The 50,477-nt window shown below is 36.3% G+C and overlaps 1 protein-coding gene across 1 annotated transcript; it reads left to right on the forward strand.

Moving 5' to 3' along the window:
* Positions 1-4,791: 4,791 nt before the first annotated feature.
* On the forward strand, positions 4,792-45,442 carry LOC310641443 (scavenger receptor cysteine-rich domain-containing protein DMBT1-like). Its single transcript, XM_083364516.1, has 20 exons — positions 4,792-4,986; positions 7,844-7,861; positions 9,985-10,020; positions 10,807-10,954; positions 11,106-11,287; positions 13,227-13,265; positions 14,542-14,562; positions 16,449-16,469; positions 21,741-21,788; positions 25,186-25,230; positions 31,371-31,682; positions 32,868-32,906; positions 33,782-34,093; positions 34,738-34,779; positions 36,850-36,994; positions 38,344-38,540; positions 39,791-39,832; positions 42,330-42,508; positions 43,112-43,503; positions 44,185-45,442. The coding sequence occupies exons 1-20, from the start codon at positions 4,938-4,940 to the stop codon at positions 44,453-44,455; spliced, it is 2,538 nt and encodes an 845-aa protein (XP_083220642.1). The 5' UTR covers positions 4,792-4,937; the 3' UTR covers positions 44,456-45,442.
* Positions 45,443-50,477: the final 5,035 nt, after the last annotated feature.

A 50,477-nucleotide genomic window follows, 5' to 3' on the forward strand; every position in this document is an offset into this window, starting at 1 on the left:
TTCCTCTGCTTTTATATTATATTCATTTGATGAATGTGCATAAGCATTCATGAGCATGGCTGGGATTAAAAGGATGTGAAAATCTTTAAGAAGGAACTTTAATTCAGTGAAGCTGGGATTGAGTTACCCCACAGAATCAGAGTTTCAGGCCCAGCAGAGATCACTTTGAAGCTCCATATCACATTGTAAGGCTGCTGTTTAAATCACTATTTGAATTGGCAGCTTTTCTTCTTTTGAGGTTCTTTTGTAGGCAATATAAACATCATTTCCATGGATGGAGAATATTCTTGGATATGAGCAGCTAGTTGGTTAATTATTTTATCTCCGCCAAGTTATTTGAGACATTTAAATTGTTTTAGGATTAATTGTACTATGTGTACTATGGAAAACCAAAATATCTTATTTTTATTCTGAAATATGCTGATCTGCTTGTTCTGAGGTTACTCTGGAAGATTTTTAGAAATTATATCTCTAGAACCAGGAGTGTGTTCTGGACATGTTCTGTCCATGTAGCATGACATTTCAAAATGTTACATGTAGAACACCACAGTCTCCATCCTGAACTGGAAGAACTATTCCTGGAATATTGGATCAATGAATTCTAAAGGAGAAGGAGGATATTGGGCATTTTAGTGTTCTCTTGAAAGCTCTGTTTTCAAAATGATGAGTTTTCCACATTGTTTGGAGTTGGATGGCCAATATATTTAGAAATCAATATTTTTTCAATATTTAATGTGGCCTGCTATATATCTCAGCCTTAAATGACATGTAAGAGAAATGTATAGAATAGAATAGAATAGAATAGAATAGAATAGAATAGAATAGAATAGAATAGAATAGAATAGAATAGAATAGAATAGAATAGAATATTCTTTACTGGCCAAGTGTAATTGGACACACAAGGAATTTGTTTCTGGTGCATGAACTCTCAGTATATATACAAGCAACAAAGTGATAAAGGAGGATATACAAGTGTATACATACTATGCAATTAAGGTAAAGGTAAAGGTTCCCCCGCACATCCATGCTAGTCGTTTCTGACTTTAGGGGCCGGTGCTCATCTCCGTTTCAAAGCCGAAGAGCCAGCGCTTGTCCGAGGACATCTCCGTGGTCATGTGGCCGGCATGACTAGATGCCAAAGGCGCACGGAACGCTGTTACCTTCCCACTGTAGTGGTCCCTATTTTTCTACTTGCATTTTTACGTGCTTTCGAATTGCTAGGTTGGGAGAAGACTATACAATTATAAATATATAAATTAATATATATATGTATTTCAGTGAAATACTCCAATATACTCTGATGCTTGGCAGGGTTACTGTCCTGTAAAGGCTCCACTTTCCTAGAAAGCATACATTTTCCTAGAAAACATTTAAAAATAAAGTAGCTCCAAATGTTATGATACTTTCCTATTAGAACCTTAGGCTGATTTGCCCCCTCCCCCTTAATTTAACTTCAAAGTGATTTTAGGACTGATAAGCACAGTTAACCACAATTCATATGGAATAACATACTACATTCTGAGAAAGTTCTGAGATTTGCATTGATACAATCTTGTTTGTTTTGAATTATTAAGTAAACACTTTCTTGGGTTCCAAACATTAGAGCCAATTTGATCCAGTGGTTAAGGCACCAAGCTAAAAGCAGCACTGTGAGTTCTAGTCCTGCCTTAGGCATGCAAGTTAGCTGGTGACTTTGGGCAAATCATTCTCTCTCACTTCACGGGACTGTTGTGGGTAAAATAGAAGGATTAACGTGTATTAGCGATGTCCACCACCTTGATTTATTTATAAACTAAAATTAAAATTTATAAATTTATTTTAAAAAGTAAAAATGGATTGATGTAAGGAACAAGGACTGAAAGAAATACTTGATTTACTCTCTTGGTTACTATTTCTTCATAGTCTGCTCTCTTAGACAGGATCAAATATGGGAAGGATGAAATGATACACTTTTAAAAAAACAAGCATTTCAAGTTCTGTCTATTGGATTGTACCTGTATCCTTGTCAGCTTGAATTGGATATTGAAACCTGAGCAACAGTCACCCAGCTTGGTATGGGTCTCACTCATTTGATTTCCACATTTGCTGTGCTGAATAGCAAGGTCTAAATGAAAGGATTCTTTGGCAATTTCCCTCTAAGACTGGAGGAACTTAGAACTTGGGGTGACTTTCATAGATTCCCTGGAAGAGACTCCATTGAAAAAGGACTTGAGGGATCATGTATAAAACCAGTTCTGGGAACTCTGCAAATGAAGGTTCAGGTTCAGACTGCAGTGAGACCCAAGGTCTCAGTGAAAAATGGTTAAACTCAGGCATAGGCATTTGAGTGCTTAAACCAGAACTATAGTGACATAAGCAGTGGTGGGATTCAAATATGTGAACGACTGGTTCTCTGTATAGATGCTGCTTCCAGAAGTCCATTCGGGGCCTGGGTAATAAAAAATTTGCTACCGGTTCTGCTGAACTGGTGCAAACTGGCTGAATCCCAGCACTGAATATAAGTATATCTTCATGAATGAACTTCCATATTTGTTGGCAGCTAGGGTTTAGATCATATCCCAGTTGCTCTGGTTTTATAAATGCTCAATTGCCAACAGCCAGTGTTGGAGCAAAGTCTATATAATCGTGTCTGATCATGTTTTGTAAATTTTATTTATTTACTGCATTTATTTATTCACCCATTCACTTACTCACTCACTGAGATTTTGTCTCTAAACTCTCAGACTAACTGGGTAAGATCCAAAGGTGCTTTCCCAAGAGGCAATTGGACTTTCTTTTTTTTTTCCTTTGAAGACGATTTGCTTCTCATCCAAGAAATTTCTTCAGCTCTGACTGGATGATGGGGAAATGGAAGGATTTGTATTCCTTACAGACAGCTGGTCATTTGCATTCTTTCAGAGAGTCCACTTGGAGGTTTATCTACAGTATGTCCTCAAGGTCACCTGAGTATGCAAATGGGTGTGGAGCCTTCTTGGAACTGCTGAAAGGACTGTGTTGTAGATAGGAGATAGGTGATGTTGTATCCCTCCCCCTCTGTTGAAAGAGGGCTATTCATTCTTAATGTAGATGGACTTTTTGAACCCTCTTCCAAACCAGTGGCCCCCTCTATTCAAAATGTGAACTTTGCTGTCTTCAAAAGAGTGGCCTTTGTTGTTTAAATGCAGATGGACTGCTGAATCTTGAGGCAAAGGCCACTCTTTTGAATACAGCAAAGTCCACATTTTGGACAGAGTAGACTGCTGGTTTGAAAGAGGGGTCAAAGATGCTATCTATGTCAAAATTTAACAGCCCTCTCTTCACAGGGGGGAGGGATACAACATCATCTATCTTCTCTCTACAACACAGTCCTTTCAGCAGTGCCAAGAAGGCTTTACACCCATTTGCACTACTGAGGTGACCTTGAAGACACAGATAAACCTCCAAGAGGCCTTAACGATTCTCTAAAAGAATGCAAATGACCAGCTGTCTGCAAGGAATATAAATCCTTCCATTCCCCACCATCCAGTCAGTTGAAGAAGCTTCTTGGATGAAAAGCGAAACGTCTTCAAAGAAAAAACAAGGAAGTCCAGTTGCCTCTTGGAAAAAAAACACACTTGGGACAACCATGACCTGGATGACTGAGAATCTCCATAGACATTCAACTGGGTAAGAATGCTTTTAGACAGGGAGACACAGACCCAAAATCTCAAATGAGATTTCAAATGAGAACTTGCTATTTTCCCCATGCATCACTTCTAGAACCACAGCAGAGCTATTTACCTTGTGTTAGGCAGCCTCAAATGGCTTATCAAAACTATGCCCAACGACATGGCTGTTTTCACAATCAGACGCCCTGTGCACTTTCTCAATACAATGCTTATGGAGGAGCAAATCAGTGAAAGATCTATTCTAAGAAACTGATTGGGAGGGCATCACCTGATGGTGGGTCTTTCCCAGCTTGACATCTGTTTCAGTCTGTGCCTCAGACTTTAATTTGCTTAATAGCCAGGTGCTTTGACTCTCGCAAAATCTGTGTGCAAACTACCTTGGGTTCAATCTCTGCCTTCAAATTCCTGTCAGTGTTTAACTGGGTTGTACTCCTAATTTTGCTAGAAGCCAAAATACCTAACTCTATTGCTATCTCTGAGATGGGACAGGGATAGGGGCAGAATGTACGTTCCACTGCTACCTGGAGTATATAATTAAATCAATCCTGTTAGGTTCTAATGCCTAAGCAGGAGTTACACAGAATGCAGCCATGATGAGGTATGACAAAATGAAAATGATCTACTTTAGGTGAGTCTAGGAATCTTTCTCCCTTTGTGCATTCTCACAAAATAAATATGAAAGACCTTAAAATATCAAAAATGGATTGTAATACAGACTGGAGTATTTTGGACTTTAAAAAGTGAGAACCAATTTCCCCGTTGAGCACACTGAAGTAAGTCATATTTTATGATGCAGCTGAAGGAAAATGTCCTCTTAAGATGCGGTCACTTCCAAACATGCCACAATTTTATAATCCCCTTCGACATGGAGAATGTTCCCAACTACGCATAGTAGCTAGGAGGATTTATGGTATAGTGTTGCAATTCATTTGATACCACCTCATATCTATAAATTTTTGCCTCCTTTCTTCCTGGAAAATATCTCTTACAAAAAAAAATAGAGGAAATAGGATTACAAATCTGGGCTTCAACACTGTTTACACAATAACCATCATAAGAATATTAAACAAGTTAGAAATTAAAAGATAAGGAAAAATGCCATTTATATGCACCTGTAATCTTGGCACAGTTTGTTTGGCATCTTGAAGTAATTTCCAGATCACTTCCTGTTCATCTGAGCTGTTGAAAAAAAAAACGCAGATCAAGTTTCAGATTCTACACTGTATATATTCACAGGTGATCCCCGCCACAGGATTACTGTTTTAAATTCTTCTGGAATCTTCCCCCGAGATGGATCACACACTGATCTTTCTTTGGGTGCTGCTACTTTCAGCCACAGGTAATATGTTGGGTTTGATTTGGGCAAAGAGATACTTGGTACCAATAAAGGAGAATATTTGTAGCTCAAGGTTGAAATGAGGGGTCCTTGGTGCTCTCTGAGCTTGGTTGTTTTCTTGCAGATGATTCGTTACCCAAACCAGGTAACATCATCAGTGCTCAGAGATTACCAAGGACCCCTGAAAGGGATACTTATTACATTCTCTCCATATACAGGGCTGGAAATGAGCTAAATAATAATGAAGAACTGAAAAACAGACTATTTGAACTGCTTGACCTTTTAATACAATGACTAGAATGTACTTCTACTGCAGTTGTCTTGGGAACATTATAGATATTTTCTTCAGAGTTTTTTCCCCCTTTCTAATGTAGCTAAAAGGCATAGTATTAAGAAGTAATCCCTATTCAAATACTGGACTGGTTCTGACTACGTAGTCTCCAAAATCAGCCAAGTTGTTGCTACTCTCTAGCACAGTTATTGAAATCTATTTCACTACTCAGACTATAAAAATTGGTTATAGCTAGGCTAGATATTTAGCTAATGTTAGTAATAATTAAACCAGAATTAAAACCAACTTTTACTTACTTACTTAGAAGTAACTAAATAGCAGAAATGGAACTGAGACACTTGGATGGAATTCTGCTTTCACTGAAAGCAGAAGGACAAGATAGACCCGACTAACTTGTTTGTTTTGATTAGTGTCTCAACTTTGTGATTCTATCAGCACGAGCCACAGACTACTCAATCCTTCTTATTTGCCCTAAAAGAACATTTTTGTGTAATATATCTTCAGTATAAGATGCAATCAGGGCAGCTTTTCCAGTTTTATGTAATAAAAAAGTCATTATAAGGCTAGGGGTTTTCCTAACTTAGTGGCAGATTTAAGCACAGATTGTTGCAAGTATACTTATTGATTTCTGTACAACCACATTCTTACAATACGTGATAGAATAAAAAAATGTTCAACTAAAAATCAAGGAAAACATAATTGATTCAGCCAATGTTGTACTAATTTCTCAGTCCAACATTGATTAAACCATACTTCTTAACCTACCTACCTTCCTTCCTTCCTTCCTTCAATGATAATTATATTGTAATATAATTTGATCTAAATTATCATCCTAAAAAAAATCACAAAGTCAAAAACTTGGGAATGATAGCAAAACTAGGCGCTAAGATGTAGCTGGAATAGGGTAAGATGTTAGAGAACAACACTGATCAACACTTGAAAAGTCTTCTTCTTAACTTATGCAAGCAGATGCTGATAGATGCTCCTCTGCCATACAAATAGCAAACATGTGAAATAAAAATGCACTTATGCTTAAATGGCACATTTTATCATGCAGTGTAAATACAGTCTTTCTATTTCTTCTACAATTGCCCAACGTGAAGAATGCAGCTCCATGCAGCTACTTGAGGTTGCAATACCATGCTTTGGATGCCCCATTCAATAGATCTGATGCAATATGGTTAAGGCTGATGCCTTAAGAACTGCTGGGTAAAGATAATGAATTCCTGAATAAAAACTCAGAATGATTTGGCCCCATTTTAGAATTTGTAATTAAATGATGTGACATTCTAATATTCTTTTTATTTTATTCAACATATATTGTAAGAAGGGTTAAAATATACAAAAGACAAATGAAATTAAATGAATTAAGTTAATAGAACAAAAATGGTATACTTTTCAGAAATATGTGTATTGCTTTTCCATGGTTATTTAACAATTCTTATTTTATTGTAAATTGAAATGCCATAAGCTTATTCAACTCAGTATCCACCTAACTGTCTTTGAATAAACATTCCAATCATTTCTAGCCAATCAGAATTATTATGCTAGATAGGAGAAGAATGTTTTACCTAAATTTTGTGTTTTTCCTAATTGAAAGGACTCATTCATCTATTACTATTTGTGTGATAGGTTTATAATTTCTACAACAATAGATGCTGCTAAACTACAATAGATATCATGTGTAAAACATCAGACCTATATTTAAACACTATTGTATAGTTAAGCATTTCTATATACTGGAGATAAAATATAAAGCCAAAAAACAGTAATTAGTTAATACCCATTATCAAAATTCAAAGTGGACTGATACATGCCATATTTGGTATAAATCAAATCTCACACTATAATTAACCCAAAGGTTAATTTGGACATGTTCAGCTATCATTCTCAATATGTGGGTTTGAGAACTGTATTTTGACAATGAAGAAAGCAATATTGTAAGGTTTGGGGTGTGTGTGTGTGTGTGTGTGTGTGTGTGTGTGTGTGTGTGTATTGAATCATTTCTATATTTTCAGAAAGCTTTATATTACAGCAAAATATGCCAGGGATATCAGAAAGTAAACAGACATTGATTCCTGTAGCTCAAATACGCTAGATTGTTCTACACCTAGAAGTAAAGTAGATTAAATTCCACACATAAACATAGTCAGTCAGTTCCATAGCTCCTATCAAATGCCATTTTGTTTTCCAGTTTAAAACCTGGGTTAAGTTTACTTATTACTCAGGCTACTGCAGAATATTGAACTGGGAAGAGTATCTATGCAATGATGTCATTGACTTACAATACACAAGTGAATAAGAATACCTGATATTTATATCCCAGTATTTATAAGCATCCCTTAGAATTCCATTAATATTTTTTTTCAGATTATACATGTATCATTACAGATCCTCACTTTGGATTCTGGCTGCATACAAATAAGAAGAATAAATAGCTAAATAAGGGGCATAAAGGGGAATTATGGTTGGATGACAAAAATGATAGGTTTACAGTACTAGGACAGGATCTCCAAAAATGTAGCAATGTGTTTTCTCATATTTAATAAATTTTATTTTTTCCCCCAGCAACATCTACAGTATCTGGTAAGTGTTGTTCTTCTACTAATGGAATTGATTCAATGCCACAATTTTTCTTTAAAGATATGAACCTTCTGAAGTAGATACAGAAGAAAGAACATTGCAAAATATACACACTTCATTGTTTCCTCTTAGCATTGAGAAATATGACCAGGTTAAAGGGTTAGGAATGAATCACTCTCATTCAGATGCTGCCAGCATAAATGAGAAGACAATTGTTTCATATTAAGCAGATTACAAAATTCAAATATTCAGTTCTTTTCCTCTTGCCTTCTACTTTCTAAATACATCAAATTCATGAACTTCTAACCCAGGCTAAAAAGGTTTCAAGATCAATTGCTGGTTATGTGAGTTACAGTGGGGATATTTCAGTTTAGATGAAGGAAGGGGGGGGGAAGGAAGATTCAATAATATTTCCTCTGCATTTGGTGTCAATCAGTTATGGAATCAGCAACACACATCCTAATCCATCATTTCCTTTACTAGATTTGGCACAGAGAACCTGTACTCTCACTTCTCTCCTGCCTGGGTTGATCATATATACTTCTTAAGCTACATATTTCTTACCTGCAAACCTTCCACCTGAAATTTCCAGGAGAATAGTAAAGATAGCTTGATTGTGTTTGCCATCAGGAAGTGTTGAGCTTGATCATCATTTAACAGCAGGCTTATTCATAAGAGCCTTAAACTTCTTCTGCCCTTAACTTGATCAGCATTGTATTGTATGTTTTTTTTTAAAAAAGTGGATTTTACTATAGGTCAATAAAATAAAGGCAGGCAAGGAGTTAAAGATTTAAAGGGTGGGGAAAATCTATCCTGTCTATTCTAATTCTCCCAAGTAACCAATAGCTACAGATTAAAATTCTTGTCTTATTTTCTTCCAAAAACATAATTAATCACAAACCAAACATCTGAGTAACAGTGCATGGGGGATGAATGTGATAATTTTTTTCTCATGAGTTACAAAGATGCCACTGCAAATTTATTTTATTTATTTATGTTAGATATGTGGCAACTCATCTCACACGAAGTGGCGGTGGGCAGTGTGCAATCATTAAAATAAACCAATAAATAGATTAAAACAGTTATTCCTAAAACACAAACAAGTAGAGGAGAGATTAGATTGTAGGATCTAATCTGGTCAATCATTGGGACCAGAGGTTTAACCTTCTGAGCTTTTGGAGTTGTAATGGAGCCCATCCTCAGGAAACTTCTGTCTCACCACATTCTGATAGAAAAAGGTTCCCTTGGATGGGCTCCAGCATGAGTCCAGAAGCTGAGAAGACTAAATCTCTGGTCCCAGTGACCAATCCTAGGACACGTACGCTTGCCTTCATTCATGAGAGAGTAAATTAATCAACATACTACAGCAATCTTAAGATATCTCTGGTTCCCTGGGACCCTAGGCCTGATAACAAAGCATGGTCTTGAGGGAGTTGTGAAACAAAAAAAGGATGGAGCTAACCTCACTTCAGGGGGAAAATGTTCCATTAACATGCTCCGTGGCCAAAAGGGCCCATCTCCTAGAATCTGCCATATTTAAGTCCCTAAAAGACAGGATCCGAAGCATGCCCTTTCTTCCAGATCTAGTGGAGTGGGCAGATATAGTTGGGGAGATAACCTTAGATAACTGCTTTAAAACCAGCACCTTGAAGAGGCCCTGGAAGACAACTGTCAACAATCCAGCTGATAAGCACAGGGGTGACATGTGCTGTTCTAGGAGCACACACAACCGCCCATGCTACCAGCTGAAGCTTCCAGATAGTTTTCAAGGGCAACCGCATGTGGAATGCGTTACAACAATCTGATCTAGAAGTTACTAAAGTGAATGTGTCTATGAGCAGAGTTTCCCGGATTCTACCACAGATGTATTTGTCTTCAAAGCTTTTAGTGCTTACTGATGATTGACAAAGCAGGGACAATTTTAGTGAAGAGAAATTTATGCTGCCCTTCTAATAGTTTACTTCCTAAAAGTCATGTACACACACACACACACACACAGAGAGAGACAAATACACAAATACCATAATATGATCAAGCTACCCCAAGACACAATTTTCACCACATTTGAGGTTGTGGCAAAATAATTCATCTTTATCTTTTTTTCTCTTTTCGTCTTCTTTTTAAAGGAGTAACTCCCATGCCAAGTGAACTTTCAGCCACACGTAAGTAGAACATCTACATAGCATAATCCATAAAATTAGTTTTGACTATGCCAGACTTATAGAATACTTTTTAGAACCAAAATGTCTCAGCAAGCCACTGGCATGCAAATATCCACAAGGTGTACGTGAGCTTGATTTACAAATTTTTAATTCGTTAAAAGTACCTGTTGCAGAATGCCTCGAATTTTCTTGCTTCCAGACATTTTTATTTCACCAGTCTTTTACTGAGTTGCCAATAGCATGAATTTCAAGACAGGCAAGTCAAATGCAGATAATGTAGGCAATCTTATAAGACATGCAAGATCTTTGATTAATATAATGATGCCTAATGCTCGGTCTTCACAGAAAATAAAACATGCTCAGGAAAAGGCGCAATTTTACTTCTTATAGCTGTGCCCTAATGATTTCATTGTATTATATTTTGGTCTATGTCAACTTTTTGCTTGTGGTGATTATCATGAGACCAAAATGACCAAGATTGTAAGGCATGAGAAACAATAAAATTTAAAAAAGAAAAATGAGATTTAAAAAAAAAACCCACTGTGCTTATTGGAGCAGCTTCAGATGATACCGCAGCTGGTAGTTATGTTTTTGCTAAGAGATATTAGATATGGTATATTTCATTAAATATATGCAGATATCAAAGTACTAATCAGTATTAAATTCACAATTCTTAAATTAAGCTAATGTATAAATTTTCATGATAAAATGTATAGAGCTGTACAATAGATATTATGTAATTTAATATGTTATGAAATATGACATTTTACTGTTTTTGTTTGATAGCTGAACCTGGATGTGGTGGAACGTTTTCAGATGCTAAAGGTTCAATTTCTGGCCCATATTATCTTGGAGACAATAGAAATCAAAAGTGTGTCTGGACAATTAACTCCCCTGAGCACTTTCCAATAAGACTAATCCTTAATTACATAAAGTAAGCATTTTTCTTTCAAATATCATTCAGTCATTTTAATCCATGACATTTCATTGGCCTTTTTGCATGAAAGGGGAACCAAGAGTGTTTTTCTACAATGATGCTCTGTTGTCTGGTCCATGATTATTTTTGTGTCCTTTTTCTTCTTCAGCTTAGATTGTGCTACTGAATATATTGCTGTCTATAATGGAGAACCATATAGGTCAACTCTACTTGGGAAAATATGTGAAGGAGAAATAACACTGTACTCTTATTCGGGCATGATAACCTTGGTACTATACAGACATTCCATTACAGAAGGTCAAGGCTTCATTGCATTTTATGATGTAGGAGGTAAGCATGCTGCTTATCCTGTTTAATGAAAAGAGGGACTAGGGCTGACCTGATAGTAATGTTCCAATATCTCATGGGTTGCCACAAAGAAGAGGGAGTCAAGCTATCCTCCAAAGCACCTGAAGGCAGGACAAGAAGTAACAGATGGAAACTAATCAAGGAGAGAAGCAACCTAGAACTAAGGAGAAATTTCCCGAAAGTAAAAATGATTAATCAATGGAATGTCTTGCCTCCAGAAGTTGTGAATGCTCCAACACTGGAGATTTTTTAAAAAGATTGGACAACTATTTTTCTGAAATGGTATAGGGTTTCCTGCCTAACGGGGGTGGATTAGAAAATCTCCATGGTCCTTTCCAAGTCAATTATTCTGTTATCCTGATGCTTGCTGCTATGTTTTTCCTACCATGGGATATTTTTGCTGACATTTTACTTCATTATACATGTCTTTCTCTGCTAATCTCAGAAATCAGAATTCTGGAAAGTTGTGATTTCAGATTTAGATTTTTTATCCCTTTGAGATAAGCACCAGTCCAGAATTAAGTTCCATGGAAAGAAATTACACAAAGATAAACTCACCCTATCTTAGTTTGGGAAGCCTGCCCATTTTTCAAAACTGCATAAATAGTCAAAGATGTTACCAGAATTTATGCCATACTGAATGCTTTTCAAATACAGAGCAATTTCTTTTCTATATTATGTTATTGCTCAGATTGTTAAAATGGACGGCTTACAAAGTTCACACAGCTGCTCTGAAAAATGAAGAATTCTTGGGCTCGTTAGTCCTTAAAACAAGCAAAACATAATTACAAATAGAGCCTTGGTGGAGCAGTGGGCTAATGCCTCCTTAAGTAACACCAGCTGCCTGCAATTACTGCAGGTTTGCATCCCACCAGGCTCAAGGTTGACTCAGCCTTCCATCCTTCCGAGGTAGGTAAAATGAGGACCCAGATTGTTGGGGGCAATTAAGCTGACTTTGTAATAATGCTGCTTGGGGGGTGTATGAAAGCCCTAATAAGCAGGCATATACATAGAATGAAGGCTACTGCTAAGCTTGTAAGCCGCCCTGAGTCTTCGGAGAAGGGCGGGATATAAATGGAATTAAGATAAGATAAGATAAGATAATTACAATTCAGTGCTTTATTCACCAACCCAGAAAATGCAACCTGAAGCTGTAGGATAGTGAGATGTATCCTAGTGGGCCACAGCAATAACAAGGAGATCCTCCCCTAGTTTGCTTTCTGGCTAAATTCTCTATGACAACAGTTTTATAAATGGCTACCCAATAGTCATTTTGTGAGACGGCCCATGATACAATCTCAATCTGCAGATATGCGGCAGTCAGCCATAGAAACATAGAAAACTGATGGCAGAAAAAGATAGTTCATGGAGTCTACCATTTTGTTTTGTTTTGTTTCTATTTATGCATTTATTTATGTTTTCATTATTATTTTTACCTTCATCAACATTACCTTCAACTCTTCATTATGTAGAATTGCATGTGTCTCATCAAAGGAAGCTTATAAATCTCTAAACTGAAAGTGGCTTCCTTTGTTTCTTTTTAGCCTTATAAAGTTCTTATTTCAAATGGACAGGACAATGACAATTATGGTCATTTTGAAATTATTTTAATCAGTACAATAGTTCTGTCCTTTCGAGCTATGCTTTTCACCTTTAAGTTGTCTGGACATCAACTGCCAGAATTCCTTGACCAGCATGCTAAAGTCCAGATATCTTAAAGCTGCTAAGGTTTAGAACTGAGAAGAGAATGAAGGAGAAGGAGCTTCTAGGGCTATTGATAGGAAAAACAATAGAAAAGCAGACAAAACAACTGAGATTTATTTACTTATTTGTATCTCATCTTTATTATTTTTTACAAATAACTCATAATTGTTAACTAAGAATATTGGGCAAAGATTAACAGATTTTTTTTTCTTATCAGAGGCTTTCACAACTCCATTGCCAAGAGCTGAGCTGACAAGTAAGTTTGTACTCTCAATCTATAGTTTTCCAAGAGGTTTAAAAATTATTGTTTGCAAATAATAAGTAAACTAAACTAAATAATAAACTAAATAATAATAGAACAACTATGGCAAAAGAAAGCAAGGGTAGTACCAATAGTAACAGATGCAATCCCAAAACAACTGGAACACCATTTGAACACCATCAGCATTGACAAATTCACCATCCGTCAATTGCAAAAAGCAGCTTTACTTGGAACAACTTACATCCTGCAACAATATCTGCAACACAATCAAACATCCACATCTGCCTATCCCAGGTCCTTGGGAAGGACTTGAAAAGTGAACAAAAATGCCAAATCCAGGCTACTTGGGCGATGGATCATAAATTGTCCTGTTTACTCTTTGCTCAGGAATTAAGAACAATTTATACAATTCAAGAGGGTAACATTAAAATAGGATAACCCTTAGTCCAGAGATTTCAACAATATTACAAAACTCTAAATGCTATTATTTATTTATTTATTTATTTATTTATTTATTTATTTATTTATTTATTTATTTATTCAGTTTATATACCGCCCTACTCCCGAAGGACTCAGGGCGGTTTACAAGGCAAAATTTAAAAACAATACAATATAAAATTAAAATAAAATTAAATTAAGTCTAGCCCCAAAAAATTAAAATCACAATTTAAAAACATTAAAACCCGTCAGTCCAGACCAGATAGCTCAAAGAGCCAGGTTTTTAGGTCCTGGCGAAATGAACGAAGGTCGGGGGCAGTCCGGAGTTCTGTTGGCAGTTGATTCCATAGGGCAGGCGCTATAGATAGTTGTTTCTGGGAAGTTCAGCCCCATTTCATTTGGAGAAATCCATGTTAGGAAAGACTGCCATTTTACTCTGAGGTATAAATAAGTTTTAACTGCCAAGCATTCAGTTGCACATTACTTGGCAGGTATATGTGCTGAGATGTCTATTTCAGGATCAATGATTTTTCATTATTTCAATCCCAAAACAAAATCACATATGGAAAGTGTTGTATATTGATTTCCCTGTATTTGGTGGGAATGTTCTAAACTGTGTGTGTGTAAGTGATCATATTACTGCCTTTGTTATTTTATTCTTCTCTCCTTCCTTCTATTCTGCCTTTACACTGACCCTCAGGATGGGTTTGAGAAAATTCAGTTCACTATCACATTTTAGATGTAATCGCAACAGATTTTAATTACTGATTATAATAGTATCAACAATTAATATGAGGAATATCATTTACATATAATTTTATTTTCTGAACAGGTCATCCTGAAGAAACAAGTGGTAAGTTCCATAATCCCCTTTTCATGTCCTAAAGCCAACTTTTTCTGGTCAGCTACTCTGTGTGAGTGATACTTTTTGTCATTTAAATAACTGATTAAAAAAACACCGTCACAGAAGAAATCCTAGAGTATTCTCTTCCTCAAAATCAGAAACAGTTAGTTGGTTATTAAACCACAGAATATTAATGCAATATTCAGTCGTGAAAAAAGTATTTTTTTCCTTAGGCAATAACAATAGCACTTAGATTTATATAAAGGTAAAGGTAAAGGTTCCCCCGCACATGCGTGCTAGTCATATACCGCCCCATAATGTTTTACAGCACTCTCTGGGAGGTTTACAAAGTCAGCATTATTTGCATATTGCCCTCAACATTCCGGGTCCTCATTTTACAACCTTGTAGGATGGAAGGCTGAGTCAGCCTTTCTTTTTACTTTTCTTTATTGTTTGCTAGAAATAAATTGCATTTGGTTCTCTTGTTCTGTGAATGCATGGGTGGATCTGGAAGGGCATCAAACCTTGTTTCTATGTGAAGATATCCCTCGTTGGTTTGGCATTTTCCTGGAAGCAACCAAGTGGCAAATGTGTGGCACACTCATTTCTCATTTTCTACTTCTCTTTATGCCAAAGCCGATCATCTTCTGATAGCTAAGAAAATATAATTACTCTACAGAGTAATTCTATGTCTAGAATCTGAAGCTCTTCATCTCATGGTATGCATAAGGCTCTGCTGTTTTAAATCCTGGTCCTAATTAATCATCAATAAGGGATCTATAACCCACATGACCCATTTGGATAATTTTCAATTATGGAAGAAGGTCATTACCTAAGCCAGGAGTAGGCAATCTTGGCTCTTTTATGACTTGTGCACTTCAACTCCCAGAATTACCTGAGCATACCCACTTTCCCCTACTTTTTAACGATATTGATTCTATAGAAAATTATTCACAGCACCTTCCCAACAACTATCTCAAACTCTGGGAGAACATGGGGAACTTTGTTTTGCCATGCATGTTAAGAAAGACATAATACATGAAATATTGAATATGCCTCTTCCTTTTGGGAGAGACAGCCACACCTGTCTCATATGTTACCCATTCTTGGTGATTGGCTATTTGATAATTGGCTAACTATTGATTGTCAAATTCCATGAGTAGGTCAGAACAGGAGAAAGCTCTGCATGGAAGCACACTTGTCTCCAGAAATTTCTAGAAATGTAGATTTTTTTTATTTTTTTTTATTTTAATTCCATTTATATCCCGCCCTTCTCCGAAGACTCAGGGCGGCTTACAAGCTTAGCAGTAGCCTTCATTCTATGTATATGCCTGCTTATTAGGGCTTTCACACACACCCCAAGCGGCATTATTACAAAGTCAGCTTAATTGCCCCCAACAATCTGGGTCCTCATTTTACCTACCTCGGAAGGATGGAAGGCTGAGTCAACCTTGAGCCTGGTGGGATGCGAACCTGCACTAATTGCAGGCAGCTGGTGTTACTTAAGGAGGCATTAGCCCACTGCTCCACCAAGGCTCTTTTTCCCCCCTAGCCATTGCTTTTTAGGTATTAATAGTCTAGGTTCCCCTTTAAAAACAGGCTTTAAAAGTATGTGCACGTGTGTGTGGATATATGTGTGTATGTATAGGAATAGTTAATTTGATCAGAAATAAATAGGATTTGTTTATTACCTTTTTGGTGTTCTCTGTAGTTATATATATTATCTAAAGAGAGCTGATTTCTGACTGTAAATAGATGATGAGAATGATTCTAAATCTAATAAAGAGACAGTTATTCTAGTTTTTATAAATTATTCACTGAAATATATGACTGGATAAATGGAAGAATGGTAAAATCAACACAGTGTCATTTACATATCCTTTCTTTATGAACAGGTTTTACTGAAAGAACTCTTGGTGAGTAGCCAACTTCTTCTTTTTTTAAAAAATAATTTTTTATTTACATTTCATGTTAAAAACACACCATACACCAACAAAGACAAAAAAAACATTTACAATATACAAAAAACGAAGAAATCAAAGAATTGAAAACCATTTCAAAAATTTCACATTATATCTACTTCTAAACTAACAATTATATTCCACTCATTAAGTCTCTTATAACCATCCAACTCCAAAGCTTATTCATAAACAAAAACTATATCACTTCATTTTTGACCAACCTCCAAGCCACCCTCATTTCTTTAATCTTTTATCCATCCAAATATACCATTTATTCCATGATAGAAATGCTGGTGTCTCTTCTTTACCCTTCAACTTCTTGGTCAATGTGTCTGCTTCTGCACAATCAAGTATTCTCCTAATTATAACTTCATCCGGCAGGGTATGATTTGCCTTCCAGAATTGAGCATACCCCATCCTTGCCGCCGTTAAGATATATAAAACCAAATACCATATTTCCTTCTTAATATTTCCAGGCCTGGAGCCAAGCAGATACGTCTCTGGTTTAAGATCAACTAAACACCCTGTGATTTCCTCTATCCATTTTTGGATCCTCATCCAATATCTAACCACTTCCGGACATGTCCACCATAAGTGATAGTATGTGCCAATCCCTTTACCACACTTCCAACAATCGGCCGACAATCTGGGGAACATTTTGGAAAGTCTAGCCGGAGGGAGATGCCATCTATAAAGCATTTTGTATATGTTCTCCTTATATGACGTGGAAACCACCAGCCTCATATTAGTCCACCAAATCTCTTCCCATTTCTCAAGTGAAAGTGCATAACCAAAATTCTTCCCCCAGGCAATCATCGCATCTTTTACCACCTCCTTCCCTACTACCCTAGTTAGCAGCAATTTATAGCATTTAGATATCATCCCTTTCTCCTGACCCAGCAGAATCTTATCTAATTCCTGCAGATTCAGATAAATACCCCTTCCTTCCTTATCCTTCTTATACCTTGACTGGATCTGCAGGTAGGCCCACCACTCCAGTTGAAACCCTTGCTGAGCCAGATCTTGTCGTGTTTTGAGTTCTCCCCCGCTATCTAAAAGTTCTTTGTAAGTTGGTCTTCTTCCCTTCTAGAGTAGGGTCGGATGGTTCAAGGCTTCCAAGGTTGATAACCAACACAGAATTTGCGCATAGTACTTAGCCCTTATCTTATCCCAATTCTGAATCAGTATATCCCTTATGTAGTGGCGAGTAAACTGTTTGCTTGGAGGAGTACCTTCCCGCCAAAGAGCTGCATGCCATCCCTGCAGCAAATCAAATCCTTCCAAACTGAACAATCGATTATTCCTTAAACTTATCCATTCCTTGCCCCAAACTAAGAGGGCAGCCTGATAGTAAAGTTCCCAGTTTGGTAGGCCAAGGCCCCCTCTTTCCTTAATTTCTTGCATCATTTTTTCCCCAATCCTGGGCCATTTCCCCTGCCATACGAATCTAGAAACTACCCCCTCTAACTCTTTTAAAAATTTAATCAAAAGTTTAACTGGTGCTGTCTGGAAAAGAAAATTCCATTTCGGCAAAACATAAGATTTCACTGTGGCTACCCTTCCTAATAATGACAACTGTATCCTACCCCATTTTCCCAGGTCCATTTTTGTTTGTATCAGTAATTTAGAATAATTATTCTCCCTAATACTTGAACATCTTCCTGTCAACCAGATTGCTAAATATTTCACCTTCTTCACGATTTTAAACCCTGTAGTGTCCTCTAACATCTGTTTACTTCTATTTGAAAGATTTTTCGTCAATATATTCATCTTATCTTTATTTACTTGTAGACCAGCCACATTTCCAAATTACTCAATCCTTTTTAGTAATTCCGTGCTGGATTCCAGAGGGTTTTCCAAAACGAAGACCATATCATCTGCAAACGCCTGCAGTTTATAAATTTGGTCTCTTATCTGAAGCCCAGTAATCTCCTCATCTTTCCTTATTATTCTCAATAAGGGTTCTAAGGTTAGGATAAATAAAAGTGGGGAGAGTGGAAAACCCTGCCTAGTGCCCTTACAGATATCAAATTTGTCAGTTAAATTCCCATTTATCAACAATCTCGCTTCCTGCTTAGTATAGATTGCTTTAATCATATTACGAAATGTAGCCCCCAACTCCATATGTTCCAACTGACACATTAGGAAATCCCAATTAACCCTATCGAATGCTTTTAGAGCATCAATAAATATTAAAGCTAATTGTTTATCTGGTCGGCTTTCATAATACTCCAGAACATTTAATATAATTCTGAGATTATCTTTTATTTGTCTAGTGGGAAGAAACCCATTCTGGTCTGTATGTATGAATTGGTTTAAGTAAATTTTTAATCTATCCGCAATTATTGTCGCAAATATTTTATAATCTGAATTAAGAAGGGATATTGGCCTATAATTTTTAATATGCTTCGAAGGGAAATCATCCTTAGGAATCAAACTAATATTTGCCTCCAACCAAGTTTGCAGGACTATAGCCTCATCCAAAATTTCATTAAATAGATCTTTCATATGTTTTCCCAACGCTTCCATTAATACCTTATACAATTCTGCAGGAATTCCGTCAGTGCCTGGGATTTTTTGACATTTCTGTTGTCTTACCGCTTTTTCAATTTCTGCTATTGTTATCTCCTGATCTAAGGCCTCTTTCTCATTAGGAAATAACTTAGGAAGGTCTGACTCCGTCAGGTATTGTTTAATCCTCTCCTCAGGAACCTTTTCTTCCTGATATAATTCTGTAAAAAAACTCAATCGCTATCTTTTATATCCCTTCTTTATCCCCTATCAGTGTCCCCCTCTTATCCTCTAACTGCTCAATTCTTCTACTTTCTTTCTCTTTCCTTATTCTATAGCTAAGCCATCTCCCTGGCTTATTGGCATATTCAAAATAGTTCTGCCTCGCCACCCTAATTTGACGTGCTATTTTCTCTTGGTCCACAAGGTTGAGTTTATGCCTCCAAAAATCCACCTGCTCCTTCCCATACACTTTCTGTGGGTTTACCTGGAGAGCCTTCTCTGCCTTAGTAAGTTGCTCAGCAGTTTCCCTCCTACTTTCCTCCTCCTTCCTACATTTAACTGCCATCTGTTTTATTATCAAGCTTCTCATATAAGCTTTAGCCGTATCCTGAACTATTTGTAGGGGCATCCCTTCCGTCCTATTTTCTAAAAAAGCCAAACTCATCTCTTGTTTAATTTTTTGTACAAAAACATATCCTTCAGGGTCTCCAGGCTCATCATCCATCTACTCCTCACTCTACTCCCCCTTATCAATGTAATAGCCACCGGGTTGTGGTCCGCCCATTTGTTCGTCAAAATCATGGCATCTTTTGCATAAGGTATCAGCCCATCCGACAACCATACCATATCCAACCCAGACCATGAGTTATGCCTGGGGGAATTGTAGGTATAACGTTGAGAGGCTGGGTTAATCACACGCCATATATCCCTAAGGCCAAATTCTTCACACATATCCCTAAATATTTTGGGTAAGACCCTCCTATCTTTCCCTTTTTTCTTCTTCAAATCAACCCTCCCTGTTTTGTAATCCTTAGCCCTATCTACCACCGCATTAAAGTCCCCTAAGAGACACATCTGCTCATACTCCAGATCTAACATTTTCTGATATATTTTCTGGAAAAAGTCTCCCTGATTATTATTAGGTGCATATATGCCTACCAGTAACACTTTGCTTCCCACCATTTCTATCTCCAGCATCAGGTTTCTCCCCTCTGGGTCCACCCATAATTCTTTAGGACACAAGTACTCCTTAACATACATTGCTACACCTTTCTTTTTCTCCTCAGCAGATGCTACAAATAATTTCCCTAGTTTAGGGTAACTCAACAAATTAATTTGGCTTTTCTTAATATGAGTTTCCTGAAGGCACCTTTTTGGTGTTCTCTGTAGTTATATATATTATCTAAAGAGAGCTGATTTCTGACTGTAAATAGATGATGAGAATGATTCTAAATCTAATAAAGAGACAGTTACTCTAGTTTTTATAAATTATTCACTGAAATATATGACTGGATAAATGGAAGAATGGTAAAATCAACACAGTGTCATTTAAATATCCTTTCTTTATGAACAGGTTTTACTGAAACAATTCTTGGTGAGTAGCCAACTTCTTTTTTCCATTCCAAACCTGAAACTTTCTAATAATTTTACATGCATCAATGATAGGTTTCATAACTTTCAACTGGATTTCTTTTTTAAAAAAATAATAATAATTAGCTTAATTAACATTAGCCTTTCTATATCTAGAGGTTCAGGGTAAGTATTGGCTCCATAGCTTTGGCCGTCATCTCAAAAACTAATTTAGCCATCACTGATAGAGGATAGATCATTGAGGAAAAAAGACTTCATTAAGTCATGACAGTGGTTGTTTCATATTAAAAATGTTTAAATTTCTAGTTTGCAAAGATCCTTCCTTAGTACTAAGTGACCATGTATAAGCAGATTACTACAAAAGATACTTGAATATGAGCAAGCAGTGTGCAGCCACTGCCAAAAAAATAATGCAATCCTGGCTTGTATAAACAGAGGCATGGAATCAAGATCACGTGAAGTATTAGTACCTTTATAAAACCCTAGTGAAACCACATCTGGAATACTGCAACCAATTTTGGTCACCATACTACAAAAAAAGATGTTGAGACATTGGAAAAAGTTCAGAGAAGAGCAATTAAGATGATCAAAGGCCTGGAGACTAAAACATATGAAGAATGACTGCAGGACTTGGGTTTGGCTAGTCTAAAGAAAAGAAGAAACAGGGGTGACGTGATAGCAGTATTCCAGTATTTGAGGGGCTGCCACAAAGAAGAGAGGGTCAAATTATTCTCCAAAGCACCAAAGGGCAGGACAAGAAACAATGGTTGAAAATTGATCAAAAAGAGAATAAATTAAGGAAATTAAGGAGAATCTCCCTAACAGTGAGGACAATTAACTAGTGCAACAGCTTGCCTTCAGAAATCGTGGGTGCGCCATCACTGGAGGTTTTTAAGAAGAGACTAGACAGTCCCTTGTCTGAAATGGTATAAGTACTCCTGCTTGAGCAGGGGGCTGGACTAGAAGACCTCGAAGGTCCCTTCCAGCTCTGTTCTATATTCTCTATCTCTGTAGGGTCATGTTGGGGAGTCTGGTAGGTTTCACTTAGTCTTAGTGTATATATTTCTTGCCTGGCTTCACCATTATCACACAAATATTTCCTGACTTTTTGTGTATTTTCAGTTACATCTAAACCCGATATCAAAACAATCGCACCAGAAGTGCCCTCTGGTAAGAAAATTCACACTTTTTATTTTCTACAACCATGCACTAATGAGTCATCAAAAATGTAGTCCAGTAATTGATTGTTATATTTACATCACTTATTGCATTTCATGTGACAAGGAAGGAACATCTGGGGATCTAGTAAAAGTATCAAAAGAGAGAAATATTCACTAGAAAATCAGCATCAGAAATCTGTGAAATAAATAACTTTAATTCCAATTTTATTAGTTTATCAGAATATAAAATATAAAAGAAAATAAAAACAACAGGAAAATAGGGGACGTGAAAGGGAAACAGTAAAAAAGCATCTTTTTAGCTCAGTAGAAATAATAACACTACAGCCTCAACTTTTGCTTTTATACTTTAATATACACTTACCATATAACAACACAACTATCTAATTAACAAAACCCCAAATCAAAGTTTTATTTTTTCCATCTCAAGCACAAAATCCAGAAGCAGTTTCCAAGTAGAAACAAAATTAGACGTGTTCTTTTCTTTGAATAAAGCAATTTAACCATCTTTACGTTTTTCCTTCTTGTTGGAAGTAATATATATTTCTATTTTCAATTATTAATTTTAATGAACTGTTATCATTTATATTAACTATACTCTTAACTATACTCTTTCAAATTCTTTAACCTTAAACTGTAAACTTTTCTTTAAAATTATTTCTAAAGTCAATGAATTCTAGTACATTTTTTTAAAAAAACCTTCTTCTTAACTTACATACTTTCAAATTCAGTTTTAATAATATTTTATAAACTTTAGGAATTACTCAAGGATTATATATAAGTGAAAAAGAGAAAAATCCCATTTTCAAACCCACTTTATAGACACAAATCCATACATTAGAACAGACATGTCAAACACAAGGCCCGGGGGCCGGATCCGGCCCACGAAGTGGTTTCATGCGGCCCGCGAAGCCATCCTGGAAACAGAGAGGGAACGGCCCCCACTGCCTTGGCCCTGGCCCAGAGACCCTCCTCCTGCCAGAGACCCCCAGTTCTGTCCCACTCCTGCCCAGGCCCCCCCATAGGCACCCTTGATGCGAACGATGTAGAGCTGGCCATGCCCACCCAGTAGGCCATACGCACTTTAGCCATGCCCACCCAGTAGGACACGCCCATCCTGGCCACACCCACCCGGCCCCCTGAGGGCAACCGCAATGCTGATGCGGCCCTCAATGAAATTGAGTTTGACACCCCTGCATTAGAACTTTCTTTCGATTAGATATAACAGATTAGTAAAAATTCATCCTAATTCCAATTAGCTCATTCAATTTAAGTCACTCTCTCAAGCTTGTCCTCATAGAATAAAATCATTTCTTCTCTGGAATAACTGTCAAGTAATTATAAACTTGTCTTTTTCTCAAGGGATTCTCAACCTTGATAGTATCCATGAAGACAAAGTTCCATAGTTGTTTTCTGAGAATTGTAGATTTACTTGGAACTCTTCTTTCAATTACATTGGAAGACATGTATTTAAACGATCATTTGGTACTAGATTTATATTCAAAAAATTGTAGTTATGTCCTTTGCATTGTCAGGTACTTGAGAAATTGCTTCAATGATTTGGTAACTTTCTTTACATAATGGCATCTCTGAATTACTCATCTTTTCCCCAATTATTTGAGTAGTTTGTTCCTCTTGCTTTTATAACATTGTTAGAACATAATTGTTCTAAAAAGTGAATTATTTTATTTAAATATTTCTGGAGCAGGCTCTGGAAATCTGATACAGTCCATATTTTTTCATGTTCTTAGCTCCCTCTTGTGGTCAAGGAGTAAATTTTTATACATCAATTTTAATGCTTCCTGGCCAATCAGAATTCATACAATTTGAATTCATACAAATTGAAAAACTTCAGCCACCCACAACTAAACAATCGAAAGCTACAGATGACATAAAAATAATAAAACAAAACCAAAGATTTTTATACTCTTATGTAGTCCATTCTTCCTTCTTTTAGCTTGCCTCTAGCAGTCCCCTTCCTTGTTTACCAGTAAGGAAGTCTCAAAAATAGTGCAGAACTTAAAAAAGCTACAAAAGGCTTTGACTGCAAAGAGCATATTTTATCTTTAATAAAGATAAGAATCCTACAAACTGATTAAGAAGTAAAATGCACAACTTATGGTCTGTTTAAAAATAAATTCCAAAATGGCTGCTTTTCAACAGCAAAGTGATTGCAGCCCTGCCCCCTCATCTGAAGGTCTCAACAGCTGCTTCAAAGCACAGCTCCTGAGAGTTCCTGCAGACTTGTATGGAAGATTTTGTGGGGTGATTCTAAGAGTATCCCTAGCCCAGGGGTAGGCAACCTTGGCTCTTTTATGACTCTTGGACTTCAACTCCCAGAATTGGAGCTCAGGAATTCTGGGAGTTGAAGTCCACGAGTCATAAAAGAGCCAAAGTTGCCTACCCCTGCCCTAGCCTATGAGAGTCATATAAATTAAGGGAACATGGTTCCCTCGTTAGTAGTTGAAGAAGTCTTGGTCCAGAGGAAACCTCACTAGACTGGTCTGTTGGCCATTTGAGAAGGTTCTGAAACAAATAGCTAAAGTTATATCTGACAGCATCCATATTTTGCATCATCCAATACTTTGACAATACATGCACTACTGTATTGTCAAATCACAATCATAAGATAATAATAAATTATCTTGTTCATGTTTGTCCAATAAGTTAAGAGTATTATATGGACCTAGAAAAGGGTACATTAAAATAGATACACCTTAGCTGTAAATTTCTATTGTCTGCAGAGATCTGGTTTCTTACTGTAAATAGAGGACGAGGATGATTCTAAATCTGATAAAGGGATAGTTATTCTAGTTTTTGTTCATTATTCACTGAAATATATGACTGGATAAATAGAAGAGCAATATGAAAAATAAATCAATAGGAGTGACATTTAAATTTCTTTTCCTTATGAACAGGTCTTATTGAAGAGCCTTAATGAATAGCCAACTTCTTTTTTTTCCATTCCAAAATTGAAACTTTCTAATAAACTATTATGCATCAATGATAGGTATCATAACTTCCAATTAGATTTTTTAAAAAAGCTTGTTCAGTGTTGATCTTTCTACATACGGTATATTGGCTCCAAGGCTATGGCTGTTAACTCATAGACTAATGTAGCCATTGTTGTTTGAGGATACATCACTGAGGAAAAAAGACTTCATTAAGTCATGACAGAGGCTGTTTCGTATTATAAACATTGTAAATATCCAGTGTGAAAAATCCTTCTTTAGTAAGTGGACATATATAATCACTTTACTACTAAAGATATCACCAAAAGTGTCATGCTGAGGAGTAAGGCAGTTCCCTTACTTTATACACTTTATTTCACGCCTGGCTTCATTGTTATTATCTCAAAATATATTCTGATCCTTTTTGTGTATTTTTAGCTCCACCTACTCCAGCTCAAACAACCACACCAGAAGTGGACGCTGGTAAGAAAATTCCCACTTTTATTTTCTATGACCATGCATTAATAAGTTATCAAAAATGTAGTCCAGTAATTGATTGTTATATTCACATCACTTATTGCATTTCATGTGACAAGGATCAATGGAAGAAACATGTAGGGACCCTGTGGAGAGTGGGGGGGGGGCTATAAGCCACTTGGAGAGGCAATTCTCAGTCAAATGAGAGAAGATTAACAATATTCTATGAATCAAGGTCAGAATTCAATAAAATAAATAACTAAAGTTATACCTGACAACAGACATTTTGTATCTTCTCCTACTTTTTTAGCACTAAAGTATTGTCAAATAATAATAATCATAAGATAATCATAAATTATCTTACTCAATTTTTGTTCAAATAAAATTATTATATAACCCTACAAAACAATATATTAAAATAGATGTACCAAAGGTTCTTCAAAACAGAGAATAATATACTTGTTGTGAACCTTCCTTAATTAATTTTGAATACACACACGCACTTATACAGATACATAGACACACACATGCACATATATTACACATACATACACAGTGCTTTTTTTGTCATACAAACCACCTTGCCTACCCTACAAGGTTCCATCCAAAAAAGGTGCCGGAACTCCGTTCTGAGCGTTCTATGAGAAAAAAAGCCCTGTACATAGACATACCCATATACATACACACAAACATAGTATGTGTGTATATAATTAGTGAAATTTTCCTTCCCCAAAGTATATAGTTGAAGTATAACATTGAAAGGGAAGTTTATAATATGGAACAGGTTAAATGGTTTGTCTCTGTTAGAATATGTCGTTGAAGAAAAAAAAATGGTTTGTTTAACAGAGTATTATTAATACACAGTGGAAGTTGTACTGGGACTTTTAGGCAAACAGTAATGCACTAACACGAGTTTTATAACTTATTTTTACTCAGACAACAAAAAGAAACACAGTAAGAAATAGTCCAAGTATCAATCCAGTATCATGCACATAAAAGTCAATCCATAAAAAACATAGTATCAAAATACAAAAGCTGCTTACCAATATCAAAAACAATATACACTGTAGCAAGCAGTTGATTCTTGAGAGAATAAATATCAAGTTAGCAAACAAGAGAACAAGAGGTATCCAAACACTAACATCAAACACATATACAAGAGCAACTACGTGTAACATCTAACTCTCTTTTATGTGGAATAATTACAGCCACACCCTTAGGCCGTTTAACTCCTTAAAGGTGCTTTTACTCCATTATATAATATTGTCACCCAAATCAAGTTTAATCTCTAACAATCTCCCCTTTTGGGTGGCATATTATACATATATTTTTACAATCTCAAATTACACATATCACAAACAGATTTATGCTTTATAGCACCCTGAGCTTTAGTAAACTGGTCAGCAATATTATCTTCAGTTGCACAATATTCCAGTTTAATCAAATTATCTTTAACACATTGTCTGACATTTAGATACCGTAGATCCGTATGTTTTGATCTAGTTTTCACTGCAGCATTAGTTGCTAATTTTATAGCTGCTTGATTGTCTTCATACACTTTTATTGGTTCATTACAATTTAAACCCATATCAAACAATAATTGTTTCCATACCAATAGCTCAGTACATAATAAAGATAAACAAGAAAATTCAGATTCAGTTGTTGATAAGCTTATATGCTTCTGTCTGTTAGACCTCCATCCTACTAAAGCGTTTCCCAATAATACAACCAATCCTGAAGTGGATTTCCTGGTTACAGTATCAGATGCAAAACTAGCATCTGCAAATGCTTTTAGTTCCAATTCCTTTGTTGGCTCTAGATATAGAGAATAATGTATGGTGTGCTTCAAATATCTTAAAACTCTTTTCGCACCTTGCCAACATTTGGTTGTAGGATTCTCACAATATCTAGCTAAATGATTAACTGTAAATGCTATGTCAGGTCTTGACCAGTTACATAAATACATCAAGCTGCCTATTAATGATTGATATATCTTTTTATCAAAGACATTGCTGTTATCTGCTGAACTCTCAAAACCTTGAACCATAGGTGTTTTTACTGGTTTACAGTTTTCCATATTATAACGTTTCAGCAAACCATTAATTTTCTTAGCTTGAGACAGTTTAAATCCTTTACTAGTCCTGATAATATCCAGCCCTAGATAATGACTAATAGCTCCTAGATCTTTTACTCTAAATTTTCTTTTTAACCCTGAAATTATTCTTTCAGTTTCTGTTTCATCTTTTGCTATAATAGCAATATCATCAATGAATAATAATAACAATGATAATTCACTATTTTGCTGTTTTATAAATAAACAAGGATCTGCAATACTAGCTTTAAATCCCAAACTATTTAACTCTTTTACTAAACATCTATTCCACTCATAACCTGACTGTTTTAAACCATACAAACTCTTATTCAGTTTCCAACAGTACCCTACCTTACTTTCTATTCCTGATGGAACTTTCATATATATATCATGGTTTAATGTTGCATGCAAATAAGCAGTTTCAATATCTACATGTTTTATACTATAATTCTTATTTGCTGCCCAAACTAAAGCAGCCCTAAGAGTGGAAGCTCTTAACGTTGGGGAAAATACTTCATCATAATCACTATTATTCTGTGCAAATCCTTGAGCAACTAATCTTGCTTTATGTATTACCTCTCATGTAACACTTTCTTTCAGTTTAAAAACCCATTTACATCCAATTAACTTTTCTGTTTTAGGTATTTTAACCTCTTGATAAACATTAAGATCTTGCAAAGACTTTATTTCTTTATCCATAGCTACTTTCCAATTCTTTCATTCTCAGGATACATTTTTATTTCTTCAACATTAGAAGGTTCAATGTCTATTTGACAAATTAAACCTGCCTCGAAACGATCAGGCTGTCGTCTTTCCCTGTTAGACCTTCTGAGAGTTATTGGACTTATAGGTACATTTACATTATTATCTTCTTCCTCTCCTGTCTCCACTATCAGTGGTTCTTGTTTGATCTCTCTAGCAGGTTCCTCCTCTTCTTTATCACTTTCATTTGAGGAGTTAGTTAAATCTTGTTGAGGAATATATACAATATCTTCTACCCTTTCCCAGCCTGACTGTTCTTGAAAAACAGCGCTAGAACTACAATAAATGTTTTTAGTACCTTTCTCCCAGAACCGATAAGACTTATGGTTTAACTCATAGCCAACAAAAAATAATTGTTTAGCTCTATGTTCTCCTTTATTTCTTATTGAACTTGGAATATGTACCCAAGCAGGTGTCCCAAATGTGTGAATATAACTAAGATTTGGTTTTCTCTTATACCATAAGGTATAAGGAATTTTACCTGTAGCTGAACTAACCACATTGTTTAAAATATGATTAGCACATTTTGCTGCTTCTCCCCATAAGCTATCAGGTAAACCAGAATCTTCAATCATAGATCTAATCATAGCTTGCAATGTTTGGCCCCTCCGTTCAACAAATGCATTATGCTGAGGTCTATAAGGAGCTGTACGTCTATGCTCTATTCCCTCTGAAACTAACAGCTCATTGAACTGTTTATTAACAAACTCAGTTCCATTGACTGTTATTATGGTTTTTACATTTAACTGAGTTTTCCTTTGTACAAACTTGAGCCAATTAGATATTGTTTGTATAGTTTCAGTTTTTGACGTAAGTAGATAACAGAACCCATATCTGCTATAATGGTCTAGAATATTTAATATGTAGCAAGCACCCCCTAAACTGGGTTTCATAGGACCTATCAAATCCATAAATACCAGTTCTAATGGAGTTGTGGTTTTAAATCCATCTAACCTATTAGCTGGTGCTGCCCTGCTCTTTTCTCTACCACATACGTTACACTGCAGATATTTCTTACAAGCCTTTAACTTAAACCCATTAGACAAAGCTACAGTTCTTTTTAGTGTATTAAAATTCACATGACCCAATCTTCTATGTAATAAATGAATACATTCATCATGTGGTTTTTGATTTGTACAAGTAGTAGCCATTATAATAGGATCATTGCTAATTACAAACAAACCGTCTTTCATATTAGCTATTAAGTTCACTTCATTCTTTTGAATAAGACATTCCTCCCCTTGGAAAGTAACTTTAAAACCTGCTTCCAATAATGCCTTAACTGATAATAGATTATAATCACATCTGGGAACATATAGCATTTCCAAATTTTGTTTTAAAAATGAACAGTAAACCTTACCCTCTCCAGAGACCTTGACTCTCCAGCCATTAGCCATAGAAATATATTTTCTACTAGACCTTATATTCTCAAAATCCCTTTTTATTTTTGAAATACAGTGTGTAGCTCCACTATCTACCACCCACCAATTGTGGTTATTAGTAGTTCTATTAGCTACAGCTACATTAATCAGCTTTTTATTCTTTCTATGGCTTTCCTTTCTCTGACAATTACTATTCTGACAAAACTTAGCAATATGTCCCTTTAACCCACAATTAAAGCATTTCCTTAAAATATAAGCAGATTCAGTCTTCTTTATTTCTTGTTGCAATGGCTCTCTCAACTGTTTTCTCTCCATACGACATCTTGATTCTTCCAACAACCTTCCAGTTATTGAAGAAACAGTTAGGTCTTCTTTGGACAAAACCTCCAAGGACGATACAAAGGCATCGTAGCTCTCATCCAATGATGATAAAATGATGTAAACCTGGTGAAGCTCTGAGAAAATAAGTTCTTTTTCTTGCAGTTCCAACAAAGTTGCTTTTATAAAGTTAAGGTGAGCTAACATATCGCCATTCTTTTCCAGTCTAGCTCTAAATAGCTTTCTGGTAAGATTTATATGAGCACCAACACTGTCCCAAACAAACATCTTTTTCAACTTAGCCCAACATTTAGCAGCAGATTCTTCTCCATGCACATGGACTAGCTGTTGGTCTCCTAATGTTAGCCCAATGATAGATAAAGCCTTATCATTGTCTTTATTGAAGTCTACAATCTTCTTGTTATCTTCTTCATTAGTTGGATCCCAGGCAGTTACATCAGGAGGATTATGGACTATTTTCCAAAGACCTTGATTTTGTAATAGCAAACTACATTGTGTAGACCAGGATACATAGTTTGACCCATTAAGCCGGGTAATGCAGAATGGATTGAATAGTCCTTGTGCCATTGTCTGAATTTGAAAACTCAGTTAGGAAATATAAATACAATACTGTGCCTGTCCTCAGCACCACACTGGATCTGGGCCCATAACCATTGTTAGAATATGTCGTTGAAGAAAAAAAAAATGGTTTGTTTAACAGAGTATTATTAATACACAGTGGAAGTTGTACTGGGACTTTTAGGCAAACAGTAATGCACTAACACGAGTTTTATAACTTATTTTTACTCAGACAACAAAAAGAAACACAGTAAGAAATAGTCCAAGTATCAATCCAGTATCATGCACATAAAAGTCAATCCATAAGAAACATAGTATCAAAATACAAAAGCTGCTTACCAATATCAAAAACAATATACACTGTAGCAAGCAGTTGATTCTTGAGAGAATAAATATCAAGTTAGCAAACAAGAGAACAAGAGGTATCCAAACACTAACATCAAACACATATACAAGAGCAACTACGTGTAACATCTAACTCTCTTTTATGTGGAATAATTACAGCCACACCCTTAGGCCGTTTAACTCCTTAAAGGTGCTTTTACTCCATTATATAATATTGTCACCCAAATCAAGTTTAATCTCTAACAGTCTCTTTATATTTTACCCCTTATACTGTGGGGAATGAAAATTTCACTAATTACATATAATTTTAATGAACAGCTGTAGTACTGTCACCCCGATACTGGGAGTAATTATGCTACACTATAATTACCCCCATTATAGATTGCATGCCTTATTTGTTTTCTTTGATGTAACTGCTTCACATGATGCTACTTCACCCTCAGAGAAGTTGCCTGGTAAGTCTGCACAAGAATTCCAAAGTTGAATACTACGAACTATGAATATTATGAAAAAAAACATATTTTATGTTTCTCATAATAAAAGCTTGTGTAAGAACTAATCCTAATTAATTGGCAAAAATTTGAAAATTGCTTATCTTTGAGGTATCAGATGCCTCATTATTTCCAGTCTTCCACTCAAATAAACGGATTCTGACTCATCTTTCTCAGCTAAATCTATAAGACTGGTCAATGGAAAAAACAGCTGTGAGGGACGTGTTGAAATCTTACGCAATGGATTGTGGGGGACCATCTGTGATGATTCCTGGGACTTAAAGGATGCAAAGGTCGTGTGCAAACAGCTCGATTGTGGTAGCGCCATCACAGCACACGGAAGCGCTTTCTTTGGTCAAGGCTCAGGAAACATAACTCTGGATGATGTAAATTGTAACGGGAATGAGAATAGATTGGAGGAATGTCCTCACAGAGGATGGTATCGTCATAACTGCAATCATGGAGAAGATGCCGGCGTCAACTGCTCAGGTATCTTCCATAGTCTGAAATATAATGGCATAACAGGAAAGAAAGCGCAATATGTTTACATAATGGAACAAGTGTAATGTTATACCTATCTTCAAAAGAAAGGAAAAAGCAGCAAGTAGGCTACATTTAACTAACTTTGACATCTGTACTGGGCAGGTTCATCAAACAGAATATCAAGCCACAGGTTGTAGCATTAGGCTGTAATAATGAACAAGAACTAGAATGTTTTTGTCAAAGACCATCACTGTATGGCTGATTTTTACCTTTTTTAAAAAATAAATATTAGCTTTGTACAGAAGAATGTGGTAGACAGTAGACATGCCCAAATGCTGCTATTAAGTAGCTTGACAGTTGGCTGAATGAATAACTGCATCCAAAGAAGGTTCACGAATGGCTTGGAGAGAAGATATTGAGTTTCACAAGTTTCTCCTCCCTCAGCATTTTAATCAATGACTTTCTGGAAACAACTGAAGTTGGAACCAGCTTCCTTTATGGGAACATTGGTTGGAAACCCTGCCATACATGCTCTTAGGGGACTCTAAACTAGATAGAAAATTATGTAGTTGCCATGAATCTTCCTAAGTGAATTTTGAAAACACTGGTTTGTGAAAATAGAAACATAGCGACATAGAAACCTGATGGCAGAAAAAGATCCAGGGTTCCACTGAGTCGGTCCTTTGAGTTTTTTCTTTGCTTTTGTTTTTTAAAATTCATTTATTTGTTTTTAATTATATTGTTTTTTATTTTATTATGATGTATTTATTATGTTTTTATTTTTAATTTTTGTCAGATGATAGACATACGCTTATCCCAAGCATATGTAAATTCAGCTATGGAAGATTGACCTAGTACCTCCAATGGAAGTTGATTCCAAGCTTTCATTACTCTTTCTGTAAAGTAATAATATGCAGGCATTATTTGTACAATATTGATGCATTTGCCATTGTGAACATGCATCAGTAAATAATAATGGCGAGATTCTGGAAATCATTAGTGTGAAATAGCATTAGTCAACAATGTTCAAAGAAATACTATAAAGCAGTTCCCAATTGAAGACATCCTACTCCAATGTTACGTTGGGTAGAGAGGCAAATTGTACATGTATATAGTATTTGTTTTATGTTGTGTCATTATCTCACTATTTACAAATTCCATGACTTGTTTTTTTGTGTGTGTTTTTTGTAGGACGTACTACAGCTATTCCAGAACCAGAAATACCAGCTAGTAAGTGTGTATCCTTAATCCCAAAATTAATCACTCTGAAATAAGAACAGGACAAGAGATCTCCAAACACATATCTTTTGCTGCTTCTACACTAAAGGAAAAAGAATGGAGTCTTGTGACTCGCCCAGAGTTGTGCCCACATGGTATTGGTTGCCAGACATCTTCCAGGTTCAATTCAAGGAGTTGTTCATGACCTATCAAGTCTTAATAGGCACAGGGCCATGATATTTGAGGGAACATTTCTCTCTGGTTGCATCTACCCATAGTATGTGGTCTGGCAGAAAAGGCATGTTTTGGGTCTCCTCTATTAAGGAGTTATCACTTGATGAGGTCTGGTCATGCTGTGCATGGCACCCATTCTTTGGAATATTGTCCCCCCCTCCCAGAGGTTAGATTGGCCCCAATCTTACTGACCTTATAGAAGACTCTCAACTTGTCATGATCCTTGGTCCTGCTAAATGTGTGTATCGAGAGTGAAGCATGAATTATAATCTCCTGGTGATTATGTCCTTTATGGTCTTAATCAGGTAGTTAATGGTTTTATACCTCTCTTTTTGTGGTTTTATTTTTATTTTATTTGGTCTTATTTTTGTTTAAAGTCTTTGAGCTGCCCAGAGTGACAAATGCGAGATTGGTAGATATGTATATAGAATTAATTAATTAGTGAAAAAGAGATCTGTGCATTTCCCATGCAACCATCTGAATAGAATTTAAAAGTAGAGCTTTGATAACATCAAAGTATCAAACTGATAACATCAAACTGATCCTTAACTAACCTTGTCCTGTGCAAAAATTCACAAATTCTCTGTATCATTGAAGTTTCGTTATTTCCAGTTTCCCATTCAAATGTATGGATTCTGTTTCATTTTTCTCAGATGAATCTGTAAGACTGGTCAATGGCAAAAAGAGCTGTGAGGGACGTGTTGAAGTCTTACGCAATGGATTGTGGGGGACCGTCTGTGATGATTCCTGGGATCTGAAGGATGCAGCAGTCGTGTGCAAGCAGCTTGGTTGTGGACGCGCTATCAGAGCAATTGGAAGAGCTTACTTTGGTCAAGGCTCAGGAAATATAACCATGGATGATGTAAATTGTAGAGGGAATGAGGACAGATTGGAGGAATGTGCTCATAAAGGATGGTATAGCCATAATTGCAACCATGGGGAAGATGCTGGTGTCAGATGCTCAGGTATCTTCTGTAGTCTGAAATATAAGAAGATATTTTTTAAAATGCAGTGTGTTTACATGTTATCCTTATAATGGAACAGGTTTAATGTTACAGATATTTTCAAAAATTTTATACATATCTTCAAATAAAAGGAAAAAAGCAGCACCCAGGCTAAATACCTCCAGTTTGACATCTATAATAGGCATGTTCCTCAAACAGAATATTAAGCCACAAGTTGTGAGCATTAGGCTTGTTATAATGAATGAGAACTGGGACACTTTTGTCAAAGACGATTCATCCAAAAGTATTTTTGTCTTTTTAAAAAATAAATATTAGCTTTGTGACGAGAACGCAATAGACACAGTATACAGGCCCAAGTGCTACTATTGGGTAGCTTGACAGTGGGCCAAATGACTGTATCAAAAGAAGACTCATGGATGACTCAAGCTTGGAGGAAGGTCTTGAGTGCCACAGGGCTCTCTTCCCTTTATTATCAATATTTTAATCAATTACCTAGTTGCAGGGGTTGTGGAAACTCTAATAAATTTTTGCAGATGAATAAGACTATTTTCATTTAGCAGGTATAATGTTCTCTTTTTGCCCCCAATATTAGTCCCCCTGTATTTATTTGTTCCATTGCTTGATTAAGTTTGTTTTCTTAACAGGTTATTCTACACCTGCTCCTCCGGTGATAGAGACAACCCCTAGTAAGTCTGCATCTGAGATCCTCATTTGTCAATCAGAGAAAGGGCTATTCACGTTCTCTGCATTATTCACACTGCACATTATACATTTTGTAATAACACATGATTCATTTCAGTCAATTCCTATTAATAATTGTAATTAATCACATACTGACGCCAGAGAAACAAGGCAGAGTGTTTACCTAAAGAAAGCTGCTCATTAAGCCCCGGAAACAGCAAAAGCGTGAGAAAGAAGCTCAGAAGGACTTCCTCCTAACTTTCTTCAGCTAGCATCTGAAGGAACGAAAGAGGGCAAAACTCAGTCAGGCCTTGAAAGACTGATGTCAGCCCTATAGGATAAAGCAGATTAAGAAACCAACTGGGACTGTAGTGCTGTTCGCTGTATTAACAGATTCTTGAAAGCCTGACGAGAATGTCTCCCTTTCTCTCTCTTATTATACTAAATTAGGGATAAATCAATATTACCTTTTTTTTTTCACCTTTTTGAAGTTTCAGAAGCTTAAAGGATGCTTTCATTTATGTAACTGTCACTGTCATGTCTGTGACTCTCCACACTTCATTTTCATAGGCAGTCTTTGACTTACAACCACAACTGAGCCCAAAATTTCTGCTGTTAAGTGAGACATTTGCTAATTGAATTTTGACCCATTTTATGACCTTTCTTCCCACAGTTGCTAAGTGAATGACTGCAGCCGATAAGTTAGTATCAATGGGTTGTTAAGTGAATCCGGCTTCTCCATTGATTTTGCTTGTCAGAAGGTCGCAAAAGGTGGATCACGTGACCTTGGGACAATGCAACTGTCATAAGTATGAACCAGTTGCCAAGCATCTGAATTTTGATCAAGTGATGATGGGGAAGCTGCAAAGATCTTAACTGTGAAAAATGGTTATAAATCACTTTGAACAGTCACTAAATGAGCTGTTATAAACCGAGGATTACCTGTACTTGTACATGCAAGTTATTGGCTGGCTACTTAATTTTCATCAAAACCATGAAACCTGATCATTTTAGCTTTTTAGCTTTTTTCTACCAGAAGCTAAAGATACTTCTACAGTCATCAGCAATATGTCTGCATCCCAACATTCATTCAAATGTATTTATATCCATTTTTTCCAGTAGTTATATCCAATATGTCCAGTATTAGCTAAATTTGGGAAGCACATGGAGATTACATTATGATCATGCACATCCAGTGGGGTACAGGTCCTTTGATCATAATGATCGTAACATAATATCCACATGTTTCCCAAATTCAGTTAATGGCCATCTTTTTTCCCATTTCGGCTATGAACAGAAATTCTTAGTCTTATATGGTCAAATGCTGTTTTTTGTTTCTGGGAACATCTTTCTGCTTTTGTATTGCTAAGTATGAAAATGGAATCTGCAGAAAGTTCTATGTAAAATCATCTTAATTAGAGCAGAGAGGGAAAAAGATGTATATGTATACAGAAGGCAATCATATCCAACCGTCTCTACAAGTCTCCCCAATTAAACAGTTATTATTACACTTATTATCTTTTAGTCCTCTTATAATTGAATAACAGCTTGAGAAACAGAACAAATGCTGTCCTAAAATCCTAGTTTGTGAAACAAAATGAAATTATGATGAAAATAGGTATGAAACCTGTTTAGTAAGGGTTGGGCAAATGTGCGTAATCAAACAAAATGTATTTTTAGTTACATCTTTGCATATTGTAAACAGTTGTAAATAGTATTCCCCAAAGCTGACTATATTTTTTCAGCTACTTTGCTTCATATGTTTATGGATACCACTTTGTGTGCTATTTCTTTTTTTCAAAAAATATAAAACATTGCACTACCCTTGCCTTACACATTTCTCTAATTAATTCAGTTTAAAAGTAAAATAATATGTGGGTGACGTTGCCTCTATTGTATTCTTCCAAATTCTCAGACATTTAACCCTTTTTTTTATGAAACACCACCCTGGAAAGTAATTCTTGGCCTTATTTTCTATAACAAAAAGAAATTTACAGATATTGGTAGCAGGGGAAATAGTTTTTTAAAAATCTACAAAGTTTCATGTGCACAATATTTGGCTTTGTGTTGTCTAGCAAATCAATGTGGAGGCCAGCTCACAGAAGCTTATGGATCCTTCTCTGGACCTTATTATTCTGGAAGCTACAGCAATCAGACTTGTATCTGGAAAATTCAAGTGAGGCCCCTTGAACGCATCAGTTTTAAGTTCCTTTCTATAAGGTAAGTTGAAAGATTCTTTTAACGTTTTCCTTCTATACACTTAATAAATGTGTTTTTGAGTTTGTAACCCACTAATATATTCCCGGTGTATATCAGCAACAATTACCATTCAAGAGTAAACCAGACTTGGTTAACAGGCATGATATACATTTGGGATGACTAAAACTAAGAAAATCAATTCAACACTTAACTGAATTCAACATAGTTCCACTGAAATAATGTCTTCACAATTTTACAATAAATGCGCCCCTTAAAAGAAACTCTTAAGTGTTTCTTTTTGGCTTACTGTGATTATTTCTTTCTTTAAATGATTTAACATAATTTGGTGTACAGGTAGTCCTTGTTTTTTTACAATCACAATTGGGACCAGAATGTATGTTGTTAAGCAAGGCTATTGTTAAGTGAAATATACCCAACTTTATAACCTTTTTTTGCCACAGTTGTTAAACAAATCATTGCAATTAAGTGAATCATATGGTTATTAAATGAAACCATCTTCACCCATTTACTTTGCTTGTTGGAAGCTGGCTGGAGATTGAATATGGCAATTACGTGACTCCAGAGGGACACTGCAGCTGTCATAAATACAGGCCAGTTGCCAAGTGCCCAAATTTGGATCACGTGATGCTGAATGCTCCAACAGATACAAATCCAAGAACCAGTCAAAGTCCCTTTTTTTAGTGCCATTGTAACTTTGAGCTAAATGAAGGGTTGTAAGCTGAGGACTACTTGTAGTGGTTAGGGCATCAGGCTAAAGACTGGGAAACCCATGAGTTCTAGTCCTGCCTTAGGCACAAAGCCAGCTGGATGACCTTTGGTCAGACATTTTCTATCAGATCTAGAAAGGAAGTAGTGAAGCAAAAATCACTGACAAGGTTTGCCAAGAAAATGATAGGCATTCACAGAGAATCAGATGTGGTCAAACAGAAGGGGAAAAAATGATGGCATAGTACAGGGGTGTCAAACTCAATTTCATTGAGGGCCGCATCAGCATTGCGGCTGCCCTCAGAGGGCCGGGTGGGTATGGCCAGGGTGGGCGTGGCCTACTGGGTGGGCGTGGCTAGAGTGCGTATGGCCTACTGGGTGGGCGTGGCCAGCTCTACATCGTTCGCATCAAGGGTGCCTATGGGGGCCTGGGCAGGAGTGGGACAGATCTGAGGGTCTCTGGCAGGAGAAGGGTCTCTGGGCCAGGGCCAAGGCAGTGGGGGCCGTTCCCTCACTGTTTCCAGGATGGCTTTGCGAGCCACATGAATCCACTTCGCGGGCCGGATCTGCCCCCTGGGCCTTGTGTTTGACATGTCTGGCATAGTAAGTGATAAGGAGTCAAATCTTTATCTATTTCTGTACAGCCTGGACTGTGATAAAGAATATATTGAGATTTTTGATGGACTCCGATATAGTTCATCTCCAATTGGAAGAATTTGTTCTGCCGCCTATCTCAACTATACCTTTTCATCAACTTCCAATATAATGACAATAGTTTTGCATAGAGATTCAGGTTATTCAGGAAATGGATTCTATGCTTATTACTACTCTGTTCCAGCAGGTAAGCATATTTATGTAGTTCATTTAAGTTGTATCCTGTTAATGATGTGAGTTAGGGATTCAATATTATTTTAAACAAACTTCTGTTTAGTTTTATACTGTGTAGGGCCATTGGTTCACATGAATATGGCACTGTTTTCAGCAGCCTATCTTCATAAATGAAATAATCTTTACCGTCTTTGAACTTTCTGAAATCGAATGATATTTAAATAAATGAAACAAAATAAAAACACAACAATATAACAATAATACAATAAATTGGAAATGACATTGGATCCAACAGAGCAGAACACCACTCCTTATCCCTCATTTAATATTTAAACTGGCAGAATCAACAATATTTTAAGATGGAGCTAAACTAGTGGCTGTGTACCAGTTGTATCTTCACAAACAAAAGAGATGGTACAATAGAACAGATTCTCTCTAGTTGTGTCACATAATATATTCAAAGTGCTTAGATAAATGCTTACACAAAGTTCAAAAATAGGCAAATGGGATGCAGACCTTATTTTCAAGCCATTTAGAATTTCAAAAGTAAACACAAAAACCTTAAAGTAAGTATTCAGTACAACTTTTTTAGCACTGATATAATCAGTGGTGGGATTCAGCCGGTTTGCACCAGTTCGGTAGAACTGGTAGCTAATTTTTTGTTGCCCAGGCCCAGAATGGACTTCTGGAAGCGGCATCCACACAGAGAATTGGTTGTTCACATATTTGAATCCCACCACTGGATATAATCCAGTTTGGTTATAGTCATTTGTTCGATAACTGTACTTACTGTCTTTCAAAATAAGCCTCACCATATGTAATCCAATCTCATATGTTCAGGTCACTCAACCCTTGTCCTCCCCATTTGACCCATTGCTGTTAAGAGATTTCAGATTTGGTTCCAAAGCAGCGAATCACTACTTGCCTGTTGGGCCTTGCCACCAGATGACTGATACAAAGGCCAGAGGGAGGTGGGAATGAGGGTGGGGATACAGCCACACTATTTTCCCCTGTTCCATGCAACCTATGGGATTCTGGGAAGTATAGTTGGAAGGCGCAGTAATGCTGAAACGGCCACAACTTCCCCAGGGGCCCTAGCATTCTGTAAGTTAGCCCATATGAGTTACCTTGGTTCAATAACTGTTGCCCTATACTTTCCAATTTCATCCAATTAAGATTACAAACAGACCCAAGAGTTTTAGTAGTATATAGATTGGATAATAGTAATTATCATCATGTTTAATTGTTTTATTGTATTCACAGAACCGAGACCTACTACACCATCTACTGCTCCTAAAGCTACGAGTAAGATATTATTCTTTTTCTCTGATATTGTTTAGTTGATGAGTTGTAAAGAGTTAAGTAGGTCACTGGAGATCACAGATTATCTAAATTATTTAGGAATAAGCCCCCAAATGTTCTACAAGTATTGTGGCATGAAGGTAGGAGGATTTGAATCTACTACATGATATGAATCAGGCATGTTTATTTGCTTTGTTAAAAAAATATGGGTTAGAGATGATGGATTTACCCATCCATCCCCTGAGTTTGGATCAAAGTAGCAGCAGGCATAGTAGAATAAAGGTTTCTCTTTGTTTTCTCTTAAAGACCCATTCATGAATTACTACTCTCATATTTAGTGTGTTTTCAAAATGCCAGAATCTTGCATTCCATAGTCATTTGACTAAGAAGTACTTTATATTCTGCAAGGGATTATAAACCTAAGATTTAAAAAAAAAAGATTTAAAAATATTATGCTTTCACCATTTACATGTTTAAAGCAAGCAACAGATTAAAGTCTAATAGTACTATTAGATAGTACAGCAATCATGAATATCATTTTGAATGAATTTCAGCGTTAACCTAATCAAATAGTTCTGTTCAAAGACCAATGCTGATATAATTGCTTAATAATTTAATGAATATTAAATTTCAAATGAGCTTTCCTGATTTCCTAGTTTTAAGTAAATCTTTCAGTCCTCTTTGAACTGAATTTAGATAATAGGGTTACTCCTTTTTCCTACATTAGAATCTACCTTTGAAATTTAGAATGAGAAATGTAGAACTGCAGAAGTTTGACCTCTGTCTTAGCAGCTCCTGAAATCTTCATTTTTCCCTCAGTAAATCATGCATTTATTTCCTTTTTTTAGTTCCTATAGATTATAATACCATAGTAAACGTCTCATATAATAAATTTGACATGTCAAAAATAAATTTCACATGTACCACTTGAATATGTATTGTCCCATTTGTTTGGGTGGCAAGGATTCAAGTTGACCACAGTGTGTGCTCTGATTCTTGATCCAGATTTATAGAATTTCTTGACTGCATGTAAACTTCTGAAGGCAAGTTTACAAAATCCTAAATCAATAGAAAAAAAGAAAAAGAAAGCCAGTTAAACATTTCAATATTTTCCTTGTCATTATGATGTTAGAAAAAGGTCTGTTGGCTATTGTAAATTGAACAGTTAAACCACCAGTTTGATGAAGATGTTCACTTTTGTTATATTTTCAGTTTCCCAGTTTACGTTACAGATGCAAGAATTGTAGTTTTCCTTTTTTTAGAATCTCAGTTATAAAATATATTTGTAGGAATCTGAAGAGTCCTGGAATCATATGTACATAACTGGTCTGGCCAAATTGTCTAATACTGGCTTCTCCAACCTAGTATGCCAGGACTATAGATTGAAGAAGGTTTAAGCATGACATTTATCCTTTGACACAATTATGAAAAGATAGTAGGGATGAAGTTGTGGCATGATAAAACAGTTTATTTCTTAGTTTTGATTGGAACTTAATATATTATGATAATACAATACTAAGCTTAGTATTGTATTGTGTACAAACTGATACACAAAGAAGTGAATTCAGATAGGACTCATCTAACATTATTTTGATTATATAGAACATAAAGGTAAAGGTAAAGGTTCCCCCGCACATGCATGCTAGTTGTTTCTGACTCTAAGGGCCGGTGCTCATCTCCGTTTCATAGCCGAAGAGCCAGCACTTGTCCGAGGACGTCTCCGTGGTCATGTGGCCGGCATGACTAGACGCCAAAGGCGCACAGAATGCTGTTACCTTCCCACCATAGTGGCCCATATTTTTCTACTTGCATTTTTATGTGCTTTCGAACTGCTAGGTTGGCAGAAGCTGGGATACTCACTCTGTTACACGGCACTTGGGATTTGACCCACCAAACTGCTGACCTTCTGATCGACAAGCTCAGCATCCTAACCCACTGAGCAACTGTGTCCCTATATAGAACATAAGCATTTATAAAAAAAGAATTGTTTAGCTTCCAGAGAGAAGTGGAATTTGACATTCTAGGTACAGTTCCACTGAAACCAATTTGTTGTTTTAAGGCTTGTGATCTTCCATTTTTTTAGTTTACCTTTTTAGTTCAAAGGTCGATGAGTGTACTTCTGAGAACACACTGACCAACTTCTTTTACTGACATTAAGTATTCCAAAAATTGATTGATGATTTAGTGGTTTGCATTACTGACCTGTGAATATAACTCATACACAAATTGACTTCTCTCCCCCTTATACTGCATATTCCTGAAAATAATAAGATGAAGTTATTTCATAATTGTTTCTGTTAAACCCACTTTTCTCTGTGTTATTTGATCTGGATGCTTCTACCCTCAGTGAAAGTGAAAAGCTCCTTTCCTGGCTAAGTAGAAGAGATACAGTATTTCTTAATTAGTTGATCTGGTCCACCAGCAGATTCATGAATTAAAAGAATGCTAATAATTAGATGTATTTGCATTTTGCTTAACGTTTCTCTGTGTTATTATTTAGGACTTTTGTGTTCTGATGGATATATGCGTGCATGGATCAGCATACGTTATCTCCATTCAGTTGGTTATAATGCATCGCAAGTTTACCTGAACACTCCAAATAGAGCATGTTCAGCTCAAATCACAGGCGATTATGTTTACTTTTTTATACCATTCTATGGTTGTAACACAGAGATAAGGGTGAGAATTAATTGTTGTTAAAACTAATAATTATCTACTTTGTCACTCTTCTTGTCTTAACTATTATTATAAAAAAATTTACTCTGGTTTTGGATTTAAATTGAACTAATGTTATGTTTAACAACAATACAAAATGTAAGTTTAAAATTAATTTCAGATATTGGGTTTGAGAAGTTCTGCTTAACTTTAAATACATTAAAGGTAAAGGTAAAGGTTCCCCGCACATGTGTGCTAGTCGTTTCCAATTCTAGGGGCTGGTGCTCATCTCCTTTTCAAAGCCGAAGAGCCAGCACTTGTCCGAGGATATTATTAATACATTAACTGGACCCAATATTACAATTAAAATAAAAAAGGGAATTTTGGAAAGGAGAAAAAAATCGATATCCTTATGTTTTTGAGACTGACTTTCTATTTTATCATGTGAGTTGTGGAAAAGCCAGGGTTGTGACTACTGAAATTATTGTAATGGGTAACATGGCTTTTGTTAACATAGCTTTTATTTTATAATTCTGAAATAACAGCACTCTTTAAACTGGTGGTGTTTAATGAGTATTTTGATGTCTACACTGTTGATTAATTTTTCTTTTCTCTGTGCTTTTTTAGACAAAGGATAATGACACAATAACTTATTACAATGTAATCAAGACAATCAACTCTGATTATATTATTACAAGAAAGAAAAACTTTCAATTTCATGTTTTGTGTGAAATGAAGCAGAACACTATTGTGGAGACAATGTTTGTTGCTCAAAATGCTATTGACCTGACTGAAAGGAAAATTGGCCATTACAATGTGTCTCTGGCATTCTATTCTTCACTATCATTCAGCCATAGAATTTTCGGATCAACATACTACGTTTCACTCAACCAGAATTTATATCTCCAAGCTACTCTGCACAGTTCTGATCCAAATGTTATGCTCTTCCTAGACACATGTGTCGCGTCTCCAGATAGTAATGATTTTAGAACGTTGACCTATGACTTAATCCGAAGTGGGTAAGTGTGTATTAAATATGTAAAAACCACAATCCCGTTTTCCACAAAGGAATTGCTGTTGTGTCAGCCACATAAATTCTGAGTTAGATTTTCTTCTTGTGTCTTATTTCTTAAAACAGTATAGAAAAAATGGCAGGGTTCATTTGCGAACTATAACCACACATTTTCAAACAAAACAATGCCATGTTCTTTTGGTATCAAATATTTAACTTCTTGTCAAATATTAAATGATAATATCAAATTATAAAATATGCGTTAATATCAAGTAATTCAATCGCATGTAGAAATACTAAGGAGAATAAAGGGATATTGTGGGCTGAATGCTAATGACCAAACTTTCTTTTGATTATGGTCAATTTCACATATTTTGTAAATAAAAAAAAGTTATTACTACAGGGCCATTGCCTTGCTCTTAGTATACAGTCCTCTGTACTAGCAACATATTACTTTCCTTCCCAAGTACATATCTTGAAGCACTTTTATGAGCCCCAAATTTGGGTTTCATTTATTCATTTTGATATTCCAATATTATATGCTTTCTCCATTGTTCTCTAGTGCATCTCATAATCAGAGTCAGCCTACTGCAGAAATTTAGTAAATATATAAATCATTATGCTGTAATAAAATATTTGAAGTAAACGTCTAGGCATACCTGAAACAACTTTTTTTTTTATTTTTCAGATGCCCACGAGACTCTACTTATAGAAGTCTGTCCTCACCAAGCAACAATATAGTTCGTTTCCAATTCAACTCCTTTAAGTTCCTTAACAAGCACAATTCAGTTTATCTACAATGTAAATTAGTAGTGTGTAGAGTAGATGATCTTTCATCTCGATGCTACAAGGGATGTTTAATAAGAAAAAAGAGAGGTGTGGACGAAACTCAGGAGAAGGTTAATGTTGTTGTGGGACCACTCAAACTTCTGAAAGATGAGAATCAAATTGAAAAATAGGGTTTTTCCTCCACATTTGACTATGTTTTCTGGTTAAAATGATAAAAGCTAGATAGATGCCTAAAATAATAATCATACCCATGTTACTCTGTAGATAAAATGGTTCTAATCCATAGAAAAATACTATCTTTTATACAAGCAACTAAAAGCAAATGAAATAATAAAAGAACTTGTTAAGATCTTCAGAGCGCTTCATCAGGCAATATTAGGGGATGAGGGAAAGGAAGATTAGTCTAAACAGCATTTTACATAAGCAAGGTCTTTATATTTATGGCTTTTTCCTAGATGGCTATGCAATTTGCTGACACCAATACATCATGATATAAACAGGCTGTTTAATTTTGTTAAGCACCTTATACAAAAATGCCAAAATCCACTTGAGGTTTATGTTCCTCATGATGATTGCTAGCCTTATGAAAATATTTGATAGTTCTTATTAAACCCACTAGCACTATCCAAATAATTTTACTATTTGACACTAGAAAACAGCTAACCTGTAAAATGTTCTCCACATGTTTTGTCATTCTTATTTTATTAAAGTCTGACATAGTAGATATACCAGTTCTAACAGTCAACCTACACAGAAAAATATGCACCTGTATTTTCATACAGGAAGGATACATATTAGCTGTATTTAATATATAAATCGTATAAATATATCATGCTAGTATAGCATCTTTTCTTGCTCTGAAAAGCAAAATTACTTCAATTATTTCTGAAAATAATTGCAGATTATCCTTCTTTCTCCCACCCAATAGCACTTTATGAGGCAGCTTCTGTTGTCTGAGAAGTTAAATGATATATTAAGACTTGGTCAGACTTTTAATAAATTGAATAATTTGCTGAAGACTAAAGGAGTCAATACATGGGACTGCTAAACTAATGAGAAAAGGATAATTTTAAAAGAACCCCTAAAGATGGATGAGCTACAAAATCGGAAAGTTTTAGGATTCTATGCTGTATATATGAATAGAAGAATTTTGTCACTAAATTAATCTCAAATTATAGGAAATTGTATTTTGCTTCCAATGCATTGCAATAAAACTACTATCTTTGCACACTAAGAGTGAGCTTATTATTTTGGTGAAAGGACAGCTACTTTTATAGAAAAAAATTGCACCTGTGAATTATTATATTTATTTTTATTTTAAGATTTTTATCCCACTTTTGTTTCATGAAACATCTGGCCCCAAAGAAAGATACAATATATGTTAAATTTTATAAGAAATTTGAAATAAAAATAGTTTCACTGTAGAAACTGCATAACCAGAAGAACCCTTATTTTGGGGAAACCTAAGAATATCCACATCTTTAAAATAATAAAATACTATTATGTGTACAAAAAAGATACAGGACAGAAGATAAAAAAGAAAAAAGATTCAAAAGCCCAATCTGACCACAAGATGCATTTTGAAATGGAGACAAGTATCTGTTGCGTTAAATGCCATCTGTAACACAACGGGCAAGGAATTTCACAGACTTGTTATCAAGAATGGCTTTTCTCAGGTGGCAGCATCAAATTTCTAGCAAATTAATTTTCTCAAAAAGATCTAAACGTCTGATCAAATATACAGGACAGAAGGAATGAACTTCAGGACCTAACACACATACAAATTTGTAAATTGTTACAGTCACACCAAACAGCTCAGCGGCAAATTGGAAATTAGTACAGCTCCTTTAGAACAAATATTGCTGTAATGCCTGGGTTATGCATTTTTCTGGCCAAGCTTAAGAGTAGCTCCAATTTTATAATCCAACTTAGATTTAGACATTGTAGCCAGGCAACCTGTATCTAAAAATATAGTGGAAAACAAGCATTCTTTCTCATAGAGTGTAGTTTAATGAAAGTAATGGCTCAACACTTATTTAAAAGATTTTGTAAATGCATTTTGGCACAGTTTCCAAACCTTTCATCTGGAAACCCTTCAAAGTATTCTGGAATTCACAAATAAGCCTAAAGGATCCCTCACTAATGTAAGTAAGTCTGATGGCTACCAATCCAATCCTTACCAGAAAATAATTTGACTATGAGAACAAGGACATAAGAAACCTTCCCCATTCGTAATCTTTACACAATGCTTAATTATGAAATTATGAGGATGCTCTGCTTTATGTGACATATACTTAAACTGGTGATATAGTAAAATTGCCCATGCTTGTCATGGAAATCATAAGATCTTCAGATGGAAGCATGAAAGAGACCATATGTGCTTGTGAGTCTTAAAGAGCTTCAGATTCTCTACATCCTATAAATTAACCTGCCTAACCCAGATAAGGCAATGGGGCAACCTGTGTATGACAAATGTTCATGCTGGTCCTGTAACCTAAGATGCGCAAACTCAGATCCTTCACTGAAGGAGAAGAATCTCTTGATAAGTCTAGTAAACCACAATGATTCGTCTCAATTCCTGCAGTCTGGGCTGATATTGCATCAAATAGGCAGAGCTAAGTCAAGCCAACTACACACCAGCTCACCCCTTCAAATCAAATCTCATTAAATATGCCACCAATTAAACGATAAATTAAACATACCTGATATTGACTAACAGAATCATTAGACAATCTGGGAGATAGCTCTTTTTTGTTTCATTTCTGCACCCCTGTCCAATTTTTGATGTGATCACTCTCCTTGCTTACTTCAATTTAATTTATGTTATTTGCCCAAGCTGACATATAACAACATACAACAATATATCTATCTATATCTACTGTATATATATATCTATATCTACATTTACATCATCGTCATCTATATCTACTGTATATCTATATTTATTTATTCATTCAGTGCTTTTTTTGTAAAAGAAAAAGGTGCTGGAACTCACACATGTTATACAACCCGCCTTGCCTACTCTACAAGGTTCCATCCAAAAAAGGTGCCGGAACTCTGTTCTGAGCGTTCAATGAGAAAAAAAGCCCTGTATTTATTTATTTATTTATTGAATTTCTATACCGCCGTTCTCCCGAAGGACTCAGGGCAACAAAAGCATTACATACAAAAGTTAAAATAAAATAAAATTAATTAAGCCCTAACAATAAATAATTAAAAATACCCCAACCCTTAAACCAGGCCGGCCTGTTCAAATAAATAGGTTTTCAGATCACGGCGGAAAGAGCGAAGGTCGGGAGCCATCCATATATCTATCTATCTCAGATTTTTAGTTATCAGTATTACTTTCCTTGTAAAGAGAATATTTTCCTACAATTGCACAGTCTTTCAGAATTTCCAGTAGTCAAGTAGTCAGTTTCAAGTAGTCAAGCTACTACTTTAGTCCAACAAAGCTCTTATCTTGGTAAAAGCCAATGTTGAATATCATGCTCTCACACAGACTGGTTAGTCAATGGTTTGGGAGAAAACCTAAAAGGAGGTGCCAGAAGTGGTTGAAAAATAAAACTGATCCAACTTTCTAGAGGGCCTCATATCCTAATTATGGCTATCTTCATAAATGTAAATACTACATCATAGGCTTCATGGTCAAAATGTGTAGATATTTGCATTGTTTGTAATAACTATAATAGAGACAGAAAAAAGGCAAAAGAGAAATTTCATATTCTAAACATATTAACAAAGCTTGTAGGGTGAATTATCATAACATTGTAACATAATCTCTATATGACATTGGTTAAAATATGTTAACGTTCCTCTATTAATGTTATATATTGAATATTAGCATAGAGCATTGTTATGCTGTCAGCCCATCTGAACATCAGCTGTGTAGCACCCGGCAACAACAGGTGGCGTCCTAACTCCCGTCCCATTGGTCAGCCCGTTCTGGTGGGACCCTTTAAGGATGTGGATTGGGCACCGGCTTGCCGGCAACAGTATTTAAAGGAGCCGAGCTGTGGAGACTCCTCAGTTCAACCACAATAAAGCTTTAGTTGAAACCTCGACGTCTTGTCATCTGTCCTGACCAGTCTACCCACAATACTTAACAATTAACATAGTATTAAAAATAAGATGAAATATTAGGAGGGGGAGGAAAAACGAAAATGTTATTTTAAGCAAAACAACTCGAGAATTAACCAGATAGTTTCATGGATCTCTTCTTTGCTCTTCTCTCAAAGAAAGCTAATTTCTATTTATTTATCTGTAGACCTCCTTTATTATTTTTACAAATAATCCAACGAAGCAAAGATATCCAACACATCTTCCTTCTCTTATTTTTGCCACAATAACAACCCTGTGAATAGCACACACATCAACAATTCATTGCTATAAATTAGATATGTTTGTAACGTCATAATGTTCTAATGTTCAATTAACCAGAGGGACAGCTTGCCTCCAGAAGTTGAGGGCACTTCATCACTGGAGATTTTTAAGAGACTGGACAGCCACTTGTCTGAAATGGTATAGGACAGGGGTGTCAAACTCAATTTCATTGAGGGCCGCATCAGCATTGCAGTTGCCCTCAAGGGGCCGGCTGGGTATGGCCTGGGAGGGCGTGGCCTACTGGGTGGGCGTGGCTAGAGTGCATATGGCCTACTGGGTGGGTGTGGCCAGATCTACATCGTTCGCATCAAGGGTGCCTATGGGGGCCTGGGCAGGAGTGGGACAGATCTGAGGGTCTCTGGCAGGAGGAGGGTCTCTGGGCTAGGGCCAAGGTAGTGGGGGCCGTTCCCTCACTGTTTCCAGGATGGCTTCGCAGGCCACATGAAACCACTTCGTGAGCCGGATCTGGCCCCCGGGCCTTGTGTTTGACATGTCTGATATAGGATCTTCTGCTGCAGCATGGGGTTGGACAAGAAGATCTCCAAGGTCTCTTCCAGCTCCATTCTGATTGATAAAGTTGAAAGACGATTTTATTTCACTTGTACCATATGTGCCACCATGAAAAGAATTCCAGGGAAAACCCCTGGGCTACTGCAGTCGGTGGCAGACCCTTCTCAACCATGGGAAGAAATAGCTATGGACTTTATTGTAGACCTACCCAAAAGTAGAGGAAATACTGTTATCTGGACTGTGATAGATCTGTTTTTGAAGGGGGCTCATTTTATTGCCTGTAAAGGACTGCCATCTGCACAACGACTGCCTAAATTTTTCCTGAAACATATCTACCAATTGCATGGCACCCCTAAGTAAATAATTTCAGATAGAGGAGTGCAGTTCACAGCGAAACTTTGGAGGAATTTCCTTAAATTAATTGGATCAGCTCAAGGCTTATCATCTGCTTTTCATCCAGCTACCAATGGGGCTGCAGAATCCGCTAACAAAATGGTGGAGCAATATCTCAGATGCTATGTTTCCTACCAACAGACAAACTGGACTGACCTCCTCCCTTTCGCTGAGGTGGCCTACAATAATTCTGTTCACAGCAGCACCGGCTGCACGCCTTTCAGAGTAGCCACAGAAAAAGAGTTCAGCCCAATGCCTGACTACCCTCAGGTGCCCTCCGCTTCCCATATACTTGATCAGTGGGTGAGGGGGTGGGAAGAGGTTTAGAGAAACACAAAAACGGCATTAAAAACACTTCTGAGACTTATAAAAAAACAGGCTGATAAAAAGAGAGCTCCCCAAAGAACATTCCAAGTTGAGGAAAAGGTTTATCTGTCAACTAAATATTTACGCCTCAAATTACCCAGCAAGAAATTAGGACTGAAATTCTTGGGGACTTTTTCCATTGTGAGAATCATCAACCTGGTCATGGTAGAATTGAAGCTCGGTTCACCCAGTTTTCCGTTGTAGCTTGCTGAAACCTTTTCGGGCCTCCACTTTAAGACTTCCTCCTAAGAAGGCACCCGGACCCCTCGTAGTAGCAGGTCAGACCCATTATGAAGTGAAATGTATTCTTGACTCTAGAATCTTTAAGGGAAAATTGCAGTACCTAGTACAATGAAAAGGATACCCATTGACTGAAGCCATTTGGGTGAAATCTAGCGATGTGAAAACTGACAGACTTATCAAAAGGTTTTATGAGAAACACCCCAACAAACCAAAAGCCAGTTCCTAACTTGTGTTCTAATTACATTACAGGATCTGTCCTTTTTGTAAGGGGGGCCAGATGTCAGTGCTGTAAACATTGAC

The sequence above is a fragment of the Vipera ursinii genome (genome assembly GCF_947247035.1).
Source record: "Vipera ursinii genome assembly, chromosome: 5".
In the NCBI taxonomy this organism is placed as follows: domain Eukaryota; kingdom Metazoa; phylum Chordata; class Lepidosauria; order Squamata; family Viperidae; genus Vipera; species Vipera ursinii.

Coding starts and splice junctions, on each gene's coding strand:
- LOC310641443 (XM_083364516.1), top strand. CDS start 4,938: ATGGATCACACACTGATCTTTCTTTGGGTGCTGCTACTTTCAGCCACA. Junction 10,955..11,105: donor CTAATCCTTAATTACATAAA/GTAAGCATTTTT, acceptor TTTCTTCTTCAG/CTTAGATTGTGCTACTGAAT. Junction 16,470..21,740: donor TTTTACTGAAAGAACTCTTG/GTGAGTAGCCAA, acceptor GTGTATTTTCAG/TTACATCTAAACCCGATATC.